General features: G+C 46.6%; 1 protein-coding gene and 1 pseudogene across 2 annotated transcripts; both read left to right on the forward strand.

Annotated features, from left to right (window-relative positions):
- Window positions 1–3,564: 3,564 nt before the first annotated feature.
- LBH (LBH regulator of WNT signaling pathway) lies at window positions 3,565–32,119 on the forward strand. Its single transcript, XM_010384433.2, has 3 exons — window positions 3,565–3,865; window positions 6,454–6,556; window positions 29,506–32,119. The coding sequence occupies exons 1-3, from the start codon at window positions 3,840–3,842 to the stop codon at window positions 29,692–29,694; spliced, it is 318 nt and encodes a 105-aa protein (XP_010382735.1). The 5' UTR covers window positions 3,565–3,839; the 3' UTR covers window positions 29,695–32,119.
- On the forward strand, window positions 31,277–32,119 carry LOC115892051 (annotated as a pseudogene). The gene has a single exon (XR_004054317.1). The product of XR_004054317.1 is annotated as an uncharacterized LOC115892051 (transcript).
- Window positions 32,120–71,541: the final 39,422 nt, after the last annotated feature.

Raw genomic sequence — 71,541 nt, forward strand, 5'->3', positions numbered from 1 at the left:
TTAGATGGAGACTTTTTTTTTAACTAGATGAATGAACTTGCTACCTGTCCTGCATACACAGCATCCTTGCAGCTGAGGTAACTCTAATGAGATCTTAAGTTCATTGCCTTTATTCTTTTTTTTTTAATTTGTATTTTAGGTAGGTAAGAGAAGGTGCTGGCAAAATGGATGTATGTAATGCCAGAAAGCAAGGCAATTCTGATTACACCTGGATTTCTATTGAAGCAAAATTGCAATTCAACTCTTTAGTCTCCAAAGACAAAGACAGGAGAAGGGAAGGAATGCAGAGGGCTCTGATTGGGTAATTAGTTCACTGATCTGCATCTAGTAGATGTTTAGTAAATGTTGGTGATGGACTGTGGTGGTTTACAGAGTCCAGACATTGTGTTTGACCTTTGCTGCTGACTTCTTGGCAAATGCAGTGCAACATGCAGTGTTAAAGTGGAAAGAACATCTGACCAGCAGTCTGAAGACTGCATTAAGTTCCATCTATACCACTTAATAGCCTGGCGACCTTGGACATGCCATTTAATCTCTTAGGTGTCTTCTCACCTGTAAAACGAGGAGACTGGGACAAGGTGATTTGGAAGGTCTCGTTCAGCTCTAAGGTTCTGGGGCTGTAAGTAACTTCATTCGTTTGTTTCTGTTTCTTCATTTATTCAAAGGCAGTAGGGACAGAAACCTATCTCATCGGGTATTTGGAAGAAATGGTCAGTGTGCATGTTGAAATACTCTGTATCTTTAGAGATATGAAGGAAAGGCAGTCAGCCAGAGCTATGTTAACAGAGGGGGAAGCTGAGTATGCCTACAACCTCTGACTTCCAGGCCCAGCTCAACGTCTTTCTGGCTGTGTGATCTTTGGCAAGCCTCCTAATTTATTTTGGCCTCAGTTTACATATCTGTGAACTGAGGACCGTAAGTTGTGCTATGTTAACTTTATCACATTCTTTTGAAAGCCAAGACAATGAAATGCTTCAAAAACAACAACAACAACTACAACAACAGAAAAACATGCAAGGCATCATATAGACTAGAATAATTGAGAAACAGCATGCTAGTCATGGTTGCATCAAAGCTTAGCACCATGCATCCCATATTTTCTTTTGTTTTTTTTTTTTTTGAAACAGTCTCACTTTTGTCGCCCAGGCTGGAGTGCACAATTTCAGCTCACTGCAACCTCTGCCTCCCAGGTTCAAGCGATTCTCCTGCCTCAGATTCCCAAGTAGCTGGGATTATAGGCACCTGCCACCATACCCAGCTAATTTTTGTATTTTTAGTAGAGACGGGGTTTCACCATGTTGGCCAGGTTGGTCTCCAACTCCTGACCTCAGGTGATCCACCTGCCTCGGCCTCCCAAAGTGCTGGGATTACCAGGTGTGAGCCACCGTGCCCAGCCGCCTGCCATATTTTCAAATGAATGGATGTGTCATTGTGATTCCAGAGGAGAAACAGAAAATGTAGACTTGGGATCACAACCCCAGGCTTATTTTCTACTTTAACTTACTGACAGAGATGAACTTTAGCTAAAATGGGCATTAATAAGTTTCCCAAAGTGTAGGCCTCAGGTAATTCCCTCAATGCACCCCAATATAGAGGATTTTTCCAGACGCCACATAACAGCTGGTAGAGGCCTTACTCCCCACCCTCTTCTCCAAAATAAGGCCATTTCAACATTTAGATATTTGGGAAAATGGGGAGGGGGGAAATAGCTTTCCGAGTTTTGAAAGCTTCACATGGCAATAATCATAAACACGTAAAGTATGTCTGTTATGTGTAAAAATGCCACGACAGTCTTTGATCCCAGCCTCACCAGAGATTGCTACTGGGAAGAAATGGCAGAAAGCTTCATCCTGCCCACCCGGGGTCTAGTCCAGACATTTTCCTCCGAGTGCCAGGAAGTCTCAGCCTGGAAACTAGCTCTCGAAGCATTGGCTTCTCTTGTGGCTGCCTAGATGACAATGTGTCCCACCTGGCCAGTGACACACTGAGAAGCTTCCCCACCCTCTGTGCAGGACACCAACAATAACCCCAGCCCTGCAGCATCTCCCGTTTAGCACCTCCATCAGGCACCACCCCCAGAGGAAGAGAATGCGGTTAGCTTGGGAGGTGGGGGAATTTCTCTGGTTGGAGCGGGGAGCCAGGGGCTTGTCATGAAGCTGTGTTTTCATAGGAAGCACACTATTTTTACTCAGGTTGTACATATAAGCATATACGTGATTGAAAATAGCCCAGTTATTTTTAAATAAATTATTCTCATCAATTCTTATAATTTTTGTTTGGGCTGCTTTTGCGGGGACTGATGAAAATTATGAGGGTCTTCTTTCCTGGCTTCCTTCAGGGTCCTACCCCTCTTGAACCTTCACCATTAATTCTGTCATTCTTTTGCCTAAGATAAGCTATGCGTTTCCACTTTCAAGCACCTATATAGGGATTCAATACACTCACTGCCTTTCTTTTAAAGAGCTGATTAACTTCAAAGCCGATTTAATTTTGCTTAGTTTTTGATCGCCCCGCGCCCCCTTTCCCCAGCCTCGATACATGGGTAGGTCAGGATTCTAAAGCCATTTTACAGGCGTAATTGAAGCGGAAGGCCACAGAGGGGCAGCGCTGGGTCCGGAGTGAGACTCCCATCATGTGGCTCTGGGGGGCTGCGCAGCTTTGCCTTCCTGGACAGACGCCCGGAGCTGCAATTCCTGGGCAGTGTGGGAGGCGTTCGGCTAAAGCTCTTTGTTTCTGCTGTCATGAGCGACTCCTCGGAGGAGACGCGGGAGTCAAGGATGGGGGACGGCGCGCACACCGCCCGCCCGCACCCCCTGCCCCCGCTGCGGACCGTGCGTACTTGTGTGTGTGTCTCCAATGGAAAAACCCTACCCAGGACGACACCACATCCTTGCTCCCACAAATAAAACCTTCCACGGAACTCAGGGCTGCAGACCAGCCCTTCGCAAGCCAACGCGCCCCGTGGGCACTCGATCCCCCGGCTCCGCGTCTCTCCCACCTTCCCATCGCTTCTTCTTTAACCATGCTCTTGTTTACCCGCGCTGATCGCAAGGCTGCGGGCGAGGATTCCAGGGAGAGGCCTAGTCGGGGGAACAAACGCTTCAGAGGGGTCCCGAGGTGCGGGCTGGGGGACAGCCAGCGGATGGGAAGGAGGGCGCTGGCGCCGGGCGGCCGGGGTGGAGGAGTGGCGCGCGCCCTACCCCTGCGCAGCGCGGCCGCCGAGCGGTCACGTCCGGAGCGGCCTCCGCGCCCTCCTCGCGCCCACTCCGCCTCGCTGGAGTCCGGGATGTAGGCGGAGGGGGTTGTGAGTGGGAAGCGGCGCGTACGTGGAGTCCGGGCCGGTGCGGACGCGGAGTCCGGGCCGGTGCGGACGCGGAGTCCGGGCCGGTGTGAGTGAGCGCGTGTGCGCGTGGGAGAACGGCGGGAGGGGGCCGGGCTCGGAGCCGCAGCGAACCACGGCCCCGGGAGCAGAGCCGAGCGCGCCCCCGAGCCGCCGCCCGCCGGAGCTGCGAGCGCTGAAGCCATTCATGATTTTGGTGACGTTATTCCAGGAGTGGGCGAGGGAGGGCGGGGCCTCTCGGGGCCAAGCCCCGCCCCCGCCCCGATAAATACGGCTTCCCGGGTTCTTTGTGGGGCTGAGAGCTCAGTGGAGAGTGGGGAGTTGTGTCCGCGTTGCCGACGCTGCTGGCCGTGGGGCTGTCCTGGGAAGGCGGACGGCGAGCGCCAGGTGCCCGCACTAGGCCGCCTGCCGTGCCTGTCTGCGCCCGTGTCATCCTCACTCGGGACGCAGGGACCGTTTTTAAATCACAGGGGCGTGTGTCAGCCTGCCCTAGGACTTCATGTCTATATATTTCCCCATTCACTGGTGAGTACCCTGCGCCTGCGGCGGGCGTCCGTCTGGCGGCGGTGGCTACGGGTCCGGACGCCTGCTTCGTGCCGGCTCCGGGTGCGAGGGCGGCCGGCGGCGCGGGCGCTCAGCGCTAACCCGCCGCCCGAGCCCGTGCAGGAGTCAACGTCAAGGTTGCAAAGGTGGGGGTGGGGGGAGGGGGTGCTGAGAACATCCAGACAAAGGACGTGAACTCGGAGCCCTCACCCAAGTGACGGCCGGAGGGTTTGTATTGGTTGGCGGGGGAGCCAGGGGTCACGTGTGAATCCCCCGCCCGGGTGAAACCCCCCAATGCGGAGAGCTGCAGGAGGCGCGCGCCCCGCTTGGCGCAGGGGGCTCCTGCTCTTCCCGGGCCCCTCCTCTTTTTCTTTTTGTTTGCATGCAAGTCTCAACGTTGAGGCCGGCTGCAGCGGGGCTGAGCTGGTGCAGCCGCCGGGTTTGCAGAGCTCCAGGGGGTGGGGGGCGGGAAACGCTCTCCCCACACGTAACCCCACTAAAGCCACAAGCAGCAGGGCACACACTGCAGCCTCTCAACCCCTGCCCTCTCCATGGCCCCTAAAAACCGACGCACATTGGTGGGGACCGGGACTGGGAGGAGCCGCCTTCGCCGTGCTGTGGGGGAAGGAGCCCGGGCCGGGCGCGGGGCGTCGGAGGTTTGCCCCGGACTAGGGATCGGAGCCAGGAGGGCTGCAGAGAGAGGCAGGCCCCTGGCTGCTGGCACTTCCTTGCCGGCGGTTTCTTCCTTCCTGCGCTGGGTTAGACGAGAAGCGGCCGGGGGCGAGCGCTGGCGGCCCCGGAGCGCGCACTCAGGTGCGGACGTGGGGAGCTCGGCCTCGAGTCTCTGGCAGGCGCTGAGCGAAGGGAAACCCGGCGCAAGCCTCGGCGGGGTCCGGCCTGGCCCAGGAAGCGGAAAGTTCATGCTTCTCGCTTCAACTTTTCGGGCCGGCGCCACAGCCCCGAGCGAAGAAGAGCCGCCCCTACGTCAGGCTCTTCGCCCTGTGGGCGCTCTTCTGGCTCCTTTCTTTGGAGGTCGCCAACAGCCTTTCCAGGACCCGGGAGGAAACTGCCTTTGCAGGGCCCAGCTCCCGAACCTAAACTTGCCCAAAGCCCCTCATCTTCTTAGTCTCCCTGTCCCCATCCCAGCCTGTCAGTGTTTAGAGAGGGGACTGAACTTCCCTCTCTCAACAGTTCAAGTTCCCCCACCCCGAGGCTTGTGTACCCTTCTTGTGGGTGCCCCTCCCTTGCCTCTCCCTAGGTACCTTATTGTAGGTGAGACTTTAAAGGCTGTTGGAGGCTTTGTGCCTTTGGCTGCTCAAAATTTACCAAGGTGGGTGCTTGGGCCCATTAGAAGTATTATGAGAAATTAAGATTTAAGATTATTTCATCGATTAGCACTTTGTAGCTTGCGATGCTTTTGTGCAGACATTAACCCTTAACCTAACTGTGAGGTATGCACTGTTAGCATCAGAATAACAGACAAACAGGACACTTGTGGCTCAGAGAAGTTACAGGACTTGTTCAAGATCACACAGCTCTTGAGGGGCAGAGCCTAGAACTTATTGTTTCTGTTTCTAACCATACAATTGAAGAGGAATCTGGTACCCCTGTTTCCTCAGATATCCCCCCTCAAAACAAAAAAACATTTTTGTTTTAAACCGTGTGCACAGGCACGGTGGTGGAAAGCATTGGGTGCTGTGTAGCAGGTACCTGGATTTGGTGCTTATGTTCAGCATTATGTGCACAGGATCCTATATGTGCCCAGAGCTTGTGCAAGGATAACGGAATATTCGTATCCAGCTTAGAGAGTACAAGGCACTTTTACATGTCAGCCATTGGTGGGCCAACTTGGCCCCTCTGGAAATTTCCTTTGCAATCAGAGTCGGGTATCCTTAAGGCTTTTAATCCAGGGGATGTTTTTCAAGCTGCGAGCAAGCAGCTGCTGTGTCTGGGGCTAGAGAAAGCGGTTGGATGGCAGATGTGAAACTTGTAGAAAAGCTGACCCCTTGGGGCTTTACATGGAACATTTTGCCAAAAGGAGCACCAGAGAGACAGAAATTTAGGAAAGCTGTATGATTGGACTTTGTTTCCCTCCAGTTGACCTGTTATTGTTATTATGTAATAATAATATATAGAGTTCCCCTTTGGAAAATTCATGTGAGGATTATTTTTATTCTTAGTTGGAGAGGTGAAGGGAGATGTGGTTGAATTGGTTTTAATATAGACAGATGGACTCAGCTACCTATTGTTTTGGTCTTTCTAGTTCTGTCATTTAAAGAAACATTCAGGGTCCCTCTGTGCCAGTGGGGACTAGAGTGTAAGAGAGGAGAGAAGAGGTTTGCCTGAGAGGTCTGCAGACAATGAGCTTTGTCTGTTGGGGCTGAGCCCTGGGGCTGTGGGCTTGCAAGGCACTTCCTCAGGGTGTGAGCTTGTTTTTCTGCAAGTTCTGTTTTGAACACCTCTCTTCCTGTCTCCAGACAGTCCCCTGATCCCACAGCAGTGAATGCATGAAGAGTTAGGAATGTGAAAGTGCCTATGTTTGTTGACTTTTGGTCTGGGTTTCTTGGCAGCCCCGACTATCTGAGATCGGCCGAGATGACTGAGGTGATGATGAACACCCAGCCCATGGAGGAGATCGGCCTCAGCCCCCGCAAGGATGGACTTTCCTACCAGGTGAGTAAGTCCTGGCTTCCCTCTTGACTCTTTAGAGCCTAGTGGCTTTTGTTGGGGTGGGGGGACAGACTTGGTTTTGCATCCCAGTGTCACTTGTAAGAGCCATGGACTGTGGCAGGGTCCCCTAATGCCAGTAAGCCTCAGTTTCTTCATCTGTAAAATGGGGCAACATCGTTCTTATCTCCTAAGATTGCAGTAAAGATTCACCATGACAGTGACCAGTGGATGTGTAGAAGGCATTCGTAGTGTCTGGGACAGATAAGGGCTCAGCAAGCATTAGCCATTGTGATGAATTAACCCTACTGGCTCTGTGAACTTTCCCATTCACCGCAGCAAAGGAGCAAGTGATTTGTGTAGTCGATTGAGACCAGAACTTTCCTTCCCAGCCATGCCTGGGGTAGTAGAAGCATTGCTGTCGGGGGCTTCTGCAGAAGGGTGGTCTGGTGGGGATAGCCATGTCCAATGCTGCTTTCTTCCTTGGGTTGATTTTTGACCTGTTGATTCAGAGTTAACATTCAAACCACTTAGAGAGGAAGAGATTTTCCCCAAAGGGAGGCTAGCTCAGGGATGTTATTACTGGGATCTTGCTTGGAGATCATCCTGTCTGGTGGATCCAAAATGCACAAGGACACAAAAAGGGACCGGAGTGAGCCCTCTGGACTCTCACCCCAGCCCTCTTCTGTGGCTTGCCCTGCTGCCTCTCTACTGCCCCTGGGTGGGGGGGGAGGGGGCACTGGAGCACCTGCAGTTCCCTCTGGGCTGTAAGCTGGTTTAGGGCTTTGGAGGAGAGTTCCTATGTTGTTAAACTGGGGAGAGGGAGGAGTCTGTTCTTAAGGAAGACTTTGGGGCTAGGGAAGTTGTGTAGGATGGCCAGTCCAGGGGAGTCGAAAGGGAGTGTGATGGGTCCATGCTACAGACATGAAGGTATGCCCACTGCACACCAAGTACTCTACAGATGCTACCTTGCTCACACCTTACCACAGCTCCCAGGTGGGGATCCTCACCCTGTTCACAGATGAGGAAATGGCTCAGCCTGAGTCAGTGACTTGGGTCTGTCTTACCCCAGAGCCTTGTCCTTCTGCTGTATTGTGTATCCACACCATGGCTTGGTTCCGCTAGGGTCTAGGTTGACTCTGGCTGGTCATTCCTTAGAACTGTTCCAGGGACATTTATTTTGTAAATTAAAAACAAACAAACAAACAAAAAAAAAAACAAATAGAAAGCCAGGGAGCTAGGGTGGGTGCCATGGAGGGAGAGTAATCAGATAGAACCAAGCTCAGGCAGGGTCACATAACTTCAGACACACTTGGGAGGCTAAGCCTTTGTTTTGTCTATATTGGCAGTCTTGCTGACTGGAAATAAGTAGCCATTAGCCTGAAGGGGGTGTGTGGGGCAAGGGGGAACTGTCTTTCCTACCGTTTGACTTTTCTACCCTCCTCCCCCAGAGTGGGTCTGAGGAATAAAATTGAGGGCCCCCCAGCCTGGTGGGAGGGGTGGAAGTTTCCTGGCCCACCAGCCAGGGGGTTTTGGGTAGCAGTTTCCAAGCCCCTGAGTCAGACTGAATCTCTGTGGTTACAGGTGAGGTTCTCTTTCGGTTCTGGGTTTTAGATTTCCATCACAGAACCTTTCCAAATGCAGTCATCTGTTCGTCTTGTGTGTGCTTTTCATATTTTCCTTTTAAACACATCCCAGGATAAAGGGCCAGGCCCTAGAGGGCAGTTTTCTCAATGCTTCAAGTCCTTCAGGCCATTCTGCAGGACCTGAGACTCAGGGCAGGTGATGAGGGAGGAAGGAGCTGGGGGAGGAAGGACACACTGGGGCTGCAAGGGCAGGAGGAAAATAAAATCGCCTCTGGGTGCCTGACACATCTTGGCACTGCCTGAGCAAAGGATCCTCAAATCTTCCCTCGTGGTGCTGGACTGAGGGCCCAGTTCTCAGAGCCCCCTCCCAGGAACTGTTTCTGCTGCCTTGGTGGGGACCACTCCCCAGTTCCAAAATATCTTACTTGGAACTTCAAAGCACTCTGGTCACAATTTTTCACAACTTTTCTGATTTCAGAAAGGTCTCATGGTTGCCTGGTGAAGAGGAAAGGGAGACTGTAGTATTTAACCATGCAATATTTAGGGGCACTTTCCCTGTGCAACCTGCTGTGCTGGCCTCTGTGCCCAGGGTCCAGGACCCTTGTAAGAACCCAGCATCTACATAAACATCTGGAACACAGGTGGTGCAGTCAATCCAGGTGTGGGACATACAGAAGCTACAGTGAGTCCAGGCATTGACAGCAACAATGAAATCCAGCTGACAGAATCAGAGGGAGGGCAGACTGGGGCTAGGCTTTGAAAGAAAATTAGGACTTTGAGAGGGCAGCTCCATCTCTAAGGTAATGTTCTTGTACCTTCAAACCCCCTGGGCTCACCCCTGTTTATGCCGGGGGCAGGGCTGTGCAGAGAGCTGGTCTGACAATTGCTGTGTGACAGATATTCTCTGCGCCCACTCAAAGCTAGTACCATCCAATTAGACACATTCCCACCAGAGCTCTGGGGATTGGCTGGGACTGGCACTTGGCTGGAGCCCTTTCCCTGTGCATGCTCCGGCTCGGCTCAGGGCTGGGGGCAGGAGATCTCGGAGCTCTGTTCTTGGCGTTCCTCCTAAGGATAATAATAGTACGTGACTTTTACGGAGACCTGCTTTTCTAAGGAACTGAGAGTGGGAAGGAGACATCAGTCCAGACTTGGCAGATGAAATAGGATCTCAGGCTTGTGATTTGACCTTGAAAACAAAGTCATCAAATAAATGGCACATTGGACTTCGTCAGTCACTTCCCCGCCTTGCAGATCTACCGAGAATGAAGCTTTCCTGATTTCTCTGTACCAGATGTGACCTTTCTTTTAATGCCTGTGGCATTTTATACTTACCAATGATGCCGCGCTGCTTCAAGGATATGGGTTCTGCCTTACCTTCTCTTTGCCTAGGTCCTCCAAGGCAAGGGAGGACTTATCTTCATCTTTGTACCCCACCCCCACCCAAGGTGCCTAAGTGCTATAAGTGGGCGGTGATTGTTTCCATAAAGTTGAGTCTCCTGATTCTAAAGCTGGCCACCTTCTCTTCTGCCTTAGCTTCTGGAAAGGGCCTGCTCAGGCTCATGCCTACCAAGGTTTCAGAGAGATGCCCTTTTAATCCCCTGAAAGATTCAAGGAAGCCCTAGCTGCTGTCCTGGGGGCAGTTAGGGCTGTGTTGCGGGCTGGTGCCTTGGTTTGTAGTAACATTCATTTGGAGAGGCAGTTAGTAAGGGAAATCCACGTGTGCACATTCACTCAACATGAATTGTGACACCCTGTGGGGTGGGTGAGTAAATGGTTACTAGAAAGTGTGAGTACATTTTGGGCAGGCGGGCTGTGGGTGGCGGCCAGCTAACCAGCTGAGTGGGAGGGTCTCCAGCAGGATGTTGATTTCCCTGATGGCAGCAGCTCCCTCTCCACCTCCATCCAGCCTGTGGAACAGGAATTTCTGCTGCCCCAGTGCCTTCTTCCTCACCCTAATTCAAGGAAGCAAGTCAGCGGCTGCTTCCTTGTCTCCAGGGACTCTTAAAAATATGGTGTTGGGGAATGCCTCTGCGACTGGGTCTCCTTCAATGCTGCGCCCGAATTGGCCTGGGCTTTGTCTGGGGAAGGGTCCTGGGAGTTTACCTGTGAGCACCGACACTGCCTCCACCCAAGGGCACTGGGACCCTGACCTTGCTACTCTAACTTCCTCAGCACAGCAGCCAAGGCTTCTATAGTTTCATCACCCCAGCTAAGGTCTAGATACAGTGTGGCTCCTTGGTTTTCATTTAAAATTGTTACTTCTAAAGCACCTGGACCAAAGTCTGAACACATTATCCCTCCCCAGGCTCTTTAAGTTTCTTTAATCAGCAACATCCCTTCCTGGCTGCCCTTTGATTCCTTCTGCTTTTATTCTTGGTCAAGTCCCCCTCCATTTGACATCTGTCAGTCAGGCAAGCATCAGCTCCCCTCCTCAGGGCAGCGAGGGAGGATGCTCTGGGAGGGAGGAAGCCAGGAGGAGATTTCTTCACACAGCACAGTGCTCGTGTGCGCCCCTCATTCCCTTTGATAAACAGAGCTGAGAGCTTCCTGCATTCTCACGTGGGAGGGAGTGATGTCCTGGTGCTTTCTGTGGTAGGGAAGAGCAGGCTAGGGGGCTGATCTCTCTTGCCTCAGCCTTAGTATTTGCCTCGTGCAGTTTGAGAGCCTCAGCTATGGCCCTGCATTGAGGAGTGGTCTGAAGGACCACTGGGGGTGGACAACCAGCCTCTCCCGGCACAGGATCTCTTGCCCCTTTATCTCTCAGATCCAGAAATAGCCACCTCATTTCTCTCACTCCTCCCAACTGTGTTTTTTTTTGAGATGGAGTCTTGCTCTGTCGCCCAGGCTGGAGTGCAGTGGCGTGATCTCTGCTCACTGCAACCTCCACCTCCCGGGTTCAAGCGATTCTCCTGCCTCAGCCTCCCGAGTAGCTGGCACTACAGGAGTGTGCCACCACTCCGGCTAATTTTTTGTATTTTTAGTAGAGACGAGGTCTCTCCATGTTGGCCCTTCCCACTCTTTGTCAGAAGCAGCAACTCGTCTCTCAAAGAACAGGCTCAATTTCATCGCTGAAGTTAGGCGGTAGCTCGGAAACCCCTTCTCTTTGCTCACATCTCTGCTGAGCCTCTCTTGATGGAGACCTCCTGAGCCTGGCTTCACTCTGCTGGTTCTACCTGGGTGGAATGCGTGTGTGGAAACAGGTGACGGGTTAAGCCCTTGGGAAGGTTTCTGGTCTGTGGCCTCTGTCCCCCACCAGCTCACGAGGCCATTCTGGGCATAACGCATCCACTCTATCTGCCTCCTCATTAGGCCTGTTTCATTGGTTACTCCCAGCTGTAGTACCCCACATGTCCTCAAGAGTTTGGGAGGCGCTGCTGAGCAGCTACACGCAAGTCCCATGGTCGCCAGGAAACATCTTTCACAATGTCAGACTTAAAAGGCCTCAGTAGTCCCTGGAGAGACATAGAGCTAAAATTCCAAAACATTTGGCAGGAGGCATCCAGCCACGGACACATGTTCCTGGAATTGCAACAACTTTCTTTTCTCCTATCCCTACTCCCTCCACCCGCCTCTCTCCTTGATAAAAATCATAGAAATGGGATGTAGGACAGGCAGTTAGGGCCACTGGTCTCAAAAGCACAAAATATGCATTTCTCTGAGTGGCACTGGGCCCATGTCTGCACATTCTGCCTCTATGTGAGTCATTGTTCACCTTGTTCAGAGCAAGTCTGCTTTGTGTGAGGATCCATCACCTTTCCTCTTACACTACCCTGCAGAGGGCTGGAATTACACCCACGGGGCTTTCCTCCGAGCCCCCATGAGCCCCCTGGTACAACAGTGAGTCTGTAGCCTGGCCAGGGAGAGAACAAGCTTTCTTCACTTTCCCAGCCAACACGTTGCATACTAGGGCCATACATCCCAGCCTCCTCTCAAGGGGCCTGTGTTGGGCCTGATGCCTCTCTCTCCAAGAGGTTATGTGTTCATCTCTCTGCTGAGCCAGGCACTGTGTCTTAGACTGCTCTTTGTTTCTAAGACGCTGGGCACAGTGTCCTACAAATAGTTGCTTAATGAGCCTGGATGATGGATTGGCCCTTCCTCTCTCCCCATCCTGCACTGAGAATCCTTTTATCTTGGCAGTCTCAGGAAGCTAATTTTTATGGGATCAGCATTTTCTCCCAGTAGGCCCGGTCTCCCACGTTGGACAGAAAGGATGGTACTATTAGGGAAAGGGATGAGTTTGGGTGGCGAATGTTGTGACTGTAGCCAAGAGCTATTCCTGGGTGTCTAGTAAATGTCCTGAAATGATCTTGCAGGCCTGAGTCCTGAAGTAATCCTCAGAGGATATGAAGACAGGCCCTCATTCACACAGGGCTTAGACTTGCTGGGGCTTCATTCCTTCCCAGTCTAGTAGCTTCTGTGCTGCCTCTGCCTGCCTCTCACCTCACCACCTGCCCTTCCCTTGTCCTCAAGCACAGCTCAGGAAGGCGTTGTTATCAGCACATCAAATCCTCTGCTTCCTTCCTGGGCTGAGGGAGGGCCCCTTATTACACAGGCCCATCTTGAAAAACAATTTAAATTTGCCCAAAGCTTTCTCCAAACTGTTTTCAAGCTAGCATTTTAACCTCAAGGAAACTTTGGGAGCCCCCTGAAGCCCCCTCTCCGGTGGACTTAATTGCCTTGCACCGGCAGTAGCTTATTTAGGTAAACTGTGTAGAAGAGACCCCAAGCATTTAGCTGAAACTCATCCACTCCTTGCCTCTCAGCCAGGAATTTTATGTGGACCAATGGGAAGGAAAGTTCTGGATTTCTCACATAAAATGGAATTAGTTTGAGCAAAGAGGGCACTCATAAATTTCAGTACAGATATAGTTGGTGTCTAAGCCTGACTTTCTCATAACTTGATTTGGTGGTTTCCAAACAGAATTTAAAATATATCTTGAATTCATCTTCCACCTTTTCTTAGGAGAGCTTAAAGCACTTGTTCAAACTGGATTTAAGAGCTATCCTTGGCTTTCCCAAATTTCTCAACATTTTCACTAGATGTAGCCCTGCATACAAGCCCTAATTTAGTAGGTGGCCTTGAGGTCAGCCACTTATCCCCATGGATATAGGCAGTGGTGCCAGCCCACATCCACCAACACACACATTCACACACACAACTGTAAGGGCAGATGGGGGCTAATAAGTTGTTGTTTTAGATTAGCGTTTTAATTATAGGAAATTTTTCCTTCCCTTTCCCTCTTTGTTGGCAATTTCATATTTTTATTGATAAAATATGTATTTTATCCTTTTTATGCTTACTTTTCCAATTTTAAAAGAAACATATGCTCATTATGGAATTTTTGTTTTTATTTTCTTCCTTTCTTTCTTTCTTTCTTTTTTTTTTTTTTTGAGATGGAATTTTGCTCTTGTTGCCCAGGCTGAAGTACAATGGTGCGATCTCGGCTCACTGCAACCTCCACCTCCCAGGTTCAAGGGATTCTCCTGCCTCAGCCTCTTAAGTAGCTGGGACTACAAGTGTGTGCCACCATGCTGGGCTAATTTTTGTATTTTTATGAATAGAGATGGGGTTTCATGATGTTGGCCAGGCTGGTCTCGAATTCCTGCCCTCAAGTGACCCTCCCGCCTCAGCCTCCCAAAGTGCCAGGATTACAGGCAGGAGCCATCGCGCCAGACCTATTTTCTTTCTTAAACTTTTTTGTTTTACAGTCACCACAATTTCACCATGCATAAAGTGCAATGGTTAGCAATTTAGCATCTTTGCCTTCTTTCCCAGTGCACTTACATTTTTATGTAGCCAGGATCACACATTGTTGTATTTTGCTGCTTTACTTAATGGCATCTAAGTCATTAGCACTATATCATGATAATTTATCTTAAAAATATTCCAAGCTATCGTTTTTAATAACTGTATAATATATCATAAAGTTAAAACATATTTATCATTCAATTGTTGAAATTTTTAGGTTACATATATTTTCTTTTATAAATATGCAAATATGTATATAAAAATTTATATACAATTTTTTATAAATCTTTGTTCATACTTTATACTGTTTCCTTAGAATCGAGTCTGTGGAATAGGATTTCTTGAAAAAAGGTAAAAGTGTGATTGTGTATATATACTGTTACATGTATGTTATTATTATAAAGGTAATATTTGTTCTTTTTTTTTTTTTTGAGATGGAGTCTCACTCTGTGGCCCGGGCTGGAGTACAGAGTGGTGCAATCTCGGCTCACTGCAACCTCTGCCTCCCGGGTTCAAGTGATTCTCCTGCCTCAGTCTCCCAAGTAGCTGAGATTACAGTCATGTGCCACGACACCCAGCTAGTTTTTGTATTTTTAGTAGAGACAAGGTTTTGCCGTGTTGGCCAGGCTGGTCTCAAACTCCTGACCTCAAGTGATCCGCCCGCCTCAGCCTCCAAAGTGCTGGGATTACAGGTGTGAGCCACCACGCCCGGCCAATATTTATTCTTTATAGAAATTTAGGAAAATACAGAGACATGTGAAGAAAAAAAAATCCACACCCATATTTCTATCACTAAAACATTTTGGTATGTTTACTTTCAGGTATTTTTCTATGCACTTATAGTTAAAAAATAAAATTGAGACCGTACTGTACATGCTGTAGTGGATCCCTTTTTCACTTAATATAATATCGTGACTATGTTCTTGTCATTTGGTTTTCTTGGTAAAATTCTGTTATGTAACATTTCTTAATGCTGAATATTTAGGTTGTAGCATATTATGTTCTTACAAAGAACACTATTCTGAACATCATTTTACAGAAATCTCTGCACAGGTCTGATTCGTTTCTTTGGCATAAGTTCCTGGAAGTAGAATTACTGATTCAAAGAGATACAGCATCATTAAGCCTCCTGATTATATGTTACCTTAAAAACAGAAAACATCAAAGAGTTTATCAAAATACAAACCTCCAGCATCGAAAGCTCTAGCAAATAGAATCTCCAGGGTAGAACATCTATAAAGATGAGATAATGGTAGAGCTTTTTGGATAGAGTCAGAAAGATATTTGTCTATTTTAAAGTGTTTAGGAGATATTGTACATCTTCCTATTGTTTGTTAATAACTTATTTTAAGCGTGATGATACAGTTGATGATGTTCAAGCAACATTTAGCCAGCATTGCAAAATAGCTCGTGATCATATTCTTGTCCCATAGTAGGTACACTGACACCCTCTGTGGATTAAAAATGTACGTGGGGTGGGTCAGCAATTGCTCAGCTTGTCTCCTTTATTCTATTAATGACATTGAGCATTGTGTAAACCTTGAAGACAAGTAAAATTACATTGTTCTGGAGACCCAAGAAGGTTCCCCAGATGCATGCTTTGTCTCTGAACCAACTCGGCTTTCCTGGGGTTCCAGATCTGGCTCATGGATAACTCATGGTTGAGAAATATTCCTTCCCTGGAATTAAGGATGGGCTGGACTCTTTTTTTTTTTTTTTTTTTTGAGGTGGAGTCTTGCTCTGTCACCCAGGCTTGAGTGCAGTGACACAATCTCGACTCACTGCAACCTCTGCCTCCCTGGTTCAAGTGATTTTCCTGCCCTGGTCCCCTGAGTAGCTGGGATTACAGGCGCCCACTACATGCCTGACTAGTTTTTGCATTTTTAATAGAGACAGGTTTCTCCATGTTGGCCAGGCTGGTCTCGAACTCCTGACCTCAATCGATCCACCTGCCTTAGCCTCCCAAAATTGCTGGGATTACAGGCATGAGCCACCGCACCCAGCCTGGGCTGGACTCTTAAAAGTAGATCTTAACATAATGGAAGTCTTGGACCCAGTGTCGAAGGGCCTTCTACCCAACAACTCTCCAAGGGTCTAGGTGCTTTGCAACACGTGGCCCAGGCCAGTGCTCCAGCAGGGTCCACATACTCCTGATGGTTTACAAAGTTCATTTAGGTGTTATACAGACAGCTTGAAAAATGTAAGACTAGTTTTCCATTTATGTAGTGGTAGATTTTTAAACAAGGATGTTTTAAACAAATGAGTGAAGGAGAACTAAGACATGTATGTGGACATAACAGGAATGATGAAGGCAGTATCACGAGGCTGAGACATACCAGCCCAAATGAGTGTGAAATTCCACAGCACAATCCTTTTAGGATCCTCTAGAATCTGTATCTCTTTGGTCATGTGCCCCTCGGGTATGACAGTTGAAGCATCAGGAACCTTCCTGACTGTTTTCATTGGCAGTTGAGTGTTAGAGATTTGTATGCCAAATTACTTCTTAATAAAGCTTGTACTACCTCACATTTTAACAAAATGTTAAAATGGGAGGACAGCTGCCTCTGGGGCTCACGGACACTTTCTAAAGGACATGACAGCAGGGAGGGTTTTCAGGAAGTCCATTTCCACATCTTAAGCCTTCTTCCCTTGCTTTTTACAAATTGCATTTCCTGAAGACTAGCTTCACCTGCTTCCTTGTCCTACCTTTCCTTCAAAACTGCCCTTCTTCCCCTTTACCAGAGAACCTGCCGCAATTCAACTCACTATCACAGTAAGAAACCTTCATTAAAGCCGGATGTGTGGTTCACACCTATAATCCCAGCACTTTGAGAGGCTGAGGTGGGCGGATTGCTTGAGCTCAGGAGTTTGAGACCAGCCTGAGCAACATAGGGAAACCCCATCCCTACAAAATATACAAAAAAAAAAAAAGCCAGGCATGGTGGCGTGCACCTGTAGTCCCAGCTACTTGAGGGGCTGGGTTGGGAGGATCGCTGGAGCCTAGGAGGTAGAGGCTGCAGTGAGCTGAGATCGCATCACTACACTCCAGCCTGGGTAAAAGTGTGACCCTGTCTCAAACAAACAGAAAAAAAAAGAAACCTCAATAAAAATTTACCTTTGTGTTTAATAATTATTTGTGATATGTTCGTTGATCAGTTATATACTAATAGCTACAATAAACCAATCCAGAATTTGTAAATTAACAAAGCCTTAAGGTCATAGGACATTTTTTTAAATGTCAATGTATATGCATAAATACATCTTTTTATTGTAGAGAAGTATGAAAAGCTAATGATGAAAAACTTTCAAACATAAAAATATATTACAATAAGAAAAAATTATGTGGAGAAGTACAATGGAAATACAGTTTTACGTAGAGAAAGTAAGAATACAAGATTTGACTTAAGAGCTTGTTCTTGAGTTTTTTAATAGGTCATGGTTGCTGTTAAATTCTTACGGTATTTGTAATCCACTGAGTACATTTAAAAGAGTGGGATGTATATTTTGTTTTAAAATGTTAATATTTATAATATATCAGGGTTTTAGAACATGTGAAAGGAGACAGAGTTGTTCAGAATTCTGTTGGGGACTACACTAAAAGTTTGGAAACCACGGATATGTATACTTTCTTTAGAGTCAAAGCGATAGCACTGTAGCTCCTCGGAGGGGAGGGCAGCTTTGAGCTTGATAAGGAATGTCTCTATAGTAGCCTGACATCGGGTCACCCAGGTATTCTTTGGACACTGTGACACAGAGCCCAGAACCTCTCAGCACAGAGGGATTACAGACTAAGAATCTGGATAACTGGTTTCTAATCTTGGTTTGCTGCTACCTATGTCATCTCAGGCAACTCACATCACCTATTTGGGCCTGATTTCCATGTCTGTAAGTGAGAGAGCTAATCCTTATTGTGTTTTTTAGAATTTGAATAATGACACGAAATCCACCATCCTCATCCTAAGATGTGTCCGTTGGAGTTTAAAAAACAAAAGCAAAAACCTGTTCTTCCCCTACCAATCAGCCTTTCAGATATCAGAAGGCACCTTTTATGTTCCCGTCAAATCTTTACCAGTTTTAAAATATGTTGTTTTTCAACCTTGACTTACATAGTCTTTTTTTTTTTTTTCCCCTTGAGACAGAATCGCACTCCGTCACCCAGGCTGGAGTGCAATGGTACAATCCCAGCTCACTGCAACCTCTGCCTCCCAGTTTCAAGGGATTCTCGTGCCTCAGCCTCCCAAGTAGCTGGAATCACAAGCGTGCACCACTACGCCTGGCTGATGTTTGTATTTTTAGTAGAGACGAGGTTTCGCCATGTTGGCCAGGCTGGTCTCAAACTCTTGACCTCGAGTGATCTGCCTGCCTTACCTCTTAAAGTGCCAGGATTACAGGCGTGAGCCACCACACCTGGTCCATAGTCGTCTTACTGAGAGGATTATTTCTCCAAGCCAACTATTCTCAAACCTTTTGGTCTCAGTACCTTTTACACTCTTAAAAGTTATTTAGGACCACCCAAAGAGCTTTTGTTCATGATTATGTCTTTTGTTTTGATTATATCTTTTGGTATTTACTGTTTCAGAAATTAAAACAGAATTTTCAAAAATTTTTATTTATTCATTTAGAGTAACAAAACTGTTACATGTTAATATAAACAGAAGTTTTTAATAAAAAATATATTTTCCAAAACAGAAAATGTTTGGTGAGAAGAGAGGCATTGTTTTACATTTTTGCATGTCTGTTTAATGTCTAGTTTAATAGAAGACTAGGCTAGACTTTCGTGTGCTTCTCCAGTCAATCGGTTGCAGTATGTGTTGGTTGAAGTCAATGAAGGATATCTAGCCTATGCAGATTTGTTTCTTTGGTACTTCATAAAATTCAACAAGTAGTAGTCAAGTAGTAGTTTGTTTGTTTCCTTCCTTCCTTCCTTCCTTCCTTCCTTCCTTCCTTCCTTCCTTTTTTGGCAGTGTTTTGCTCTGTCACCCAGGCTAAAGTGCAATGGCATGATCATAGCTCACTGCAGCCTCCAACTCCTGGACTCAAGCAATCCTCCTGCCTCAGCCTCCCCAAGTACCTATGACTATAGATATGTGCCACCATGCCTGGCTTTTTTTTTTTTTTTTTTTTTTTTTTTTTTTTTTTTTTTTTTGATTGTAGAGATGGGGTCTCACTCTTTTGCCCAGGCTTGTCTTGAAATCCTGGCCTCAAGCAGTCCTCCCACCTCAGCCTCCCAAAGTGCTGGGATTATAGACGTGAAACACTGTGCCCAGCCAACAAGTGGTAGTTTCTTAAATGTTAGTGGCAATGTGATATCTGAAATCTTATCAGTGACCTTTTTGTGCACTAAAATTAATTAGTCTATTTTGCACTTTGAGTGCATCTTTTACTGATGCTTAGTGTAATGCTCTGATCATTTGGAAAATATGGGTTCACTGAGTTATGCAGGTCTTCAAAATGTTGACTTGTTTCATTATACGATATCATAAAATTGCATTTCTTAATGTCTCCACTGATCTCAAGCATTAGGAAGCTATCAAGCTCGTGGTGGCTGATACGACTTTTCCAAAATTCTAATTTTCACTTGAAAGCTCTATTTTTATCATTGGTGATAAATACTGTCAGCCATTTTCCTCTAACTGACAGGCTCAGTTTGTCCATTTTTGAGAAAATGTCTGCCAAATACCCAAGTTGGAATAACTACAATTTGTTGGTCATTCTTTCAAGAAGAATGGTGCTCCATGGCACGAGTGGCTAGTTCAGCTGGCAACTCTGTCACATGACCACTTTCCTTGCGACTGCTGTTGTACTTCCATCAGCAGCAGAAATGTTGTGGGCTGACTGTCCATTTTACTGTGCCACATATATAAGTGACATGTGGTGGAGTCAATATTTAATACAAATTACTTTTTACTGCTTCATCAAGGGCATTAATTTTTTTTTGTTTGCTTGCTTTCATTTTAATCATGAGGGTGAGCTGGCGAACAACTGATGATGCCAAGTATGGTTTGCTGCCACTATGTTAATTCTCACCAAGGTGCCAGCAGTTTCTTCCACTGTTGCTTTCTGTACCCTTAGTGCAAGGGTTAACACTGTGGAAAAGGCAAACGACATCTTTAGTAGTACTATGCAAATAAGTTACCTCCGTGGAGGCTCCCTCCCTGAAGGCTCCCTCCCTGAAAGGATCTTGGCAATTGAGCTTGGAGAATGGCTGCCCTAGGCTAAATAGAATATGCCTGGTGAGAGGGTAGCAGGGCCATCAGCTCCTCTGTTAGCATAGATGGTTTCATTGAAAGGCATATGCCTCTAGGAATATAGCCCTGTTTGCTTCAGTTGTTAGCCTCAATGCTGCAGTTGTGATCAACTAAAATCTCCAAGCTTCTTTTATGGGAGCTACTATCAAGCAAGACTTCTTGTGTGGGGCAAAAAAATTTTGGGGGTCAGGGGGACAAAGTGAGTTGTCCTGGTAGTGCACTGCAGAATGGGTAGAGATGGAATGAAAGTGGAGCGAAGGCCATGGGGGAGGACTGCAAGGAAGGCCTTCGAGATTTGTTTCCACCCAGGCATGTTTTTGGAAGCTACATGGTGGGGGTTAGAAAGAGAACCAGACAAGAAATGGAAGCAAGGCAATGGGACAGGCTAAATATTCAAGATTTGTGTTTCCAAAACAGAGAATGAGGGGATAGTTAGAAATGGCAGCTGAGAGAGGTGTGACCATGGGACATTTGGGTAGTACCAGTGGAGGGAGGATAGAGAGAGGGATGTGCCACCCACAGATGCCTGGAGGTGACAGGGGGCCAATCTTTTTTCAAGAAGGTAATGATGATGCTGTCAAAAAGTCATGAATATTTGAAGTCATCTGTGCCTGAAAACTGTCTTTTGTTACCTGTGCCTGATAACAAGTCTTTTCTCACTGCCCCAGAGAACTTTGAAAAAATTCTCTAACATTCCAAAAGCTTCCTCATTCTACTGGGCCCAGAGTTAGCGGGAGAAATTAGTGCAATTAATTAGAATTTGGAACTCCTGACTCTCAGGATGGGTGTGTGTTCGAGAGATGTTTATGAAAGATGGTGTTTATCCAAAGGATTTCCTTTTCTTTCAAGTTTCAAGGCTGGAGGCTTAAGCATCTTTGATCCAAAGGAAGGAGGTCTCGCAGTTGTTGTAAGCCCTAAATCTTTACTTAAGTCCTCTATAGGATTAGAGGCACCAGGACGAGGCAGAATAGAGTGAAGTAGATGTTCTGTAACCCCAGTGCAGGGGAGATTTAAGGAAGATGAGAGTCTTAAAGATGGATAGTGAGTGGACAAGTCTCTTGAGTAGAGACTGGAGAATATTCTTCCTTTCCTGTATCTAGTTAGTAGCCCTGCTGCCCTTTGCTACAATTCTTTCTGTTCTTATTAGCCACATTCCACGTGGAAAAGCCAGTAAAATGCAAATAATAATAATGATGATAATAAAATAGCAGGAGGCAAGTATTTCAAAAACTGAATTTCTTGCCTTCACACATTATTAGGGGTCAAAGAATAGGTGTGTTTTTTATTTGAATTAGCTGCTGCTTGTTCATTCATCCCTTGGCAGAGCAGGATGCTGGTAGAGATCTGCCCATTGTTATAAGCCAGCCCCTCGTAGGAAGGAACACACAAGGCAGTTCATTGCTGTTCTCCAGGAGAAGAAATCCAGACTTGGGGAAGCTGAGGGGCAGGCCCCTGGAGTAAGTAGAAGGAAGAGGTAGAAGAAGAGGAAGGCCTCTGGTGAGGGGTGGGGTGGTGACAAGGGCATGGTTTTCATTCTGGCAGGCCTAACCCATGCCCTGGGGAAACAGAGGCACTGGGAGGGAAGTGATGAAGTTGCAGCCGTTTCTCCAAAGAACTTGGCCTAGGATTTGTGGGCACAAGCTCAGGAGTGCTGCATATTTGCTCCTGTCCCAAGCTACAGCTGTTGACCCCTTGGTTCTTCACTCTAAATGCTCTACCCCAGCTTTACCTAATAAGAACCATCATTAGGACGGTAGAGTTTACAGGGCATGTTCACACATACCTGTATTTGATTCTCTCCAAAGCCCTGCAAGATCAGCATTAGCACTGACCCAAATTATAGAGGAGTAGAGGAGGAGAATGGGCCACCGCTTCGATGAGCCTGTCAGGCACTGTGTTGGCTCTCAAGGCACAGCACTGTGACCATGCCAACCATATCGTAAAGTGGAAATGGTTTTCTCATTTTACTCAGGAGGCAGCTCAGGCTCAGAGGCAATACAATGATGTGACCAGGGTCACAGAGATAATGAGAGATGGAGGCGAGGAAAAAGCTAGATCCTGCAGACTCTGTGGTCTGCCTGTGGGAAGAGCAATTTTCCTGAGTGGGTTTGGGCTGATTTTTCTTATTTCTCTGCAACAAGAGAGGTTAGAGGCTTACTGTGTGGTTTTGTCCACAGTGCCTTAGGGAGCTAGCTTGGTTATGTATCTCAGGCTCTCTCCCCTCCCTCTCCACCCCCGGCCCTCCTCTTTCCTCTTTCCACCCTTGAGAAAAAGAGCAAGAGGTCCAGGCTCCTGAGGTCTCAGCTTGCAGAGCTGGTAATTAGCCCTTTGTGTCCTGTTAACCACCTTTCATCTCCTCTACCTGCTGGTGTCCGCTTTCCCCATTAGCATCTCTCGGCTCTTTGCAGAGCCCTCGGCCTCTTTGTGGCCAGCTCAGGTTGTTTGTCAGAGATGATGGCTGAGAGATGCACACTCAGGGGAGGGCAGCTCTGACCAGAATTGCTCACATTTTCCATGCCAGGTGCCAGGCATCTCTCTCCTCTCCCACCCCAGGGGCAGGCAGGTTTAGGTCACGTGGCGTGCAGGCAGACAGTTGATAGCCAGCTCCCCAAATCTGGGGCCTTTGAAGCCCTGGTGTTGCCTTTCAGTTCTCCTCCATGGGCGACACAGGAACTGGGTGGGAACTGGCTCACTGGCAACTTTTATGCCTAAGCGATAAGCCTGCTGAGGAATTCCTGGTCTCCAGAAACTTACCCTCAGGCCCAGGATTCTCTGGTCCAACAGCCTCCACTGTTAGTCTGTCAAACGCACGCCCTGGGCTTCCCTGGAACATCCTGCTGCCTTCGTAGTCCGCATACTAAATCATCTATCCAACAAGGCAGCCACTCGCCACATGGGGCCATTTAAGGTTACATTAAATTGATATTTATATTATAGCACATATAAATTCCTATTCATAAAAATTAAATAAAATATAAACTTTTAGCCAGCATTCTTGTTTTTTATTGTCAGTAGAATTTTGTTTTTTGAGGTAGGGTCTTGCTTCGTCACTCAGGCTGGAGTGCAGTGGCACAGCCTCTGCTTGTTGCAGCCTTCACCTTCCAGGCTTAGGCAGTCCTCCCACCTCAGCCCCCCAAAGTACTAGGATTACAGACATGAGCCACCTGTGCCTGGCCAATTTTAGCCACCTTTCAAGTGCTCCATAGTCACACATGGCAAGTGGCCACTGTCTTGGATGGGGCAGATAGAGAGCATTTCCATATGTAGAACATTCTATTGGACAGCACTGATCTATACAGCCAGAAATTCCACTATCTTACAGACCATCTCTTCCTGCTACAAAGTCTTGAAGCTCCCTTGACCTTTCAAGTGAGTTCATTTGAGTTCCCCGAATGCCGGGGCTTGTTGGGACTGGAGGCCACCAGGCAAAGGATGCCTCCGAAGAGGTATCCCCTGTAAAATTCACCCTCACCATGGCCAGGCACTCATGCCTGTAATCCCAGCACTTTGGGAGGCTGAGGTGGGAGGATCACTTGAGCCTGAAAGGTTGAGGCTACAATGAGCCGAGATTGTGCCGTCGCCCTTCAGTCTGGGTGACAAAACAAGACCCTATCTCAAGAAAAAAAAAAACTAATAAAAAATAAGAAAGGTGGCTAAACTTTTTATTTAATTTTTATTAACAGAAATTTATATGTGATATAATATAAACATCAATTTAAGTAACTTTGGCCCTTTGTGGTGAGTGGTTGCCTTGTTGGATTGATGATTTAGTATGAGGACGGTGAAGGCAGCAGGATGTTCCAGGGAAGCCCAGGGCATTTGTTTGACCGACCAACAGCAGAGCCTGTTGGAGCAGAGAATCCTGGGCCTGAGGGTGAGCTTAAGGAGACAAGAATGGTGCTTACTTTTCTACATTGTGGGGCATGCAAGACCTGGGAAGGTTCATGGTGTGTGTGAACGTCGAGGCTTCATTCCATTTGCAAAGGATAGAACTTGGTGATAGGGATTGGCCGTGTCCCCACCCAGATCTCATCTTGAATTGTAGTTCCTGTAGTCCCCTCGTGTGTGGGAGAGACCTGGTCGGAGGTAAGTGAATCATGGGGGCAGTTACCCTCATACCGTTCTCATCGTGATAGTAAGTGAGATCTCATGAGATCTGATGGTTTTATCAGGGGCTTTTCTCCCTTTGCTCGGCACTTCTCTCTCCTGCCACCTTGTGAAGAAGGATGTGTTCGCTTCCCCTTCCTCCATGATTGTAAGTTTCCTGAGGCCTTCCTAGCCATGTGGAACTGTGAGGCAATTAAACCTCTTTCCTTTAGGCTGGGCGCAGTGGTTCATGCCTGCAATCCCAGCACTTTGGGAGGCCAAGGCGGGAGGATCACGAGGTCAGGAGATCGAGACCATCCTGGCTAACACGGTGAAACCCTGTCTCTACTAAAGAATACAAAAAATTAGCCGGGCTTGGTGGTGGGTGCCTGTAGTCCCAGCTACTCAGGAGGCTAAGGCAGGAGAATGGCGTGAGCCCGGGAGGTGGCGCTTGCAGTGAGCCGAGATCGTGCCACTGCACTCCAGCCTGGGTGACAGAGCGAGACTCCGTCTCAAAAAAAAAAAAAACTCTTTTCTTTAAAAATTACCCAGTCTCGGGGGATTTCTTCATAGCAGCATGAGAATGGACTAAAAGCACTTGGTGTCCATTCGATTCATTTCAGCCATCAGCTTTGGCAGCCCAATGTGGCTGCTGGATGTGGAGTCCAGGGCTGGCAGAGGGAGGAAGCTGTAGGGGTGGGAGAATCACAGCTGGCGGTGGATGCTTCTAGACCTGCCCTAGCCTGGGCTGAGGGTGGGAAATGGCTCTGAGCACCGCAGAGAGAAGGGAAAATGATTTGTGTTTGTTTTTGCCTTTCTGTAGTACAGAGAGAAGGAGCACTTTAGGGGTAAGAGGTTTAACCAGAAGCAGTTTCTTTTGGGAACAGGGGCAGTTCTTTACTCCCTGCCAGTTCCTGCAGGCAGGCAGCATGCCTGGCTGGCCTGCCGCCTCAACCCTACCTGTCATGTGCTTGGCAAGTCTGACTCAAGTCCTTTTTTCCACTGCCTTCCCCACCCATCAAGTTGCAGTTGCAACCTCTCATTTTTCTGCTGCCTAGATGATTAAAAAGCATGACTTAGTGGAAAAATGTTGACCTCCTTGGGGTCAGCCTCTGAAGCAGCTGTCAGAGATAAGATTGTGCTGGCAAATTACTCAGCAGCACTTTGCAAGACTTTGTCTGTCTGTAAGGAAACCAGAAGCTGTTGGTTCTGGGTACTTTTTGTGTTTGGAGAGAGCTACAATTTTGAGGCCCAAATGGGTATAATCTGATAATAAAATAAGATCTCTGATGGAAGGGTTTGATTATTATAGGAATTTTTAAAAATACAATTAACAGGCTTTGTAAAAAAAAAATTTTTTTTTTAAACAGTGCTTGCTTCAAGCAATTCAGGGAGCAAAGTCCTCTGGCAGTAAGCACTATCAGAAGTTCAATTCTCAGACTTCTTCCAAGGACTTTAAAGACTTAATTATGGAGTTCTCAGTATGAATGGCGCTGTTTGGAGTTATTTTAATTACTGTGTATGTATGACTGCCTCTTGCTTGGAGATTGGATGCTTACTGTAGTTCTGTTGAAACTGCTCCAAAGAGGACATTATAGTTTTAATTTTGCTTATGTCCTCAAAGTATTTTATCATCTTTATATTTGCCAAGAACTTGTACCCATCTAGTGAGACAAGAAAGTCACCTCACATCTCGAAAGGAGAAACTGAGGCGTTTGGGTTTGAGAGGACTTGACTAGAGTTATACAATGGTGATCAAGGACATAGTGAGCGCCTGGGTTGTGTGGCTTACCCTTGTTATCAAGTGAACGCTTCATTTGAAGTCCTACAGGTCTGAGTTTGGATCCCAGTTCAGCCACTTCCCAGGTGCGTGGCTTTGAGCAAGTCACATACCTCTCTGTGCTTCAGGTTTCTTACCCACAAAATAGGGTTACAGTAGTCCCCGTTATCTCTGGGGGATATGTTCCAAGACACACAGTGGTTGCCTGAAAGCCCAGATAATACCAAACCCACATATGCTATGTTTTATCCTATACATCCATACCTGTGATAAAGGTTAATTTATAAATTAGACTTAATGTGAGATTAACAATGATAGCTAACAATAAAATAGAACACCATACTGCAACAAAAGCTATGTGAATGTGGTCTCTGTCTCTCACAGTATCTTATTGCACTGTACCTACCTATCTTGGGATTGCAGTTGACTATGGGTAACTGAAAGCAAAACTGGATAAGTTGGGGGTGGTGACTAGAACTATTTCGAGGTCTGAGATTCTGCTCAGCAAAAATTTCATCCATCATCATCATCATTAGATTTTTCTCCTTATTTTAATGAAAGACCTATTTCCAGCTTGAAATGAAATCCAATGTTTCCCACCCCCTCCTTCTCCTCCTCCTCCTCTTCCTATCCCTATCTTCCTCCTCCTCCTCCTTCTCTTCCTCTTCCTCCTCCTCCTCCCCCTTCTCCCCTTCCTCCTTTTGCTGGCTCTGCCCTGCTTGTCATGCCTTTTGCTTTTCCTTGGCCATCATAGTTAGAATTGGGTTTTCACTCTCCCAGCCCTGGCAATGTGGCCCTGGCACAGGCAGGCACAATCCTGGCACTGAGGTCAGAGGGTGGAGGCAGGGCCAGGCTCTGCACAGGGTAGGTGCCCCTCTCCTCTTGACAGCTTATGGTGCTGTCTTGGATCCTGAAGGTTTAGAACAAGCATCGGGACTGGGAAGCTCACCTCCTGGGCTGGGGCCCTGACTGACAGCTGCCTGGGCAGTCAAGGCCCAGAGTCTTGCTCTCCCTTCCTGCTCAGTTTTCCATCTGTGAAATGGGGCGGAGACCCAGCAGCAGCCTAATCCATTTTCCAGAAGGCTCGGGCACTGAGAACAGCAGATGTAGGTTTGAATCCTGGCTCTGCCATGTGACCTGCAGTGTCCCGGGTCTTACTATTCCTAGGGTGACAGTGAGCCCTGAACAAGGTGACGTCTGAAAGAGCTTTGTTACCTGTAGTGGACTTCCCTCCATCGGGGTCCCTCTCACCCACTCCCAGAGCTCATGCTTGGAGGGTGCCTTGTGTACTCACAGCCCATGGGAGGCTCTGACTTCACCCAAGAAATGAGGAAACCCCCAAAAAGCCCACGTGGCCACTCCTCGCTCGGCACATGTGTGTCCGGGCACAGCACCGTCCGAGGGCAGAACTTCTAGGCTGGCCAGGTCAGGAAGACAAAGCCCAGAGTTGGGGTCCTTGTCCCCCTGCCTCCGTGACCCACACTGGCCCAGTCTGTCCCTGGGCTTGTTTTCCTCCTGGCTGCCATTATGATACCTTTTATGAGCCTCGTTAAGTCTTTAATGATGCCTGCTTGTACAGCTGGCTTAAGGCTTAATCCCCAGCAATAGGCCTTATTGGATAAATGGTTAATAATCACTCGTCTGCAGGGATTGGGAAGGCTTCGTTGAGGCCTGTGATTCCTGGAAGCCCCACATGGCCTGTGATGTGGTGAGAGTGTGACTTGGCTGGGGCAGCACTGCTTGGGGCTGGGTTGCAGTAAGACCGGGCACCCTCAGAGCACCACAGAATTGGGAACGCCTGAGTTTGTAAAAGGGCCTTTCTTCCTTGTCCTGGTAGTGGAGGACTCTTGTCTGCTGCCATGGGCCTGTCCCCATCTGGATCAAGGTGCAGGCAGGAGCAGGGAGCCCCCTAGATCTCTTCAAATGTGTCTCCACCCACTGAAAGCTTTGCTTTCCTTTCTTGCACCATGAACACACTGTATGACCTTGAGCAGGTCTCCTGACCCCTCTGGCGCCTTGGTTTGCTCATCTACCAAATGGAGAGGTGGGAAGAGATGGCCGTGAAGGTGCCAAGTGCCTGATTCTGTGAGCCCAGCGTCGCAGACAGAAGCTCCTCTCTCTAGCTCTGGGGTGTGTCACTGAGGGCTGTGAATGGCAGGGACCAGCAGCCCAGCAGATTAAGTACTTAAACTGCTGGGCAAAGAATTGGGTCAGCTGTAGTCACAGGGCAGTGTGTGCAAAGGGAATCCGCAGAGCCAGATTTGACCCTGATTTTATAGCCAGGTTTGGGGTTTCTGCCAGCTCTGGGCAGGACACAGAGTAGGCATGAAAAAACAAAGCCTGGTTGATGGGACTCTGGAAAAAGAAGTGGAGTCCTTCAGGTGTAGAGCTGGCAAGAAGCCAGGAATGTTCACAGGTGAAAAAGAAAGGATCTTTGGATTTTGTTTCCAGCCCACTTGTGACTGGGGGCCATGCCTTTCATCAGGATTTGGGTTTGACTTTACAGTTGGCAATGGGATCAGGACCCATCTACTTGAGGGACAGGCTGGTGTTGGGGCAGGGGAATTGAACAGACCCAGTTTTTGTTTTTGTTTTTATTTTGAGATGGAGTCTTGCTCAGTCGCCCAGGCTGCAGTGCAGTGGCGTGATCTCAGCTCACTACAAGCTCCGCCTCCCGGGTTCATGCCATTCTCCTGCCTCAGCCTCCTGAGCAGCTGGGACTACAGGCGCCCGCTACCACACCCGGCTAATTTTTTTTTTTTGTATTTTTAGTAGTTCACCATGTTAGGGTTTTCACCGTGTTAGCCAGGATGATCTTGATCTCCTGACTTCTTGATCCGCTCACCTCGGCCTCCCAAAGTGCTGGGATTACAGTTGTGAGCCACCGTGCGCAGCGCAGACCCAGTTTTCAATCTCATCCCACCCCTCACTCATTTCTAGGCTGTCTAATCTTGGACCACCTACTCTTCCAAGCCTGAGATTCTTTAAGCTAGCATTAGCAACACGTATTTTTCAGTATGACTGTGTGGCTTGGAAGTGATACATGTATAGCACCTGGTAGCCTGCTCACTTAGTGCCAATAATTATTCCGGGAGGTACTTAATGCTGTGGCACCTGTTGTATTCTTTGCACTGCTGGCGTAAAATACTTCCTGCAGAGAGAGACCAGACTTACTGTGGATATCATGGTTTGGGATTATTTTATCTGAAAATAAAATACAGAGTCCAAACAGAGTCACATCAACCTTTAAACTCAGTGGCACTGCCCCCAAACTTTCAGCTTCAGGATTAGAATCAGAGTCTCACTGAGGGACAGTTTCCTATGTTGCCCCAGAATATTCTCCCGTGGCTCCCGCCTTATATACCCCACAGCCTCCCAAGTGCAAAGCACAGTCCCTGGCCTACGGCATGCACCCAGTATGCCACACGGATGTGCAAAGAAGGAATGGAATTTCTCTTTTCAAATATCTACATGACCAGGCACCTGCTCTGCTTTTCTTTCAGATCTTCCCAGACCCATCAGACTTTGACCGCTGCTGCAAACTGAAGGACCGCCTCCCCTCCATAGTGGTGGAACCCACAGAAGGGGAGGTGGAGAGCGGGGAGCTCCGGTGGCCCCCTGAGGAGTTCCTGGTCCAGGAGGATGAGCAAGACAACTGCGAAGAGACAGCGAAAGAAAATAAAGAGCAGTAGAGTCCCTGTGGACTCCCATGGGTCATATCAGCCAGCATCTGTTCCTGAACTGTGTTTTTCCCATCATGACGGAAGAAGAGAGTGAGCCACAATCATTCTGAAAATGTCAAACGAGGCTTCTGTTTTGCAGCTGCAGATCACCGAGTTGGTTTTCTTTTCTTTTCTTGTCCTTTTTTTTTTTTTTTTTTGAAACTTGCCGAGCAGTGGAGCCCTCTGACAATTTGCAAGGCCCTCTGAGAAAGGAAGCTGCTTAGAGCCAGGGCGTTAGGGGGTGGGGGGAGCGAGTGCTGTTTTTGAGATCATTATCTGAACTCAGGCAGCCTAGTAGAGGCAGTGGTGGGATTCCAGTGGGTCTTGGTGGGTGGGAGGTGGGGCATGTGCAAAGCAAGCAAGGAACATTTGGGGTAAGAAAACAAACATGAGGCAAAATAAAAAAATACATGTTTTTAAGAAAACATTGAGCAGAGAACTGCAGCCAGGATGCGCTCAGCAGACATTCACTCTGGCTGCTGGTGCATCAGAAAACAAAGTCTTCATCTCTCTCTCCAGTTTCACCCACCCCACACTTCGCTTTCATTTCAGGTGTGTTGGTCTATGACAGGGAGGAGAGGAAAGGAGAGCAGGAGCCGTTGGCTGCCTGCAAAGCCAGCTGGAGGTGATGTGCAGGAAAGGAAAGGTCACCCCATTCTTCTCCATGGCCTGTCTGCTCCCAGCTGTGGTAGGCTCACATAGCCAAGGTGATCGGTTTTTCAGAGGCAGTGCTTTTCAGCTTTTCTCCCTGATATATCCATTTTGCTTCCCAGCACTTTTCAGGAGTAGTGAGAGCACTTCCTGCCCTTGTTGGAAGCCCCAGGGTGGACACTTGGCATGAAGGTCTCTCCCTCTGCTGCTGCCCTCCCAAGACTTGCTCCCAAGATGGAGTGGGTGTGCTCTCCCAGGCTGGCCCTTCCTCCTCCTCACCGCCACCTTCCCTGCCCCAGCCACAGCAGCCACGGGCACATGGGTCCCCAGCTCAGCTGTGGATTCCCGCCAGTCTGCCCAGCTGCAGTACTCACACCCATGGGGGCTCTTGGTCTGTTTTTCTTGTGGTTGCCAAGTGGAGAGCAGACGTGGCTTTTCCTGTGTCTCGTTGGGGAGGTGACTTGCATGGTGGGGACAAGGCTCTCGTGGCAGCCTTGGGATCGAGTTTGAGACTAAAGGATGCCATGAGGTCCCTGGCTTCTCCCCATGTTGTTCCTGGACAAGGGCAGAAGGGAGGCATGGCAAGGGACCTGCACTGTCCTTACTCAGCAGTGGTCCTCATCCCTCCCCACTTCCCACTGCTTCCTGCAAGGGCACCAGTTGTATGAGAAAGTTGGCCTTTGGACTTAGCATTTCTTATCGTAGCTAAGAGCCATCTGAAGCAGCAGGTTGCAGGACAAACACTTCAGTCCACCCGAGAGCAGTACCGTGTGGCCAAGAGGTGGACTCAGAGCCTTCTTTGAGCTAAACTCGGCCAACCAAGGCACGCAGCTTGTCCCCTCAGGTCTCCAGTCAGTCCAGGTTGACCCTCAGTTCTGGACATGTGTATATAGCTGTATTTAATACCTCAAGGTCATTGTGGCTCTGGGGATGCCGGGGCAGGAGGATGAGGGTGTGCTGTGGACACAGCAGTCCGCGGGATTCCGTTCTGGGAAGCCGATGGTCGCCGGCACCCCCTGCTTCCTCCCTCTGTTGTCTGCCTGTGTGACACACATCAATGGCAATAACTTCTTCCAACTCCTCGCAGAAGTGGGAGAGGCCTGCAGCCTGCACCGAGAGGGGCTTTCCTCTCTCTTGCTCCCCGCTTCGTTCTGTTTTGGCTGCAGAGAGTGGTTCATCCATACTCTCATTCCTTCGCCTCCCCTAGTGGACGGAGGCAGGGGTCTTGCCTTTTCAATTCCTGTGTTTTGGTGTCTTCCCTTATCTGCTACCCTGAATCACCTGTCCCGGTCTTGCTGTGTGACGGGAACGTGCTTGTAAACTGCGTAACAAATCTACTTTGTGTATGTGTCTGTTTATGGGGGTGGTTTATTCTTTTTGCTGGTCCCTAGACCACTTTGTATGACCGTTTGCAGTCTGAGCAGGCCAGGGGCTGACAGCTAATGTCAGGACCCTCAGCGGTGGAGCCTGCTGGGGGGACCCAGCTGCTCTTGGACAAGTGGCTGAGCTCCTATCTGGCCTCCTCTTTTTTTTTTTTTTTTTTTTCCAAGTAATTTGTGTGTATTTCTAACTGATTGTATTGAAAAAATTCTTAGTATTTCAGTAAAAATGCCTGTTGTGAGATGAACCTCCTGTAACTTCTATCTGTTCTTTTTTGAGGCTCAGGGAGAAACTAGCATTTTTTTTTTCCAAACTACTTTTTGTCACTGTGACAGTTGTAAATAAAGTTTGAAAATGCTTTCCACTCTGGTCTGGTTTCCTTTTTCCCTTCCTGTTCCGTTGGAATGGAGTGAGCTCAGGAGCAAGATGAAGTCCTGCAGGAGGCCGAGTTGAGGGAGTCCCAAGAGACGCTCCTTATGTAGTTCACCTGATGGCTTGTCCGGGGAGAATTCACTGGGGGGATTTAACCCACAGCCAAGGTGTAAACTACCCTTCTAAAGGAAGAAAAACCCAAGACATATCAGAAGGTCCTTCACAGAGGCTGGAGGGTGAGTGGGTGGGCATGTGGCAAGCACAGGCCATCATGTAAAGCATTTACCAAGCACCTACTGCTTGGCAGGCATTGGTAAGAGGTCAAGGTCACGAATGACAATGACCCTGGCTCTCATGGCACTGCCTTAGTGAAAAATTAAATGACGAATATGGTGCGTGCAAAGCAGGATCAAACTGGGATGCCCCGAGAGTGAACATCAATTGGGAGGGTCAGGAAGGTCTTTGGAAGCAGCGACAAGGAGAAGTTAACCAGGTACTAGGTGGCAGGGAGCAGAGGGGAGTTGGGGGAATTGGAAAAGGATTCCAACATGGAGAACAGCTTGGCAAGGGATTGGCAGATGGGGTGGGGTGGTGGAAGAGGAAAGCTTGCGAGAGGGCTACTCAGTACTGGCTAAGAGTTTAGATTTCATTCTAAGGGGAGGACCTAGCATGGTCTGCTTTACATTTTAATACCACCTGGCTCAATGGAGATGGGATAGGAGGGGGCAAGATGAAAACTTAGAGACCAGGCAGGAGGCTTTGTGGAGGTCAGAGTGAGAGAATGGTGGTTCATAGAAGGGATTCGGGGTCATTTTTCTAACCCAAGGCCCTTTTTGCCTTCACCCAGCCCTCTTCTGGGTTCCTTAACCTTGGTAAATATAGAAAATCCAGTGGTTTGTGCTGAAGGTGTCCGCCAGGATTTACAGAATAATGACCCAATTTAACATTAGCCTTAGTGAAACAACTAGATCAACAGATCTGCTGCCCCAAGGATAACTGGCAGGACTTTACCCTCCTCATATGGATTGCCCCTTTATTTTTCTCCAGCAGCCTGAAGATGGAATTTATTAGAATGCAGGCTCCTTGAACACACCCCTGCAGAAAACTGTATTTGCAGATGACATCATCTATGTAGGAAATCCTATGAAATCTACACAAAAAAAGCCACTAGAACTAATAAATTTGAGTTTAGCATGGTTGCAGGATCAAAGTTCAATATTCAAAAATTGACTGTTTCTATATATTGGTAACAACGACAAAAAAAAAAAAAAGAAAAACCAAACACTGCATGTTCTCACTCCTAAGCAGGAGCTGAACAATGAGAACACAGGGACACAGGGAGGGCCTGTCGGGGGGTGGCGGGCAAGGAGAGGGAGAGCATTAGGACAAATACCTAATGCATGCAGGGCTTGAAACCTAGATGATGGGTTGCAGGTGCAGCAAACCACCATGGCACATGTATACCTATGTAACAAACCACATTCTGCACATGTATCCCAGGACTTAAAAAAAATAAAAAAATAGATAACAGAACATTGACATTTAACATGCAATTTACATTAGCATCAAAAATATAAACTATTTAGGAGTAACTCTGATGCAAGATATGCAAACCCTCCAAAACAATGAAAACTACAAAACACTGCTGAGAGAAATCGAATCCCTACATAAATGAAAGCACTACCATGTTCATGGATCTGAAGACTCAATGTTAAAATGTCAGTTCTCTCCAAATTGATCTATAGACTCAACACAATTGAAACCTCAGCAAGCTGTTTTGTAGACATTGATGATCTGATTCTGAAACTCATATGGAGATGGAAAGAACCCAGACTAGCCAAAACAACTTTGAAAAAGGAAAATGAAGTTGGAGGACTCTCAGTTCTCAGTTTCAAAAACTTAATACAAAGCTATAGTCATCAAAACAGTGTGGTGTTGGCATCAAGATTGACAAATAGATCCGTGAAACAGAGTAGAGTCCAGAAATAGACCCACAGATGTGTGGTTGACAGATTTTTCACAAAGGTGCCAAGGCAGCTCAGTGGAGGGAGGGAAGTCTTTTCAACAAATGATGCTGGAACAATTGGATATCCATAGGAAAATAGCCCCTGGTGCTGCAAGATGAGTCTTCACTTCTGTCTCCCACTGTCTCCATGTGACTTTTAAACAAAATAATTATTTGTTTGGAAAAAAGTTTCATCATTCTTTTTCATGGTTAGCCAGTTGCTTCAATACCCTCCTGCTTCACCCCAAGTTGCCTCCTTTTCCCTGAAGGAGAAGGATTGGGTGGCACCTGGCTGACTTTGCTATGTTATTCGAGTTGTCTTGCATTTGAGTCCTGTGCAGCCCCTCCATAGGTGCTGTGGGGCCATTTTCTTAATGTCTAGGATCCTCAGTGTTCTTGTCTGTAAAATGGAGATAAGACTAATACCTCCTGCATAGGGGTGTGCAGATTGAGCACCCTGTAGGTGCTTCACAAGTCAGGATGTTTTCTTTCTCTCTTTTGAGGGTCTAGTGGCTAAGGAACTAACCTCTGCCTTCTCTCTCCTGCTTTTTGCTTTGGGTCCTTTGTGGACACTAGATACAAATGGAGCTTCAAAGTGAAGACAAGATTCAGCTCCTTCAGTCTGCCTCCTTTTTTTCATCACCTTGAGAGGGGAAAGGCAAGGAGAAGAGAACTGTAATGCCTCTGCCCACCAAAGATTGGAGAGGGAAGGGGGGAAGGTCTCTCATCAGGGTGGGTCTATAGCTCTGCCTGACTCCTCTTTAAAGAGAGGATCCTTGGGCAGAAAGCTGTTTGAAATGACAGTTGAGCTTCGAGTCGATTGGGAAGAGATTCCAGGTGAGGAGACAGCAAGTGCAAAGGCCCTGGGGTAGAGATTGTCTCCATCTTTTTGAGGAATGTCTATGAAGCTAGAATGTCTGGAGTAGAGAAAAAGAGAAAGATGAGAGCAAACACCACAGAGCAGTGCCTCATGGGTCCTCATGAAGGTGAGTTTCAGAATCACTGGTGCCCATTGTGAGAAGCCTTCAGGGAAGGACGCAGGCTCACCAGGCATCCCAGCCCCTGAAATCCACTGGTCAGCCCACTTAAAGTTGCCCAACTGGTGGCCTATGGCAGTCGATGTTGATGGACCTGAGGCCCTGTCATATCCGGAAAGGTCTTCTGGATCATCAGAGGAGGATTAAATTAGGTAGAATTCAGTCTGTGCATCTGTCCTTAAATTACTGAAGGGTGATTGTTGCTAAGAGCATTGGCTCTGAGATCAGGCCCCTGGATCTGTAGTTCAGCCCTTCCTCTTACTAGTTGTGTGACCTTGAGCAAGTTGCTTTTCTTCTGTATGCCTCACTTTCCTCATTTGTAAAACAAGTACCTAACTCATAGGGTTGTGGTGACACCTAAATGCATATTACAAGTAACATGCTTGGAACTTTGCTAGACACATAGTAAGTGCTCAAGAAATGTTAGCCATTGTGAGGCCAGGCACAATGGCTCATGCCTTTAATCACAGCACTTTGGGAGACCGAGCCGGGAGGATCACCTGAGGTTGGGAGTTCGAGACAAGCCCAACCAACATGGAGAAACCTCATCTACTAAAAATACAAAATTAGCCAGGCATGGTGCTGCATGCCTGTAATCCCAGCTACTCGGGAGGCTGAAGCAGGAGAATCACTTGAACCCAGAAGGCGGAGGTTGTGGTGAGCTGAGATCATGCCATTGTACTCCAGCCTGGGCAACAAGAATGAAACTCCATCTCAAAAAATAAAAAATAAAAAACAGAAAAGAAAAAGAAATGTTAGCCCATTGCGGTAGACAGAATAATGTCTTCCACCCCCACAGATGTCCATGTCCTAATCTGAAGAACTGTGAATATGTAGTGTTAATTGGCAAAGGGGAACGAAGGTTGCTAATCAGCTGACCTTGGCTTAGGGAGCTCCTGGATTATCTTTGAGCCCAATGTAATCACAAAGGTCCCCATAACGAAAAAGGGGGGCAGGAGAGTGAGTCAGAGAGATGTCAAGATGAAATGCTGTTGGTTTTGAAGACAGAGAAAGAGACTGCCAGTCAAGGAATGCAGGCACCTATAGAAGCAGGAAAGGGCAAGGCCATGATTCTGCCTAGAGCCTCCAGAGGAATGGGGCCCTGCCAACACTTTGATTTTTATCCTAGTGACAGCTATTTTGGACTTCTGACCTCCAGAACTGTAAGATAATAAATTTGTTGTAAACCACAAGGTTTGTGGTAATTTGCTAACAGCTACAATAGGAAACAAATTCAGCCTTTATCATCATAACCGTGATAATGATGATGATAGACTTTTTCCGCATGGCCTCAGAGAACAGGGATGAGGGAATGAATGGAAGGGGTTGCAGGCAGGCTGAGGCCACCATCCAGCAGCTGGAGCCCACACCTTCCCATAAGGCTCAGTCTTCTCTCAGTGCCAGTAGCTAGAGGTATCTGTCAGATGGAGGGGACCGTGACTGACCTATGACTAGATAAATTTGAGGCTATAGATCCTTTATTTTAGAATTTCAAAAATTAGTGATTTGTGTGTGATATGATCATCAGTCTAGTCTTGGAATCAGAATATTCATTAGACTACTCCCTTCTCTCTGTTTACCTGGATAGAAGGTCCTACTTTGACATGCAATTCATTTGCAGTACTTCCTTTGCCATTTTCAGTCAGAAAACTGTGAATTCACACTTTTCTATTACTGGCGGCTGCCAAGTACAGAGTACTGGTTTACCTCCATTTCTTCTAATTCTCATCACACTTCTTGCAAAGTGTGGGTTTTCATATACATAATGTTTTCGTTTTTGCACAAAGTACATTTAGCAATGATGGAAATTATAAAAGATGGTGAAATTTAGGGACTTCATCTTTCAAATCCCATCATGGTAACATATCAGTTATTTGCATTTTGGTTTCCTTCCAGTCACTGTTCCCGCATACTTACCAGAATGTGCTCAACGAGTATAACTTTTTCCTACAAAGTGGACGTTTTTAATGTTACTTTATAGACGAGGAAGCTGAGGTCAGAGGACTTCAAAATATACACTGATTTTGGAAAAGAGTAGAATTAGAACAAATGGTGTGCTGGTAAAATGTGTAACAACCAGCTCTCTGAAATTTAAAAAAAAAAAAAAAAAAAAAAAAAAAAAAAAAAAGCCCTGATTTGTACTGTTTGCCAATTTCCATGGTTTAAAGCTCCCACCATGGTTGATTTTGTGGGACTGGGATGAGATGGGAGCCAATGCAAGCCTATAGCAGCACACCTCTAGAATCCCTGATCCTCCACTTCTATGCTAGAAGAACATGGGCTCAGCCTGCCTGAACCTCAGTCTCCTTTTCAATAAGATGGATATCACTCAAAAACCAGGACAGTGCCTAGTTCACAAGGACTCAATAAACTCTAGTGCCCTTCATCCATTTGGAAAAGAGAAATCATTCTGAAAAGTTATCTTGCACAGTATTTTTCAAGCTAAATCATGACTCATTATGGGGTTGTGAAAGTAATCTATTTGTGGGCTGCAACCAGAATTTTTTTAAAAAGAAAGAAAACAAACAGAAAGGATGACAATAGAAAAGGAAAAATCAGAGTACGGCAGATATAGGAGGAATAAATGTTATTCCCTGATTTTTGTTTTGTTTCATCCCTACATGTGGATGAGTGTGTGTACTTGGTCATGAAAAAAAATACTTTTCTTTCTGCGGGTCACAGTCAAAACAGTTTGAGAGCCACTGATCTGGGGAATCTGGCTTTCTAGAAAGCAGTACTTTTACTTAGTAAAGTCATGGCAGTGTGAGACAGGCAACTAGGAAAAGTAGCTTAATACACCTCTCTGCAAAGGAAAGGGGGCTGGCGCGCCCAAGGGTGGAGACTGTGTGGTCAGTGTGTAGGGGACAAGCCTGGGAAGGCCACTATGTCCTTGGTCTCCTCCAAGGTCAGGATTACACTCTGGGTAGCCTTCAAATTGCTGCTGAGCCCTGGAGGAGGGAGGGAACTGTGCATGGGGAAGGAGGCGGAAGCTACACAGGAAACCCTCACTGCATGTTTGTCGCTGCTGGCACCCACTGCAGCAGCTACCAGACAACCAACGATAGCGACATCAGGTAAAAAACGACCCACGGGGTCCCAGCCCTGCCGTGCAGGGGCAAGGGCATGCCATCTAGAGGGCTGAAGTGTCACCAGGCTACAGCTGGGGTCATGTTGCCTGGCGCCGTGCTGTGCCTTGATTTCCTGATTGCTAATTAGAGGGCACTTTTCCTGCCCAAGGTCACTTGGGCTGGCGCCAGCCATGGGGCCACTTGCCTGCAGAGTTTTTCCTCCCCTGATCTCTTGCACAAGGTGGTACTTTAAAAAAATCACTCATGCCAAGACCTTCAGGTCTGAACGAACCACCTCTCCCAGGGGGACTCTCATCTTAAAACAAGGCCCCAGCAGTTCTTACCCAAAGGATTGTCCCAGGCAGGGGCTGTGCAGAAAGCCCCAGCAGCCCTATAAGCCTCTCCTTTGGCTACGGTAGGCTATGACCCCAGACCCCGTGCTGACCCAAAAGCACTTCCCGCTGTTCTCCAAACCTTTCTTTCCAGACCAAAGAGACAGGCTCCCCATGGTTCCCGATCCCTGCCAGCTGGCACATCCTCCCACACACCAATGAATGGTGTGGAAGGCAGAGCTACATCAGACGTTACCGTATTAGGCCATTCTTGCATTGCTCTAAAGAAATACCTGAGACTGGATAATTTATAAAGCAATGAGATTTTAATTGGCTCACAGTTCTGCAGGCTGTACAGGCATGGTGCTGGCATCTGCTTGACTTCTGTGGAGACCTCAGGGAGCTTTCGCTCATGGCAGAAGGCAAAGCAGAAGCTTGCGCGCCACGTGGTGAAAGAGAAGCAAGAGAAAGCAAGGGGATGGGAGAGGTGTCACACACTTAAACAACCTGATCTTGCAAGAACTCACTCACTATGGCGAGGATAGCACCAAACCATTAGGGATCCACCCCTGTGACCTCCCAGTAGGCCCCACCTCCAACACCGGGGATTATATTTCAACAGGAGATTTGGGTGGGGACAAATATCCAACTCTATCATTTACTTGACTACAACAAAGCGTATTGAGGATTAGCAGCTGGCTCTGACACATAGAAACTAGGGTCCCCTGTTTGCTTCTGACCTCACAGTTTGCTGGTTAATCATCTAGTTTCAGCCTGGTTCTTAACGTCCCTTACCTATCCTAAGAGCACCCACATCCCTCAAGGATGAACAGTATTCACAAGGACTTTCCACTCGACAGTTTACAAAGCACAGTTCTTATCTTCCATCTACCTACACAGCATTTCTTAACCTGGGGTTCCTAGAATTCAGGGGTGCATGTGACATTGGATAGGACAAAAAAATTGCATCTCTATTTTAGTTAACTACTAAGTGAAATTCAGCATTTCCTGTTTGTAGGAATGCAGGCAACAAACCTCAGTGGTGTCCGCAGCACCTGCAATTTGTCACTAATAACAAATCACAGGTGCTTTCTTTTTCACAGTACACTTGTTGCAGGTATCATGAAATGACATTTGTAGTCATGGCTACCTCAAAATTATAGCTGCTACTGGATCTCATTAGGTAAAGCTTTAATAAAGAAGGATATTTCTGACTTTTTTTTTTTTTACAAATGCGTTTCTAAAATTTTTTTGATGGCTATATCTCAGCATACTTTATTTTCTTTGCAACTCTCTGTATTTTGTGTTATGCATTTAAAGCATTATTCTGAGAAGGGAATTAAAACTTCTTCAAGCTGCCAAAAAGATCCTCAGCACAAAAAAGATTAAGATTAAATTCCCCAAGAAGATGGTGCTCCAGCCCTGAGTAGAACTACAGTAGTGTGCAAAACCAAGGAAAATTCACTCTTACCCCTAAAGGGCTCAAAGCCAGATAGAAATATCCAGAAGCAAAGAAACAACTGCACACTAGCCTAATGGGTGCTGTGAAGGCAGAGACTGTATGGGCAGACGGCATGGCTGGGAAAGCCTGGGAGGGCTGGAGTGGGATCTGAAGGGCGGAGAAACAGGGGGCCACTGCCTCGTTTCAGACCCTTGGCGGATTCACAGCCTACTCCTGGCCAGAGAGGAGAGAGCCCATGCACCTACACCGACATGGGCTGCTCCGGAACAGCTTGGTGGCCCTGGGTGGGAGTGGCTTCTTCCCCCCCCCCCCCAACCCCGGCCTGCTCCATTCCCTCCCTAGCAATCCAAATGCCACCCACAGCCCTGGGCCTGGGAGCAGGGGCATGTCCCCGTTTACCTTGGCCTAGCGGTTTCAAGGGACACAGAAATTTTAGTGCTAAGAAGGGGGAAAGTCCCAGGGCAAACGGGTACAATTGGTCCAAACCCCACCCTTTTCACCTAGTACTAATTCAACTGCCTGGAATTTGGGTCAAGTTAGTCCCATAGCACCTTCTCTATTTGAGTTTCCATTTCTGTTCCCATCTGTCTCTCTCTGGCTGTCACTCTCTCACCTTCTACCCAATTTCTGTGTTAGCTCCCAAGCTTACCAATGTCCCCAGCTCCTGCCTCCCAGCACTTGTGAGAGACAGGCAGGACTAGCTGGATTTCCTAGGCCAACTAAGAATCCCTAAGCCTAGCTGGGAAGGTGACCACATCCACCTGTAAACACAGGGCTTGCAACTTAGTTCACTCCTGACCAATCAGGTAGTAAAGAGCGCTCATTAAAATGCTAATTAGGCAAAAACAGGAGGTAAAGAAATCACCAATCATCTATCGCCTGAGAACATAGCAGAGGGGACAATGATCGGGATATAAACCCAGGCATTCCAGCTGGCAACAGTGACCAATCAAGCTGAACACTAGTCACTGGGTTCCACGGTACTCTTCTGTGACCCACAGCTTCTAATGGAGCTATAACACTCACTGCATGGCCCAAGATTCCATTCCTTGGAATCTGTGAGGCCAAGAACCCCAGGTCAGAGAACACGAGGCTTGCCACCATCTTGGAAGTGGCCCACCGCCATCTTGGAAGTAGCCCACCACCATCTTTGGAGCTCTAGGAGCAAGGACACTCCCTCCGCTCCCCGCCTACACTCTGAGGACCTGGCTTTCTCCTGGGGGCCTGTTGAGCACTACTCATTCTTTGTTGATAATTGAAGTATAAATTACACAAAGTGCTCAATTGCGGGGGACTAGCTCAGCTAACATTTGTACACCCATAAAACCACTACCCAGGTCAAGACACAGAAGGCTATCACACCCCAGAAGGCTCCCTAGTATCCCTCGCTGTCAACCACTCCTCCAAAGAGTAACCACTGTTCTGTCCTTGTCACATAGCTGAGTCTGACCTTCATGTGAACGGAAGCAGGCCCCCATGCCCCTTAGGAGCGCATCCCACGGAAGCTGCGAATCATTCCACTTCAGCAGGATCAAGAAGCAGAATCGGGGCAGAAAAAGCAGGGGAAACAGGATGTTTGGGCTGGAGGAAATAAATAGCCTCACGCTTAAGTGAGGACACTGAGGACTCAGAGAAGGACAGTTCGTTGACTTGTTCCTTATTTGATCAGCATTAACTGGGTTCAAGAACACACAGCCAGTTGGGGGAGGCAAATTTAAGATTAGAACTCAGAATCCCAGGACAACCTCCTTCCTTTTATCTTCAAGGTGCCCTTGGAACAAAAACCAGGGCTGACTTGCCCTGGTTGGGAGGTTTTTGCCATTCTCCATTTCTTCTGCTTCTCCCCCTGCCAGATGCCCCTTAGGCCTGAGATGGCTACACAGGAGTGGTTCCCAATCCTCGTGTGCATTAAAATCACTGAGGAACTTTAGAAAAATCTCAGTGCCCAGGCCTCAGCCCAGACCAATGAAATCCCTATCTGTGGGAGTGAGACACAGGCATCCGTATTTTTAAAACTCTTCGGGTGATTTTGCTTTTCTCTACCAAATTTGTAAAGCAGAAGAGCTTCTCAAACTGCAGTGCACGTGACTCTTATAGGGCTCTGGTTAAAATGCAGATTCTGATTCAGCAGGTCTGGGTGGAGCCTGAAAGTGTGCATTCCTAGCAAGCTGCTGGGACTCCAATGCCTCTGCTCCACAAACCACACTTTGAGCCATAAAGCTACAGAGGCCTGCTGTCCCTTTCTTCCTGCACCCAATTCTTCTTCTTCATATAAATAGACTTTGCAATGATTTATTTTTCAGTTTGTCTGTTAAACATGCAGCTTCCACATCATCCGAATAATTATAGATGTACCCACCCTTCCTAGAAAGGGTATGATGATGTATCATGTGCCTTCTACATGTGAAATGTTGTCATCAACTGCTTTTAGGAGTTACAGCCCCTGTTCAATGATGAGGAACAGTAGCTCAGGGCCCCTGGTGTTAGTGGCAGTTCTTGCTGCAAGGCTCCAAGGCTCTTCTAAGTTATCTGCTCCTCCTCACCCAACGCTCTCTTTAAATTTGTGATTATCGAGCTTGTGAATCTGATTCATATTTTAGCTTGGAAGTCCAAACCTCACTTAGTTTTTAGTATACACTTAACTGAAAAAGATCTTTCCATTTTTTGTAATCTCTACCTCAGATCTCTTTTTCATTTCTGATTTCCCTAATTTCTTGCCCTGCCCAGTCCAATCTTCACCAAGACTTCCTTCCCCGAAGCCCTTCTATCTCTCACCACTGTTACTGTCCCACCCTTGGCTAGCCTCATCCCCGTACACCCAGACTGTGTCAGGGGTTCTCACTAAGTGGATTCGAGAGAGCAGTGCAGCTAGGACACCCTTACACAGCCCCAACGGAACCACCCCAGTCCTGGCTTACTTCTTTGTCCTTTGTGCAATGCCAGCAGTGAGATTTGGACTACAGGATCCTGTCCTGGGAGTCCCCACAGTAGTCTTAGGGTTGGTATTGCTGAATGCCACCACAGACAATTTCCCCACAGAGTGAAGGCTGTGCTCTGGCATTGCTGAGATGGTTAGTTTTGTGCATCAACTCGACTGGGCTAAGGAATGCCCAGGTAGTTGATAAAATACTATTTCTGGGTGTGTTTGCAAGGGTGTTTCTGGAAGAGATCAGCATTTGGATTGGTGAATTGGAGGACTGATGCCTTCCCCAGTGGAGGTCACATCATCCTATCCACTGAGGGCCCAAACAGAACAAAAAGGTGGAGTAAGGATTAATTCTTTCTCTCTGCCTGAGCTGGGACATCAAGCTTCCCCAACCCTTGGATACTGGTACTGCTGGTTCTCAGGCTTTCAGACTCAGACCCAGACTCTACACCTTCAGCCGCCTGGGTTTTAGGCCTTCAGACTTGAGCTGAAATATACCACTGAATTACGCCTGTTTCCATAGCTTGTAGATGGCAGATTGTGGGACTTTTGGGCTTCCATAACCGCATGAGCCAATTTTTACAATAATCTGCTCGTGTGTGTGTGTGTGTGTGTGTGTGTGTGTGTGTGTGTAAAATTGCCTCATTCATTCTGTTTCTCTGGAGAACTCAAATACAATTGTGATGCCAATCTAAGGAGCTGCACTCCTGTCCCCTCACCTACAGGAGGACAGACGCATCAATGACACACAGCTCCCAAGCCAGTTTTGCCTCTTGTCATTCCCTTGCAGGTCTGTTAACCAGCGCCCAGGTGATGGGTAGAGCAGGTTCACTGTGGCAGCCTGCATCTCTGCAGCTGGTGCCAAGGAACTACCTGTGGCTCTACCACATTGCCACAGCCAGGCATATAAGATCGTCCTCCTTACAGGGCCAGTAGGGCCAGCGAGGTCAGTCTCTGATGAGAGGCAGCCTCGTGTGGTAGTGAGATAACAGATTTTGGAAATAGACAGACCTGGGTTGAAGTCCCGATTCCCCCACCACCCACTATCTGACCACGTGACTTAATTCTTTGTGCTTCAGTTTCCTCATCTATAAACGGGGAGGAGGCAACGACTCATTAGGGGAATTATTGCAAAGATCAGGTATGGGTATGTATTCAGGTTTACCCCTTCTTTGCTATTTTGAGCATGACATGAATTGATGCCTGTGGAAAGGGTTCATTAGCACAGCACCCAGCCCATATGTGGTGAGAAGGTGCTCACCAGATATTGCCTTCTCTCCCTTTCTTGATGACCATCTTTCTGATGCCAAACAAATCACTTCTCTGCTCTAACCTTCATCCTAGGTAACAAAGGGACTGTCTGGTAGGGCAAAGGGTCAAGACAGAACTCACAAGTTTCCAGTTCTCCCTATGGCCACCCTTCCCAGACAGCCTCCTCTGACCTTTTGCATCCTGCACCTTTGCTAGAATTCCTGGGATCAAGAAACCTCCAACCTCAGGCTTGGAGCAGTTAACTCAGGTGCTGGGGGTGAGGGAGAGAAAAATGTTGGCATGTGAACTAGTTCACGATGACCCAGCTCACAAGCTGCATGGATAATCACTGTTTATCAACTCATTGGAAAAAATGACTACAATTACATTTCACACATCAACAAAAGGAAAAAATAAAGCTCCATTGGAATGTCTGAGTCATTCTTCAGAGCCTTTAAATTACCCATTCATTATGACCCTTCTCCTCATCACGTACCCTCCCTTGCAGGACCGGCGAGCTGCCATCTGCCCGATGCTTCCCAGCCTGGCCAAAAGACTCTGCAGACCAACCAAGACTCTGTTTGGGGTCTTACAGTAGACCACAAGGAGCTATTAAAGGGATCAGCAAGGCCTGGAGACTCTTTCTTTTAGGAGGAATTGTTTCAGACTCTGTTCTGAACTGTTGACTTGGGCCTGTCATTTACACACATATACCAAAGTCTGGCTGAGTGAGGAGGAATCATGGTCAACAAGGAGATTTTGCTGTCACTTGGGGCCAGCATTTTTGCACAGATGTAAAATAACAGCTTCATGGTCATAGTTTGTTCAAAAATGAATCACTTCATTTAGGAGAAGAGGTAGGAGGGTTCAGCGGTAACCCCTGACCCCTGCCCCACTGAAACACTGAAACTTTTCTGCCACCAGATGTGTGCGGTCCAGTATCTGGTTTGGCCAATCTAGATGTCCCCTGAAAACTGGCAATGATCGTATCTTAAATTCACAGGAACAGTGGTTTTAAAGCAGTTTGGGGGTCTTGCATCCCTTTGAGAATCTGATGGAAACTATGGATTTTCTCTCTGCAAATACCAACATAGGCTTACAAATTCCAGGGAGTCCACAGGCTCCTGTGAGAGGCAGGGCATCCCCAAAACCCAGCTTGCACTAGACAGACTTGTTACTGAAGAAACCCTGGAGTGAATTGTTTTGTGAAGGGTCCTTTGGTCCCAGGGATGCCCCCCTACCATGTCACCTCTTCTGTGTGTTTTTTAAGACTTCATCTTTGAAAGTAGGATTTGCTCAGTGGCAAAAGAGGTAGCTCAGACACTGAGGCCTACAGGTCCCTGTCCCAGGTCAAAATGAAGTTCCCTTTTCAGTTTATTCAGAGATCAGAACATTCTTTCCTAACCAGGAAACTGGATCAGGCCAACATCAGTACAAAGTGCACTGTCAGGGCCTGGTGGGTAACTTGGCCTCTTGTGGGTCACACCTTATGCTACCAACACCAGGACTATCTAAGATGTCTTGGCCAAAACCATAATCTCTGGGCCCCCAAAGGGAATGCCGTCAGACAGCAAGGAATGACAGGTTTCCAGGAAGTGTACGCCCTGTGCCACCCAGAGCTTCAAGAATCTTGGCTATCGTCCATTCATCAACTTGGTCATTAAATCTGTGGGCCATAGTGGGCGGTGAGCAACAGGTCTGGGCTGGAGAAGGCTGTGTTTACACAGCAGTTTTATGCCTGCCAATCTGTCTGTGAACTTTGGAAGACTCGTTCACCACTGCAATATGGTAATTGTCAATGGGGACAATAAGGATTTCTTACATCTGTGTGCCTTTTTCCCCTGTATAAAACGCTTATGCCGATACAGCATTCTCTTTTTTAATGTGGAAAATACACATAAAATTTACCATTTTAACTATTTTTAAGTCTAAAATCTGGTGACATTAAGTATATTCACAACCTTGTGCAACCATCACTCCATCCATTTCCAGAGCTTTTGCATTGTTCCGAACAGAAGCTCAATTACTTTCTGTCTCTCTGAATTTGCCTAACGTAGGTAACTCACATATGTGAAATCATACAATATTTGGACTTTCGTGTATGGTTCATTTCATTTAGTAGAATGTGTTTGGGCCTATTCATGTTGTGGCACGTATCAGAATTTCATTCCTCCCTATGGCTGAATAATATTCCGTTGTATGTAGAGACTACATTGCGTTTGTCTATTCATCTGTCAGTGGACATTTGGGTCATTTCCACCTTTTGGCTGTTGTGAATAATGCTGCCATGCACATTGGTGTCCAGATATCTGCCTGAGTTTCTACTTTTCATTCTTTAGAGTATATATCTACGAGTAGAATTGCTGGATCTTGTGGTAATTTTATTATATTTTCTTTTTTTTGTTGTTTTTTTGAGACGGAGTCTCGCTCTGTTGCCCAGGCTGGAGTGCAGTGGTGCAATCTTGGCTCACTGCAAGCTCCGCCTCCCGGGTTCACGCCATTCTCCTGCCTCAGCCTCCTGAGTAGCTGGGACTACAGGTGCCCACCACCACACCCGGCTAATTTTTTGTATTTTTAGTAGAGATGGGGTTTCACCGTGTTCGCCAGCATGGTCTCGATCTCCTGACCTCATGATCCGCCTGCCTTGGCCTCCCACAAGTACTGGGATCACAGGCGTGAGCCACTGTGCCTGGCCCAATTTTATTATATTTTCTTATTTATATTGTGATAAAGAACTCCTACTTTATTAGAACCGTTTTAAACATAAAGACATTGAAGCTCAGAAAAGTGCAGAAAATGAATTCTCTCAATGAAGTTTGCTAACTGAGAGATTCCTGTGCCCAGGGTTGGGACGAGGGCGAGGCAAGTGAAACACCTAGGGTGCAAACGACAGGAGGAGTCCCTCTCTCCCTCCCTTGCCTTGTTGAATTTGTCCTCCAGCTGCAGTAGCAGTGCCAGGCCCCGTGATAGTTTTAGAGCCTGTGAAAATGTTTTAATGTATTTTATAATCAGAAAAAAGAAATCGAATCTAGCTTGAATTCTTTGTCTCTATATCAATGCAGCTCTAAAATACAATTTTGTGTGTGTATGTATAGGTATTTTTTAGATAGAGGAATGAATCTACAAAGGCAAAAGTGCCTAGGGCCCCCAAAAGTCATAATGGTTTCTGCCCTGAAAATGAGCATCCTATGAAGAATGAGGTGCCCAGGGAACATGATTTAAGGAGGCTTTCATTTTTAGGTTCCTGCAAGTGCTGAGCCTGCACTGTCATGATCCCCAGAGTGAGTGCCTCCTTAAATGCTAGGAGCCAGGTGCCTGGTTTGCCTTACCCCAGGCCCAGCCCCATCTGCATCCTAATCAGGCTGGACTGCTACTCCTGGCACACTGAGCAAAATCATCCTGGGCCACAGATTCCTCCCTTGGCAGCATGCTGCGCATCTCTAAGGGAAAGAGGCTGGGGGAAGTTCAGTTTAGTCCTAAAAAGGCTAGGTGTTTGCCCATTGGGGCGCCCTGGAGAGGCCTCGGTGAACCCCTCCCCAATCAGCCTGTAGTAGTAACACTTACACCACTCATACCATCTCATCGAGTTTGCCACATCTGTAGTTTTTCTTATTTTACTAGAAAGTCCTATTTGTAGTCATTCCCAAAGCATTAGCTAATTCTGCAACCCATCAGGATCAGAGGAGGAAAGATTTCCTTTCTACAGGTCTCTCTCTAGATTCAGAATCCTTCTTATATTTTCATCCCTTCAGAGCACGCTGCTCACCGCCTCCTCATGCTTCTCTGCACCCACACACTTCACAGGGTGCAGTCCTTTTATATTCACTCCCGCAAGGAAATGGCATTTGGAGAAACAAGATATACTTTACTTATTAAATAGTTCATTCAGCAAATCTTCATAGAGTACCTACTAAATGCTCAGGCACTGGGATACAGACAGGCACACAGCAATCCAAAATCCCTGCCTTCGTGGAGCTTACATTCTAGTGGGGAGAGAGCAATACCAAAACATAAAGAAATAAGTGACAAGATTTATAATGGGCCTGATAGGGATAGGTAATGGAGAAATAAAGCAGAGGATAGGGGATGCTGGGTGGGGCTGGGAAGTGCAATTTTGGATCAGGTGGTCAGAGGAGGTCCCATGGAGAAGACTGCATTTTAGCAAAGACCTGAAGAGTGTGAGAGAATAAGCTCTGTGGATGGCTGGGACATGCATTACACGTGCCTGTCCAGGGTACGTCACTGCTGCTGTGTTCCTGTGGGTTGATTCCTCTTTACAGCACCAAACAGTCTCACAGAGTGAACTTTTAAAAACTGATCTACGCACCTCATGCCTTAAAAATCACCCATGACTCCAAAAAGTCGATGGGATGAAACTCAAATCCCTCCGTTTGGCACACATGGCTCTTCACAACGTGACCACAACCTGTCCTCAGCCCACTCTCCACACAGGATGGCAGGCAGCCTGAGACAGCCCCTGGTGATTCCCACCTCTTGGTATTCATGTCCTTGTATAATCCCCTCCTCTGGAGAGTCACTGTGCCTGGTGATTTGCTTCTGCCGTTTAAGTAAGGCAAAAACCATGGGATATCAATTCTGAGATTAGGTTGAAAAGAAATCATGGCTTCCGTCTTGCACATGCTCCCTCACCCTTCTTTGCTCTGAGGGAAGCCAGCTCCCGTGTTGTAACCTGCTCTATAGAGAGGGCAATGTGGCAAGGAACCCAAGGGCACCTCAGGTCAAAAGTTGGTGAGGAGCTAAGGTCTCAGCCCAATAGGCTGTGGGAAACTGAATCCTACTAACAACAACATGGATGAGCTTGAAAGTGGACCTTCCCCTGGTTGAGCCTTCAGATGAGACCCCAGCCCTGGCTGGCACTCTGACTGCAACCTTGTGATAGACTTTGAAGCAAAGGCACCCAGCTAAGCGGTGCCCAAATTTCTGACCCAAAACTGAGGTAATAAACATATGTAATTTTAACAAGTTTTGGGATAATCTACTATACAATAGATTAATAAATAATACAATAGCAATAAATAATTAATAGCAATAAATAATTAATACAATACAACCTCACTAAGTGCCAGAAAACCACTCCAGAGTTTAGCACCACTCTAAATTCTTGACCAGCATTTCCTCCAGGGCTGTCATCCAGACTCACATTCTATTTTGCTTTTCTGGCCACCCAGCTCTTCATCTCTCCTCAACAAATATGGCAGATCACATCAACTCTCTTCACATTGTCAGCCCTCTGACTACCCACCCTCAGAGACTCCTCCCCAACACTCTCCTCTCAATCCCAGGAGATGACATCACCAAGAATATGAAAGTTATCAGATGAGAAGTCCCTTAACCTCTCAGCTTGAAAGGGACAAAATTATCCATATTTGCATGCAACCACTTATCTCTCCCTTCTATTGCAGTAAAGGACTAGTCCTTAAAGCTTATCCCAGTTCCTCCTCCAGCAACTGGATCCTGTCCCATCTCTTTATATTTTCAAGGATCCCTCCTTTCTTCTGTATCTTCAACCCCTTCCTCTCCTTTCCAACAACCTTTCAAGTCACTCAGTTCTCTCCCATCTTAACAAACATTTCCTTGATCCCAGAATCCCCCTCCAGCAACTGCCACCCAGTCTGACTTTCCCTGCAACCAAACTCTTGCTGTGTCCTCTGCATTTCCTCCCTTTGCATCCACTCCAGTCTGGCTTTTGCCCTAACCACGCCACCAAAACACCTGTCTCCAAAGTCATCAATGTCCTAGAGGCTGCTAATCAAATAAACATGTTTCACACCTCAGGTCTTTTGATGTTCAGGACCATTTGAAACGTTGACTGCTCTGAGCTTCAAGACTCTCCCGGCCTCTCCTTTATAGACCCTGTTGCCAACTCCTCTCCTCCTCTGCCCAACCTCCAATGCTAGGGTATCTCAGACTAGGTCCTAGGCCCTCTTCTACCCTCCCACCCCTTCCACTGAACCCTATATACAGTTTGCTTTTGCTAGGCAATCTCAGCCACATCTCAAATAACATCTCTGCATCTGCATCTTTAACTCTCAAATTTATAGCCCTGATCCAGACATCTTTGAACCCTAGATTCTTTTTATCTTTTTTTGAGACAGAGTCTCACTCTGTCACCTAGGCTGGAGGGTAGTGGTGCAATCTCAGCTCACTGCAACCTCTGCCTTCTGGGTTCAAGTGATTCTCTGCCTTAGCCTCCCTATTAGCTGAGATTACAGGTGCATGCAACCACGCCCAGCACATTTTTGTATTTTTAGTAGAGACAGGGTTTCACCATGTTGGTCAGGCTCATCTCGAACTTCTGACCTCAGGTGATCCACCCTCCTCAGCCTCCCAAAATGCTGGGATTACAGAAGTGAGCCACTGTGCCAGGCTTGAGTTCCAGATCTATATATTCAACTGTCTGCTATCCACTGAGACGGCTCATAAGTACCTTAGATCCAGTATGTCCAAACTTGAATTCATGTCATGCACCTCACAATTGGTATTTCTCCATTGTTTTATTTCTCAGAGAATTGTCCAAAACCAAAATCTGGCAGTTCGTGGTTACTACTCTCCATTCTGCTCCTAAAAGTATCCAGCATTTGCTTTCTGTCTCCAACACCACTTCTCTAGGCCAGGCTACCATCCTCTATGACCTGTAGTAGAGCAGCGTCACCATTGTTCTTCTTCCCTCTTTCTCTTTCTCCTCCTTTTTTCTTGTTTTTCTTCTCCTCCTCCTTTTTCTCCTACACCTTCTCCTTTTTTTCCTTCTTTTACTTTAAAGCAATATCCTTCTAACTGAAGGCTTTTCAACCCTGGATATACATTTAAGATGCCTGCAGAACTTTAAAAAATTACCAATACCCAAGGTTTATCCCAAACCAAGTAAAGCAGAGTCTCTGCGAGTGGGCTCCAATCACCCTTATTACAAGCTCCCCAGGTAATTCTAATTTGCTGCTTAGATTAAGAATCACTGCTCTAATTAGCCTCATCACATCCATTATTGCTCCACTCCATTTTCCATGCAACAGCCAGAGGGGTGTTCTTCATGAGGCAAATCTCACTGCATCCCTCCCCTTGCTCTTAGAATAAAGGTCAAAGCCTTCTGGCCCTCCAGCATGCCCCCCGCCCCCCCCATCCCTGCCTCCTGGAAGTCTGGCTGCTGTATCAAATCTGAACTACTTTGAGATACTCTGGACTCTGTGTCCCTTCTACATCAGGCCCATCCACGTGCCGTTTTCTCTTCCTGGAATGCCTTGCCTGACTGATTCCACTCATCCCTCAGGAGGCAGCTCATCTGTCTCCTCCTCAGGCAGATCTCTCCTGATCCTCAGATCAAACAGGCTCCTCTCACCCCATTCATGCTTCCATAGCTCCTTCTTCTTCCCCTCCATGGGCTTGGCACAATTGTCAATATACAATTATCTACGTGATTTTTGTTTGTGTAATTTCCCTTTTCCACTAGAAAGAGATAAGAATTATGTTTGCCTTGTTTTTTTCTGCATTCCTGGAACCTAACCTAACCCAATTACCAGGAACATAGTAGGTATTTAACAAAATTTTATGGAATGAGAATGAACACATACACATTCCTCCTACCCCACAGCGTGGCATATTTTTCCTCCTACTTGGAATGCACCAGCCCTGTCTACAGCCTCTCCTCTTTTCCCCTTGTCAAACTCCTACTTATCCTTCATGACCTAGTTTTAAAAGCTCTTCTCCACAATTCCTTCCTGGCTCCCTCAGGCAGAGCTCATCTCTCCTGCTCTATGAGCTGATAGTGCGCCTCCTCTCTCGGTATTTTAGTTACTTGTTTGTGAACTGTCTTCCTGCTGCTGCTGGACTTCATGATCATCCTTCTTCTAGAGTTGATAACTTATTTACTGGACGAATGAACAAAAAATTGAGTCAATGGGGATTCCATCACTCTCAAGTCAAGCTGTTTTCCTGGGGGAGCCGGACCCTGCTTTTAGGCTCCAATATGGAACCACCAAATTGTTCAAAGGCCAGCAGGCCAGACAATGGGGATCTCATTGTGACTGTGAAGTACTGGACATACATACGATTGCCCCACAACACACGAGCTAGACTCTTGGGTCACACACAAAGTCCTTGTGCTGCACCCCTGAGGCTGACCAGAACTTTTTTTTTTTTTTTTCTGGGCCTCTGAAAACAGGTCTGGTGGAGTTTTTTGATGCAGGCTGTTGGGTGGGCTTCTAGAGTGGGGAAGACCATGGGACTCTTTGCTCCTAGGGGAAGTGGGGGGACAGAAAGGAATGCAGCCTCAGCCCTGGACACCCTTCCCCATCACTGTCAAGTTGAGCTATTTTCCTGGGGAAGCCTGACCCTGCTTTTAGGCTCCAATTTGGAACCACCAAATTGTTCAAAGGCCAGCAGGCCTTCATTCCAGACTGAGGGTAGTGGGAGAGACCAAGGCCAAGATGGAATAAGGAGAAGGGTCTGCTGCAGGGCTGAGGCCATGTGGAAGAGATACTTCATGGCAGGCTCCAACTGCCCCAAGACAGGAGCTCCTGGCATTTTCCATACCTGATTCTGGCTGACCACTAACCCAGCCAGCAGCTTTCTGCTTCTCCAGCTGCTCAGCCTGAGGAGGGGCCTACACCCTCAGACTTGCCCTGTACATCAGCAGGTCCCGGCCACAGCAGCTGGGCAGGAGGCCCACCGCGTTGGTTCACGTCTGCTGACCAAGTGGAGAGAAGCAGAAGCAGACCTGGGCAGGGCAGGGGGAAGCCATCTGGGGAAATGCAGCTGAGGGCCCACTCTGTGAGCACCGCCCTGCCTGCCCTCAGGCCCAGATTCTCTTTCCTTAATCAAATCCACTGCCTGAGTGACATGGGTGGAATGGGGCAGGAGAGGGACAGCCTTTGGAAAAAGACCACCTGCCATGTGTTAGAAACAGTGCCGGGGATGACCAAGAAACATCTCTTCCAGGTTACAGAGATGGAGCAAGGTTGACATCATGGATGATAATAGTAATAATAGTGGCTGACATGTGTTGACCTTTCCTAAGTAGCAGGCCAAGAACTTTACAGAAATTGTCCTGTTGGAGAATCTGGCTCTATCACTGAAAGAAATTGAATTCCTGTTCATTGCCCCTACACCTCTTCACATGTTTTCAGAGCGCTGGCTGCAGGCACTATAGGTGAGACTCCTCTCATGGCCACCTAGTCCCTCTCAGCCTCACTTAGTCTGGGGCCCTTGGCTGCTGGTTGTGCTCCAGCCGTGTCTGAGTGATCAACTCAGCAGCAGCTCAGGCAGCTCCCAGGGGTCATGACCTGACAAAGCCCTCACTTCACACCTGCACTGTACACCTCTCCTTCCTGCAGTCTCTGAAGTATGAGATGCCACTGATGGACCTCATATGCAGAGCCCCGAAGGGTGAGGTCAGCAGACCTTTGACCAATGGCAGACAGGAGACAGTGGACACATTCTGTCCCATTCTTCCCCACTGGCCAGGCTGTCCTGAGGCTCAGAGGTTCATACAGCCTTTTAGAAGACAGCCCTGCAATCACAAGCAATCGGCTTATCCAGTGTAAGTGGTGGCCTACCTAGTAACACACACTCATAAGGGCTCTGCCAGCTTCCTGCCCCACTCCCCTCTTCCTTTGCTTTTACTTCCCAAGCATTGCACACCCTAATAAGGCAGTAGCAGTGTGTGCCTCAGGGTATCCAGGCTAAGACAGGCCAGTGGAGAAACAGATATGGAAACAGATATGAATGCACATTATTTACGTGAAAAGGAAAATAAAGATTGCTATCAAACTCCAGGCTGAAGATGATGAGTTCTGTTCTGTGATAAGAGGGAGCTGTGATTTGTAGGGCGCTAACCTTGCAGCTGGCTGGAGGGTGGAAGTGAGAAAATGGAGGCTCAAGACAGAGAGTCTGGTTTGTGGGTGTGACACTGTAGTCTGGGTGGGGCTAGGCTACTCAGGCACTTTTTGGGTACTTGTCCCGTGGTCTGGTAGGGTAACTGCTCCTTTCTGGAAGAAACAGTAGGAGAAGGAAAGAAACGAGACCCCCAGCTTTGAGCCTCATTCATCTTTGATCTATATACCTCTGCCCCGTTTACATCTAGGAGGGTGTCCCTGGTCCCCTCCAGCCACCATCAGTCACCTAAATGGAGAGTTCCAGGTTTCGTCAGGTGTGGGGGGCTTTAGGACAACTTCTCTGATGTAGGACCCTGGAATCCAGTTCTGGAGAAACATTGCCTAAAATGACTAAATGTTTCCAAATGCCACTCTAGGTCTGTGGCTCTTTGTATCCCAACATGGACGGTTCTAGCCCTTGTGTTCTTTCTCAGAGCAAGGACTTCCCATGGGGCCACCTGATAGCCTGGGCCCAGTGGAGCTTCCTTGGTCCAAGCCTCCCCCGTCAGCCTGGACTCCATCCCTCGGGTGCTTGGCTGCCTACCTCCCCATGGCTCTGACTCCACTCATGCCCTCCCCAGCAAGGGCCAGGGAAGCTCCCTCACAATCGTGGTGGCCCCTCTTGACACAAACGTTGCTGGTAGCCATGGCAGAAGGTTCCAGGGAGGTCAATTTTGGCTCTACGTGTGTGGCTAAGCTTTGGTGAGAGAAGGACTGATTTCGTTTGAACGACGTAGACAGAAAGACACTCCATCAGGCCTGAGGTCACACCCAGGACATGAGGAAAATCGACACCCTCTGGATGACCCAGCACTTTCTAGCATTTCTAAAGGGTTTGATGAATATGAAATAATACCAACACACTAGTCTCCTCATGCTCAGCACGCACATCCCCCCTGGCTTGGGAGCCGTGCTGACCTTTCCCAGTCATTCTACTCACAGCACTCCCTGTGGGTACTTTCTAGCAGCCCATCCTTCCCTGACACAAAAACAAAACCAGACCTTCACCAGGATGCCTTCTCTACTCCACCTTCTCCATCGTTTGCCCCCACAGGACTGGCTCGCAGTGAGTGTTGGGGACCACCGTGCCCCACTGTGCAGCAGTTCTGAGAGGGAGACTCTGCCTCCATAACGAGAAATGATGTAGGAGGGACACTGCTGGCGTCTTTCTCTGCTCATTTCCTCCAAACCGCCTGCCTTCCTACAACTCCTCATTGTAGGAGGAAAGGCTTTTCTGATTAGTGTGACCATACCATCTTTTCCCATCCTTTTGATTTTAACCTATTTGTGTCTTCATATTTCAATTTGTTTTTGTTTGTTTGTTTTTTGAGACGGAGTCTCGCTCCGTTGCTGGCGTGCAGTGGCACGATCTCAGTTCGCTGCAACCTCCACCTCCTGGGTTCAAGTGATTCTCCTGCCTTAGCCTCTCGAGTAGCTGAGATTATAGGAGCCCACAACCATGATTGGCTAATTTTTGTATTTTTAGTAGAAATGGGGTTTCACCATGTTGGCCAGGTTGGTCTCGAACTCCTGACCTCATGTGATCCACCCACCTAAGCCTCCCAAAGTGCTAGGATGACAGACATGAGCCGCTGTGCCTGGCCTCAATTTGTTTTTTTTGATGGACAGAATATAGAGCTTGCCTTTAAAAAACTCCAATCTGACAATCTCTGCCTTTTAAATGGGATATTTACACCATTTGAATGTAATGTGATTATCGATATGATTAGTATTAAATTTACTATCTTGCCCTTTGCCATTTGTCTTATCTGTTTTTGTTCCCTGTTTTATTTTCAGTTTCATCCTCTTTTGAGGTAAATTATTTTTTATAATTCTATTTTATCTCTTTTATTGGTTTATTAGTTATATCTGCTTGTCTTGTTTTGTTTGGGATGTTTGCTTTAGGGTATATAGTATACATCTTTAATTTATCACAATTCATCTTCAAAATGTAGTATGGCGATTCATTTATAACACAAGAACCTTACAGTATACTTGCATTTACACCCTCCCTTCCTGGCCTTTGTGGTATTCTTGCTAACCATTTTACTTGTACATATAAACCTCACAATACATTGGTATTATTTTTGTTTTTAATGATCATTGCCTTTTAGAGACATGTTAAAAATAAATTTATATTTTTAATATTTACCACATATTTATTATTTTGTCTTTTCATTCTTTTATGTAGAACAAAACTTCTATTTGATTTCATTTTCTTTCTGTCCAAAGGTTCTCCTTTAACTTTCTTATAGGATTAGTGATCAATTCTTTCAACTTTTGTATGTCTAAAATAATCTTTAGCTCCTCTTCTTTTTTTGCAAGATATTTTGCTGTAGATAGAGTTCTAGGTTCATAGTGTTGTCTTTCAGTCCATTAAAGAAGTTGGTCAGCTGTCTTTCGGATTGCATTGTTTCCAACAATAAGTCTGTTGTTATTTTCTTTGTTCTTCATGCCCCTGTCCTGGCTGCTTTTAAGGTTTTCCTCCTTATCTCTGTTCTTAAGCCATTTGATTATGTACACTGGTGTAGTTTTCTTCATGTTTCTTGTGCTTAGGGCCCATTAAGCTTCCTAAACATTTTTATCAAATTAAAAAACAAAGTATTCAGCTATTATTTCTTCCCTCTATCTCTTTATTCTTTTTGTGGGGACTGCAAAAAGAATTATTATATATAGGCCATATATGATATTATCTTGCTTGAAGTTGTTCTGCAGCTCACTGATGCTGTTTACTGTTTTTCTTCAGTCTGCAGTGTCCAATTCACTCTTATTCCCATCTAGTGTGTTTTTCCATCTCAGACATTAGAGGTTCTTGTTTGTTTGTTTTAATCTCTAGAAGTTTGATTTAGGTCTTCTCTTTTAAATATCTACCACGTTTCTCCTCAATACGCTCATGCTTTCCTCTGTCTTCTCAAATATGTGGAGTATATTTACCTCGTTTAAAATACTGTTCCTATCTATTCACCTGTGTCATTTCTGTATCTATTTCTATTGATTGATTTTTCTCCTCATTATATTGTTTTCCTAGTTCTTTGATGCCTGATAATTTTTTATTGGATGCCAGATTAGTGCTGAATGCTAGGTTTTTTTCTTTAAATACTTTTGAGTTTTATTCTGGGACTCAATTAAGCTACTTGGAAACAACTTCATCTTTCAAGACTTGCTTTCAAGTTTTTTACATGAGTCAAAGCAACCTTTAATCTAGGTCCAATTATTCCCATTACTGGTCCAGGCAGTGAGGTGCTGTCAATGATTTTTAAGCAAGAGAGAGACATGATAGAATTTGCATTTAAGAAAACCACTCTGGCAGCATGAAGAAGATAGAGGGAGGAGATGGGCAGGACAGAGAGAGACCTAAGGCAGAGCTCAGTGTTTACGCAGCCCAGGTAGTGAAGAAGACAGGAGCTGAGGCTGCAGCCACTGCGGGGTCTGAAATATCAGGACTGGAATCAATGGTGCTTGATGTGGGTAGAGTAAAAGGGAGAAGGGTGAGTCTGAAATAAGCTGAGGTTTCCTCATTTCTGGTGGGTTCAGAGGAAGTGAGATCCCACAGGAAGCCATTAACAGGGTTGCCAGGAGTTTCTAATCCCCCTTTTGTGAGTCTCTGTCTCTACCAGGGGGCTGATGGCAGGAAGAAGAAAAGTCAGAACCACATAACCTAGCACTACCCCTTTGGGTATCTGTGGGCCTTTTTCTCTGCTAGCTCAAAAGAATGTCAGTGTCCAAGACCCTGAGTATCAATGATTTCTCCTGCTTATGACATCACAGACTTCCTTCTGTTCAAGGAAAAAATTTCTCTCTGTAAGTGTACCATCTGGTGCCTGGTAGAGTGTGGCAAATTAGAGTCTTCTATAGCACTGTTTTTATAGTGTGACATGAGGCCTCAAAATTACATTAAAATCTCCAGTGCTGCAATTATATTAGTCCAGGATCAAGTAAATCTCTCTAATGAAACAGTGTTGATGAAGAATTTCATTCATAAAATGTTGAAATGGCCTCCCCAGCTCTCACTGAGCTAGCCAGAGAAATTTCCTCTAGGCCCATGGAGACCATGTTTAGTCTCAATCTGTGATCCATCTTCCATCTCCATTTACAGCAGAAAATGTTCCTTCACAAGTTAGATATCATTTCCCCTTTTCTTTGATGCGCCAACGTGTTTTCTAGCAGGAGATCCAAGAACGTTCATCAAGTGTACAGTCGAAACCATGAAACCTTCAGGTTTAAAGTGCACTTTCTCCACACCAGGGTAAAGAAAGAGTTAAGTTAAAAAAAAATAAAAAATAAAAAAAACCCAAAAAGGAAAGTTTGGCGAGTGAGACTCATTCACTTCCTCTCTCTCTAGCTCTCCTGGTTGTGAATTTGACCAAGAGTAAACTAAGTGTCTCCAATTAATCTGTCCAAGTAAAGGAGTGCCTCCCCCGCTTCTAAGGACCCAGGAAAGCTGTGAACTTGGGTTACTTGCAGGGACTATTGTTTTCCTTGGAATAAAAAATATCTGAGGCTCAAACCTGACAGCCAAAGAAAAAGGAAACTGTGAACGAAATATTACAGTTTATACACTTAGCGAGTTTTGAGAGTGTTCTCTCATTTCCTCTATTTTCTGTGTGTCTTTCACACATGCATGCACACTGAAATAAGCCAGCCTAAATATATTGGCAAAGTCACACTCAGAGTGTGTTGTAGTTCCTAATGAAAGCCATTAGAAAACAAAAAACCAAAACATTAACTGATGACAACAGAGCTCCTCAATATTAAACTCTCCTCTGTTTTAAAAGGAAAAAAATCTGCAGCAAAGGGTTAAATTATTTGTACAATTAATGTCATACAAATCATCTGAAAAAAAATGCAGGCCCTAAGTCTGCCTTCCAAACCTGGGAAAATGCTAACTATGGTTTCTGTCTCCAAACAGGCAGCTTTTAAATGATCCTAAACACCAAAACATACCCAGGCTATATTTCTTCAGCACTGAAGCTGAAATTTCCAACATAACCAACCTCAAAACATTTGGTTTCCAGCAGTGCCTGGATATGTCCAAGCCTGATTTTGCACAATTCTAGGGTAAAAGAACACAGGAATCCAGGAGAAGCAATAAATTGGGTGGGCTAGGGAGGGAGTAAGAGGGATAATTGGTGAGGATAGAAGAGGCATGAAGTATAACAAAATTCAAATGGTAGCCTAAAAAAATAGTCTCCTAAAGGGTTAGAAAGAGACAATATAGTATTTAGAGTTATTTTTCAGAAAAAGAATGAAATTATGATTCACGTACAGATATAAAAATGTACATGCTAAAGAATTTATTTACTCCTGATACCAAGAAACCAGGCAAATGTTCAAAGAAAAAGTCAAAAACACACAAATTCTTATTGAGTAAAGGAATGTAGAGATAAATTGCAAATGGAGATTAAATTGCTTTTTTTTCCAAAAGGGGAGGAAGTCAATTAAATCACTATCAGACAAGGCAGAGTTTACATATCTATCACTTACTTCCAATTTACAGAGCCTTGTAAATAGCTCAAAGATAATGCATAGTAGAATCTGATAGCCCTGAAGGCTTTGCTGTAGACAATGTATAGTTTTCCACTGAAACACAATTTTTCTTTTTTTCGAGACGGAGTCTCACTTTGTCACCCAGGCTGGAGTGTGGTGGCACGATCTCAGCTCACTGCAATTTCTGCCTCCCAGGTTCAGGCAATTCTCCTGCCTCAGCCTCCCAAGTAACTGGGACTACATGGTGTGTGCCACGATTGCCGGCTAAGTACACCCAGCTAATGTTCGTATTTTTAGTAGAGACGGGGTTCACCATGTTGGCCAGGTTGATCTCGAGCTCCTGACCTCAAGTGATCCACCCACCTCGGCCTCCCAAAGTGCTGGGACTACAGGCATGAGCCACGGCGCCCAGCCACACAAATTTTTTCCTACAGCATTTGTAAAATGTTGTTAAGGGGAAGTTGGGTTCTTGGGTGGGGCGGGGTGCATGTCCCCTCCCACAGAGGACAATGTCATGGAGAGGTTAAAACCCTTGAAGAGGCAAAGTAGAGGGTACTATCAAGGATGTCCAAAGCAAGCGTTGGTCAGGTAGTAGTAATTTTATTATCTATTAAATTTGGTCACTTCACACACACCCTAGCACAAATGTAGGATCACAATATGAAAGTTAGGGTCACTGAGCTGCTCTTAAAGTTTGTGATCCTAGTGGCCATCACTAGGTGGGCTGCAAAAGATCCAAGACTCACCCCCATCCATGCATGCAAATGTTATGTGCCTAACGAAACTGCATTTTTCTGGGGATGGTTCTAGAATGTCCATGACATAGATGTCCTATGCCTCTACATTATACAAAATACACATCTAAATCTAGTTATAATGAACATAATTGAAATCTGGCTACCTTCATAGAATTTTTAAAGGACTTTTTTTTTGGAAGGAAACATTTTAATTGCTCACAGCACTTCAATTAAAAGAAAAAAAGGCTAAGAAAATTGAACAATGCATTTCTTTTCCCTGGATAAATCACCCTGTAACAAGTGGAGGCCCTCCAAATAGTTCCCTTTTCCTTCTAAAGTGAACCATCGCAGCATCCAAGAGTTGAAAGGCTAACAGAGGCCTTCAGCAGTGCCAAATGTGAAGACCAGGAATATGGCTCACTCCCTGAATTCCTTATGTTTCTCTTTCTACTCCCTCTCCATCTCTCACCCCATACCACTCCAGCAACACAGACAGCACTGGGGGCCTTATGGGAGGTGGAAGGGGTAGAAAGAAAGCCCTCCTTCCTCTCAGCTAACTAGCAAGGGAGGCCAACACGACTGAATGGAAATCAGACCTGAGGCTGTTTTTTAGGACCTCAGCTGTTCCAAGTCACTTCTGCCTCCTACCTTTTGTGACCATCTGGGGCTGCTTGTGGAGCCCCTGCTGTAAAAGCCAAGTCAATGATGAGTGTGTAAAATTGACAAAGGGTGAGACCTGAGACTAAACCACAGGTCTTATGGTCAAGAAGATGGACTCCCAGCTTACCAAGTGCATCTGTTCCTCACCAGATATCATCAGATCAGTCCAAAGCTCTGTGTGAGCTCAGACCTGGAGCTTGGCATTTAAGATAAGGGCTAATCTACAAACCACAGGCAGTTCCCATCTGACACAGGCAAGCAGGGGTCAGGGCCAACCAGGAACCAACCTGGGGTTGTAGGTGTTCCTTGGGGCAGAGGGAGCAAGGATGGAAGGGGCTGACAAGTATGTTCTGAGTGCTTCTCTTCCCAGGGGACACACTATGGGTACTCCCCTACAAGGCCACTATCTGCTTTAGGAACAAACTTGGCATTAAATATACCCACCATTACAATATCATACAGAATGTCTCTCAAAACCTATATGTAGAATGTACAACACAAGGCCAGGCATGTTGGCTCATGCCTGTAATCCCAGCACTTTGGGAGGCTGAGGCGGGCAGATCACCTGAGCTCAGGGGTTCAAGACTAGCCTGGCCAACATGGCAAAACCCTGTCTCTACTACAAATACAAAAATTAGCTAGGTGTGGTGGCGGGTGCCTGTAATCCAAGTTACTTGGGAGACTGAGGTAGGAGAATTGCTTGAACCCGGGAGGCGGAGTTTGCAGTGAGCCGAGATCATGCCATTGCACTCCAGCCTGGGAGACAGAGCGAGACTCCATCTCAAAAAAAAAAAAAAGTGTAACACAAAGAGTGAGCCCTAATGTAAATATAGACTTCAGTTAATAGAAATGTACCCATATTGGTTTATCAATTGTAACAAACATGAATGAACCATACTCATACAAGGGGTTAATAATAAGGGAAACTAGTGGGGAGGAGGGATATGGCTATTGATACTTTCTTCTCAATTTTTCGTAAACCTAAAACTGCACTTGAAAAATAGTCTATTAATTAAAATTAAAAAGTAAATCTCAGGCCAGGTGGCTTACATCTGTAATCCCAGCACTTTGGGAGGCTGAGGTGGACGGATCACTTGAGCACAAGAGTTCAAGACCAGCCTGGGCAACATAGTGAGACCCTGTCTCTACAAAAAAATACAAAAACTTAGCTGGGCATGGTGGTGTGCACCTGTAGTCCCAGCTACTCAGGAGACTAAGGTGGGAAGATCACCAGAGCTTGGGAGATTGAGGCTGCAGTGAGCCATGACTGCACCACTGCACTCCAGCCTGGGTGACAAAGTAAGATGCTGTCTCAAAAAAAAAAAAAAAAAAAAGTCCACCTAGGGTCTTCTCAGAACCTCTGGATTGGGTACTTAGTGGCTGCTACCACCAAGTGAGACAGTGGGGACAGGGAAAGAGCAAAGTTTGAGGGAAGAGGATAATAAAAGGAACATTGGGCCAGGTGTGGTGGCTCACACCTGTAATCCTAACACTTTGGGAGGCTGAGGGGGGCGGATCACTTGAGGTCAGGAGTTCAAGACCAGCCTGGCCAACATGGTGAAACCTTGTCTCTATTAAAAATACAAAAATTAGGCAGGGCATGGTGGCTCACACCTATAATCCCAGCACTTTGGGAGGCTGAGGTGGGCAGATTGCCTGAGGTTAGGAGTTCTCCCATCCTGGCCAACATGGTGAAACCCCATCTCTACTAAAAATACAAAAATTAGCCAGGCATGGTGGCAGGTGCCTGTAATCCCAGCTACTCGAGAGGCTAAGGCAGGAGAATCACTTGAACCCAGGAGGTGGAGGTTGCTGTGAGCCGAAATCGAACCATTGCACTCTAGTCTGGGTGACGAGAGTGAGATTCCATCTCAAAAAAAAAAAAAAAAAAAAAAAAAATTAGCCCAGCATGGTGGCACATGTTTGCAATCCCAGCTGCTCAGGAGACTGAGGCGCAAGAATCACTTGAACCTGGGAGGCAGAGATTGCAGTGAGCCAAGATCCCGCCACTGCACTTCAGCCTGGGCAAATGGAGACTCCACCTCAAAAAAAAAAAAAAAAAAAGGAGGAGGTTTGGCCATGGCGAATCCAGGGAGTGTAAAGGACACATAGATAGATAGATCTTCTAGACAGAGGACAGAAGAGTCAGAATTTGGGCTGCAAATACATGATGGGAGTCATCAGCATATAAATCCATTGAACACCATATATGGATGAGAGTTTTCTCTCCAGCAGCTGTGAGGAGTTGGGATGACCACATGCGGTGCCTCCTCCCTTGTTCGTGAGCACTGAGTGCAGGGCAACTGACAGCAATTAGGACGGGGGGACATGAAGCCTCCCCCCACCGCACGACTTGCTGCTGCAGATCTTCCCTTCTTGTGGAACACTGTGGTCTTTGTGGGTGAGGGAGATGCTCTGATTCATCGTCCACAGGGTTGTAGTATTTTGATGCTGTAGTCCAATAACTGTATTTTGTGTCCATATTAGGCCGATAGCAGGGGCGTCCTCCAGGGCTCTATAAACCATCAGGGGCCGATTCATTTGCACCTGCTACATCATCCGCTGATGACTTCAATCAGCTAAGGCAGCCAAGCAAGAAGAGTCACCCGCATATCTGCCCTCTGAACACACAAAAATACCCCCACTGCGCATCCTGAGTAACTTCTGTGCCAGGTTCTCAGGCAAACTTCCTCCTGAGCTTCCTCCTCCACTCTTCCCTGCTCCAGGCTATGAGCCCTACCCACTCTCAGCATCTCAGGTTTAAGGGCCGAATCATCCACTCTCAGAGCTTAAAGGAAGAAAAAGAGGAAGGAAGCAGTGAGACTTGATTTGCAACAGCCCTAACTATGGACCTGGAAGATCTGGGTTCAGATTGCAGCCTGGGTTCCTTAGGTACATGTTAGATCTCATCTTTCTGAGCTTACACTTCTTCAACCGTAAAATGGAGATGATGCTATTACCCGCTACTGATGATCTTTTGACAATTGAGATAATGTATTTTTCAAGGCCCTAGCATATACTAAGAGCTAACATTTTTTAGTGTTTACATTTTATCAGATACTCTTCCAAACAATTGACACATGTGTTAACTCATTTCATCTTTATCACACCCTACAATAATCCCAAGGCACAATTATCTTTATTTTATAAGTGAAGAAACTAAGCTACAATGAAGTTAAGTAAATTATTCAAGGCCCCAGAAATAGCAAGTGGTAGAACCACAGTTTTCCACCATTCAAAACTGGGCTGACCCTCTTCATATTTACATCAGGGGTTCTCAGAATGTGGTCTTCAGGCCAGTAGCAACAGCAGTAGAAACTTGTTAGATATGATCTCAGGACCCATCCAGAGCTACAGACTGCGAAATTCCAGGGACGGGCAGTGGCAAACTGGGTTGACAAGCCCCATATCCGACTGTGATGTTCAGTCAAGTTTGAGAACCACTAACCTACGCTTTTCCTTCTACCTCCATAGCAGATGACAGTTGAACAAATTAGACCCCTTTTCCTCCCACCACCCGCTATGTATTAGGCACTTTGTATGTTATTGTCATTTACTTCTCACAAGAATTTTTTTTTTTTAATTTATTTTTTAATTGAGACATAGTCTCACTCTGTTGCCCAGGCTGGCCTCAAACCCCTGGGCTCAAGCAATCCTCTCCCCTTGGCCTCCCCAAGCACAGGTGTGAGCCACAGTGCCCAACCAAAAAAGAAACTTTAGAGGTTGTTTTTCTCATTCCCATTCTATAGATAGGAGACCTGGACAGGGGAAGGGAGGTGTGGGCCCTTGTACAGGCCATACAGCTAGTAACGTCCCACTCCAATGTCACACTCCCCGGCTCCTATAACACAAGGCATTCCTCACAGCTGGCTGTGTCCTGTCGTCCCCAGATCCCTGACTCACTCCCTCACTCCATTCCCCAGCAGGGTCCCTGGGCCTCTGCAGGCCTCAAACCACTGCTCCTGGCTGTGAGGTCAGTCCTGGCTCTAGTCCCCAGCACCCTGGCTCAGGGCTGTAACCTCCAGTCAGCTTTATCCAAGCTTCTCTGTGATCTTCTGTTCTAGGGCAAGCACCAGAGATGACTCCCATAACCAAGCCTTCACCCCATAGCCCCTCCAGACCCAGGGGCCTAATCTGGTGTCCTTTTAGTTTGGGCCATCTCATGAGTTATCCAGCCCCTTAGTGCCTTGAGCTTGCCTTTTTGGGGTCAACCCCTTCAAGTTGTGGAGAAGTACCCCTGGGCCCCAGACCCCAGCAGGATCCCCATGTCTCCTTCCAGACCTTACATCCCTGCCAGTGTTAGAAATAATGCTCAAAATCCTAAGGAAATTAAACACTTGAACAAAGGATTCTTAGCATAGCAATTTCACTTCTGCGCAGAGGGGTGCCTCCTTGGCCAGTCGCTGTGAGAGCACACCTGAACAAAGAGGCACAACAGCCTTTATTCCTGAGGCAAGCCCTGCCCCTGTACCCTTTCTCTATTGGCCAGGGTCGGGTCGTACAATGTAAACTAATCCCAGTTGGCTAAACATTGGATTTTTTTTAGATAAGGTGGGCATGTAAAAGAAAGTGGAAAGGAAGGGGAAGAGGTGTCTGTGGTGAGCTAGAAAGTGAGTCCTCTTTCCAAATAAGGAAAGGAATGTGAGCTGGTACTGATAACGCCTGGTACTGTGGCGTGCCTGGGCATCTAACAAAGGCAAAAAGGCAAAAAGGAGAAAAGGTGGTGGGGGAGTACTGTGAATTAAAGAATAAAAGATTGATCTGATTATTTGAAGAGAAACCTCATCATATCCCACACCAGCTTCAGACTTCTGGTCACCTGGCCCCATCACTCTTCACAGTCAATGCTTACTGTCACTTTCGCTACTCCCCACCCCCCACATTGATTCCCACCTATTCTCTGACTCCCTTAGGACAGTCGGTGCCTGAAACCCTGTCCCTGAGACCATCGTTATCTCAAACCCCTCTCTGTCTTCTAGAAAGGATCCCTTTGCCCAAGAGTTAAGGCAGGTGTCCTCTGGGCCTCCGAGGTGCTGCCATGTCATGAGCTCAACCAGAGGCTTCATTGACTGGGGAAACAGACAGGAGGAGCACCCCTGCCTGCCTCTGGGAGCCCCCGGCCCACCCTGCAGGGCCTGGAGAGGTCTTTGCACCCAGGCCCTTCCCTTTCACCCACTAGGCTCCTGGTCTTGGTCCTCTCTGCCGTGGGACTTTAGCAGTGGCCCCCTCAGGAGCCCCAAACCTGATAACTCACATATTCTTTATGGATCCAGAGTCAAGGCTGGGTCTGGATACAGGAAGGTCAGGGCCTCCAAAATGTGTGCTGAAGCACTCTGTCAGGTGGTCTGAGGGCCAACCCAGAAAACGAAATTTATCAGGAATATCTTGTAGCTTTTAGCAGATATCTCGGTCATTGCCTATCACACTGTGGAAAGATAGGAGGGAGGCTCTTAAATTACCCCCTCTGATGTTCCTGGAGAGGGAGATAAGGAAGGAACATGCTCTTTGCCTGAAGCCATGTGAGTTAGAACCCAGACTCTGTGGGGCCCTGCCCTCTGAACGACCTACCTCGACTAAGTCTTGTCTGGGAGCTGGAGCGTCCAGGTGAGGCCGGGGCACTTCCGAGGGGGAAGGCTTGGCTGCCTGTCCATGAACTTGGGCCTGTGGCTCCTGCAGCCTGGAGGCAGGGTGGATGGGGAAGGGCACAGGCTCTGGAGGCACAGAGACTTGAGTTAGAAGCCTGATTTAGCCCTTTTCCTAGCTGTGGGAATTGGGCAAGTCATGTAATCCCCCAGGTCACCATTATGCCACCTGGATACAGGGGAGAAATATCTGTTTTATAACATTGTTTAGAGGACTCAAAATATTTCATGTGTACAGTATTTCATGTGTGTACTGTGGCTCACACACCTCCCTGTATTTCATGTGTACAGTATTCCATGTGTGTACTGTGGCTTACACATTCACCTCCCTGTATTTTGTGTGTACAGTATTAAATGTATGTACTATGGCTCACATACTCACCTCCCTGTATCTCATATGTACAGTATTTCATGTGTGTACCACTGCTCACACACTCACCTCCATGTATTTCATGTGTGTATCACTGCTCACACACACACACCTCCCTGTATTTTGTATGTACAGTATTTAATGTATGTACTGTGGCTTACACACTCACCTCCCTGTATTTTGTGTGTACAGTATTTAATGTATGTACTGTGGCTCACACACTCACCTCCCTGTATTTTGTGTGCACAGTATTTCATGTGTGTACCACTGCTCACACACTCACCTCCTTGTATTTCATGTGTACAGTATTTCATGTGTGTACCACTGCTCACACACTCACCTCCCTGTACTTCATGTGTATAGTATTTCATGTGTGTACCACTGCCCACACACTCACCTCCTTGTATTTAATGTGTACAGTGTTTCATGTGTGTACCACTGCTCACACACCTCCCTGTACTTCATGTGTATAGTATTTCATGTGTGTACCACTGCCCACACACTCACCTCCTTGTATTTAATGTGTACAGTATTTCATGTGTGTACCATTGCTCACACACTCACCTCCCTGTATTTCATGTGTATAGTATTTCATGTGTGTACCACTGCTCGCACACTCACCTCCTTGTATTTTATGTATACAGTATTTCATGTGTGTACTGTGGCTTACACATTCACCTCCCTGTGTACGGTATTTTGTGTTGTATACTGTTGCTTACATGCTCACCTCCCTTGCCCTTCATCTCCCAACTCTTGCTCATATATTCCCCTCTTTACTCCACCCCTACCCCCATTTGTGTTGATTCTAATCACTAGAGAAAGAGGGGAACTCACAGCAGAAAAGTCCTAACACCAAGTAGGAGAACTTGAGCCACGTCAGGAGGGTCTGTTTCATCTGTTGGAAAGGTTAGGCCAAATGCAATCCCTACAGTGGGTGGCCAGGCAGTCTGGGTACCAGACCCAGGGCAAGGCTGCTGCTACCCGTCTCCCCTGCTGCTTCGTGCAGCATTCCAGGGCCCAAGCATTGACCTCCACACAGGCCATGCAGCCCAGGTACTGGGTGGCTGGGAGGCTGCAGTGGGAGGTGACAGCTTCCTGCAGTGGGAGGGTTGAGATGGAAAGTTACAAGCTCACAGGTGGGGGAAACTCAGTATTCACAAGAATTACCTACGGGAATGGGAGCTCTCTGAGATCAAAACTTTTCTTTGTGCCTGTACCTAGAAAAATGCCCATAGTAAGGGCCCATAAATAGTTCTTAAATTAATAAATGAATGAACAATTCATTCCTTCTTCAAAGTGTCCAGTGGATCTGCTAACGGGTAGTTAGGAGGCTTAGATAAGTTAATGATACAAAAGTACTTTGTCGCTGGGCGCGGTGGCTCAAGCCTGTAATCCCAGCACTTTGGGAGGCCGAGACGGGCGGATCACGAGGTCAGGAGATCGAGACCATCCTGGCTAACACGGTGAAACCCCGTCTCTACTAAAAATACAAAAAAAAAAAAAAAACTAGCCGGGCGAGGTGGCGGGTGCCTGTAGTCCCAGCTACTCCGGAGGCTGAGGCAGGAGAATGGCGTGAACCCGGGAGGCGGAGCTTGCAGTGAGCTGAGATCCGGCCACTGCACTCCAGTCCGGGCGACAGAGCGAGACTCTGCCTCAAAAAAAAAAAAAAAAAAAAAAAAAAAAGTACTTTGTCAGCCTTTTGTGTTTTTAACTTACATAAAGTAGAAGTCACTTTGGATGTAGAGTCCTCTCTGAGTTTTAATACAAGCACAGATTCATGTAACTACCACTACTAACAAGATAAAGAATAATTCCTACACCACAAAGCGTTTCCTCATGTTACGCCTTTGCATTCAGGCCCTTCCTTCATCCGAAGCTCTGTGCAACCACTGATCTATTTTCTGTCCCTATAATTTTGCCTTTTTCAGGATGCCATATAAATAGAATTACACAGTATGTAACCTTTTGAAACTGGTTTCTTTCACTTAGAGTTTAAAGAAAGGGGAAGGAGGATGGAAGCAGTAAGCTCTGATTTGCGACAGGCCTTTCACTTAACATCATGCATTTGAGAGTCACTTCAGTTGTTGTATGAATAGTTTTTTCCTCTTTACTGCACAGTAGTTTCCATTGTATGAATGTCCCACAGGTCGTTTATTCACTCATCCATTGAGGGACATTTAGGTTGTTTTCGTATGTTGGAGGTTATGAGTAGTGCTGCTATGCACATTGGTGTAGTTTATGTTAGGAGAATGTTTTCATTTCTCTGGTATAAATACCTAGAAGAGGGATTGCTGTGTTGTATGGTAAATAGATTCTACTTTATAAGAAGTAATCAAACTATTTTCCAGTGTGGCTGTACCATTTTGTATTCCCACCCCCAATGTATGAGAGTTCCAGTTTCTTCACATTCTTGTCAGCATTTGGTATTGTCGGTATTTTTAGCCATCCTTATAGGCATGAGATGGTGTCTCATTCTGGTTTTTTTTTTTTTTTTTTTTTTTTTTTTTTTTTTTTTTTGAGGCGGAGTCTCGCTCTGTCGCCCAGACTGGAGTGCAGTGGCTCAATCTCCGCTCACTGCAAGCTCCGCCTCCCGGGTTCACGCCATTCTCCTGCCTCAGCCTCCTGAGTAGCTGGGACTACAGGCGCCCGCCACCTCGCCCGGCTAGTTTTTTTGTATTTTTAGTAGAGACGGGGTTTCACCATGTTAGCCAGGATGGTCTCGATCTCCTGACCTCGTGATCCGCCCGTCTCGGCCTCCCAAAGTGCTGGGATTACAGGCTTGAGCCACCGCGCCCGGCCATTCTGGTTTTAATTTGCATTTCCTTAATCACTAATGAGCATCTTTTCATGTATTCATTTGCCATTTCTATATCTTAATTGGTGAAGCATCTTTTCAAATCTTGCCAAGTTTTAAAAAATTGGTTGTTTTTGTTCTTACTGAGTTTTACGAGTTCTTTTTATAGTCTAGATGTCTGTTGTCTGATATGTGATCTGCAAATATTTCCCCCCAGTTTGCAGCTTTTCTTCTCATTCTCTTTAAAATGTCTTTCACAAGAGTAAAGGTGTTTACTTTTGATAAAGTCCACTTTATTGTTTTTCTTTTATAGAGCATGATTTGGTTGTCGTGTTTAAGAACACTTTGTTTAACTCAAGATTACAACGATTTTCTCCTATATTTTCTTCTAAGAGTTTTATAGTTACAGACTTTACATCTAGGTCCATGATCTATTTTTAATTCATTTTTCTATAAGGTGAGGCACAGGTCAAGGGTAATTGTTTTTGCATAGGATGTCTAATTTCTCCAACACCATTAATTAAAAAGACTGTCCTTTCTCCATTGAATTGCCTTTATATATCTTTGCTAAAAATCAATCGACCATATTTGTGTGTGTTTATTTCTAGACTGTTTATTCTGTCTGTCCTTTCACCAATACCACACTGTTTGGATGACTGTAGCTTGATAGTATCATGTAGTGTGAGTCTCCAAATTTGTTCTTTCCCAAAATTGACTTGGCTTTACCTTCTCAAGTAAGTGTTCAAATTCACTTGCCTGTATCCACAAAGAATGCTGCTGTGCTTTGGATTGGGACTGTGTTATATCCACAGTTCAATTTGTGGAGAATTGGTACCTTAACTGCAAGAAGGATTCCAGTCCATAACCATGCTCCCCTGGGGAAGCCAGGTGACACTAACGCCTGCCTGGGGGTGGGAGGCCCTCCTGGCCCCAGCCCAGCTCTGCCAACAACAGTTGAGTGAGCTTGGGAAAGTTACTTCCCCACTCTGGCCCTCAGTGTCCTCAGCTATAAAACAGAAAGGTCAGATAGTTAAACAGAAAGATTACCTTTTGGCTCAGAAGTTCTGGGATTCCCAGTGTAACACTGAAATGACCTGCCAGGAACAGGAGTGATGTTATCAGGTCTCCCCTCAGGGCCTGTCTGATGAGATGGTTCAACAGAGCCACATATAGGAAAAGCCAAATTCACAGCAAGTACAACACGAAAGCTCTGCTGAGTCCAGAGCCCTTGAGTGCAGCCAGGTGAGTGCTCTGTTCTTATTCCTGGGGCACCACAGGCCTTCTAAGAAGTCTCCCAGTGACAGTCCGAGATACTGGCCTGTCTGCGACAGAACAGCAGACGTTGGCCTCTGTTATTCCCAGTCCAGCGAAGAAGTGTGAAGAATAGGCTTTTCTGGGAATGCAGGAAAGGGTTCCCTCCCTCATCCCATCTCATCTCCTCATGTCCAGGCAAAGGAGAGAAAAACCAGGTGGCCCAGCAGCACTATTAATAGTGTTCAAACATCGGAGGAAATCCAAATACCCAACAATTAGGGAATGCTTAAACAAAGGATGGTATGTTGGGACCCTGGAATCCGGCATAGCTATTAACAATGACAAGTATGTGGATTATGCACTGAAGTGTGTAATAGATAAAATAATGTCAAATAAAAAATCTTGAGAACCAAATACAATTGCATATCATTACAGTGATGCTAACATGTTTAGAAATTCCATTGACAAGATTTGGAAAGAAATTAGTTGTAATGCAAACAGAGTT

Source organism: Rhinopithecus roxellana, chromosome 17 (genome assembly GCF_007565055.1).
Source record: "Rhinopithecus roxellana isolate Shanxi Qingling chromosome 17, ASM756505v1, whole genome shotgun sequence".
In the NCBI taxonomy this organism is placed as follows: domain Eukaryota; kingdom Metazoa; phylum Chordata; class Mammalia; order Primates; family Cercopithecidae; genus Rhinopithecus; species Rhinopithecus roxellana.

Bases quoted from the DNA above. Each gene is read 5' to 3' on its own strand.
- LBH (XM_010384433.2), top strand. From the start codon at position 3,840: ATGTCTATATATTTCCCCATTCACTG. The intron at 3,866-6,453 runs GTGAGTACCCTG...GTTTCTTGGCAG, and splicing joins ATATATTTCCCCATTCACTG to CCCCGACTATCTGAGATCGG. The intron at 6,557-29,505 runs GTGAGTAAGTCC...CTTTTCTTTCAG, and splicing joins AGGATGGACTTTCCTACCAG to ATCTTCCCAGACCCATCAGA.